This window comes from Magallana gigas, chromosome 1 (assembly GCF_963853765.1).
Source record: "Magallana gigas chromosome 1, xbMagGiga1.1, whole genome shotgun sequence".
Lineage (NCBI taxonomy): Eukaryota > Metazoa > Mollusca > Bivalvia > Ostreida > Ostreidae > Magallana > Magallana gigas.
In genome coordinates, this window is record NC_088853.1 from 55,988,173 (window position 1) to 56,060,261 (window position 72,089).

At 33.5% G+C, this 72,089-nt stretch overlaps 3 protein-coding genes, 1 long non-coding RNA gene and 1 pseudogene across 4 annotated transcripts in view; 3 read left to right on the top strand and 2 right to left on the bottom strand.

Moving 5' to 3' along the window:
• The window catches only part of LOC136270222 (uncharacterized), an 8,843-nt gene extending 3,375 nt beyond the window's left edge, over positions 1-5,468 (bottom strand). The window contains exons 1-2 of the mRNA XM_066067333.1: positions 4,840-5,468; positions 1-406 (exon numbers count right to left, since the gene is read on the bottom strand). The exon at positions 1-406 is cut by the window's left edge and continues 1,305 nt beyond it. The gene's annotated coding sequence lies outside the window, so the exon portion shown is untranslated. The remainder of the gene's footprint in view (positions 407-4,839) is intronic.
• Positions 400-4,667, top strand: LOC105317081 (uncharacterized). The gene is made up of 4 exons (XM_020062718.3): positions 400-1,694; positions 2,925-3,112; positions 4,209-4,322; positions 4,473-4,667. The coding sequence occupies exons 1-4, from the start codon at positions 1,407-1,409 to the stop codon at positions 4,591-4,593; spliced, it is 711 nt and encodes a 236-aa protein (XP_019918277.2). The 5' UTR covers positions 400-1,406; the 3' UTR covers positions 4,594-4,667.
• Positions 5,469-33,770: 28,302 nt separating the features above from the next.
• Positions 33,771-46,520, bottom strand: LOC117685102 (uncharacterized). The gene is made up of 5 exons (XM_066073068.1): positions 46,041-46,520; positions 45,151-45,250; positions 44,587-44,760; positions 38,984-39,211; positions 33,771-34,250 (listed from the first exon to the last, which is right to left on the bottom strand). The coding sequence occupies exons 1-5, from the start codon at positions 46,353-46,355 to the stop codon at positions 34,036-34,038; spliced, it is 1,032 nt and encodes a 343-aa protein (XP_065929140.1). The 5' UTR covers positions 46,356-46,520; the 3' UTR covers positions 33,771-34,035.
• A 4,911-nt stretch (positions 46,521-51,431) lies between these two features.
• LOC109619451 (uncharacterized) lies at positions 51,432-52,141 on the top strand. The gene is made up of 3 exons (XR_004599476.2): positions 51,432-51,586; positions 51,758-51,938; positions 52,052-52,141. It is a non-coding gene; the product is annotated as an uncharacterized lncRNA (long non-coding RNA).
• Positions 52,142-67,219: 15,078 nt separating this feature from the next.
• Positions 67,220-68,569, top strand: LOC136276066 (uncharacterized; annotated as a pseudogene).
• The last annotated feature ends 3,520 nt before the right edge of the window (positions 68,570-72,089 follow it).

Genomic DNA, 72,089 nt, shown 5'->3' on the forward strand with positions numbered 1-72,089 from the left:
TTGTCTCGAAATATGACACAGTCATTGATGCACACTTCATATTTCGAGAGGGGTATCAGCAAATGTTTTATCATCCGCTTAGCTTCCTGAAACGATCCTGGCAATTGATTTGGTTTAGGAAGCGTCGCTTTATGACTTTGTAAAACATCAGAAACAGCTCCTTTGGACATTCCATGATTTACAGCGAAAACATACAAATGTTCAGTCACTGCCTCCAAAATGGTAGTTTCGGATCCTTCAAACAGAGGTGATTGAAGCTTAGGATCTCTATAGGCATCTTCATCGAAACTGAACTTGGGGCAAAGGGCTCTCTGTTTCCTTGCTATATCATCTTCAGCATGGCGGTAGAAATAGCTTGTTGGGATCCATTTTCCACAGCAGGATAAGCATTTGCAAAGTCTAAGCCCTATATTGTAAATGAAAAAAATAATTTTAATTGTTATATATTCATTTCAAAATCATAGGATTGTCTTAATAATAACTATATGTTATTGACATAATACATTAAGTAACCCTGATTCAGTAAAATGAGTCAAATTAATCCAAATATAAACTTCATGGTAAATTCAATAAAACATACCATTATTCCTTTCTTGGACAAACATAATGTACAGGACAGATACAACAAACACATATACAGAAAACCCATGTCCTCTCATTACACATGAAAATACTATGAGATACATTAGGCTCAGATGATGGTCAGCTAATTCACAGAGTGCAGCTATCGCTTCATTGGCTGATTTTCTCAACCAATAGAATGAATTGACCCTCCCCCCTTTTCAGTCAAGTGTTAATTACACTGTAAGTTCATGAACTAATTTTCAATTTAATTGATATCATATTTAAACAATTACTTAAAATTTCGTTTACCATTAAGAAAAAAATTACTACAAAGGAGGAGATCAAAAACATATAATAAAGATAGAATTAAAAAAAATATTTCATTAAAATCATGATATGCACAGAGCATTAAAGGTTAATATTGATTCTTTTGAATAATTACTTATTACTTACATAGATTAATTTTATTGCAATGGTACATATAAATACTATTTTCCAGGAACTGAAAAACATTTTAAAATAAAAATGCAATGTTTTATAGGCATATTTTGGTCCATCAACTTCATATTAAATATATAAATTTGTAACATTTGTTTTATTCTTTAAACTTATTATCTCAAGTTAGTTGCAGTGTAATTAAATTGAAATTGGTCGGATCTTTCATTTTGAGCAGTTTAATTGCCTTAATTAGTACCAAATTAAGCTGTTTGTTAAACCATCATTAATCTTTCGACCAATGGAATACTGTGTGCCACTCTAAGTAAAACATTGTAAAAGCTAAGGTTTATACCCAACAGAAGTGTATTTTGGAATTAGGTGAAAGTGCACGTACAGTGTTCATCATGAATCCTTACCAAAATTTATCGTTTAGTCAATCGGACTTTTCCTACAATGCTAACGGATCAGGCTGTGTGCAGAATATGTCCAATGTTGTGTATCATGTGCCCCCCAGTGTGACTAAAACTTGTGACTTTAACTGTGTATGTTGTTTGCGACTAAAAGTTGGCCAGGATCCTCCATGCAGTATTTCCAAAGTATCAGTTGGAACCCAGACAATGCTAGAAACACCTCAAGGTCTTGATCCCAGTGGATTTTGGACAAGGGGAACCTATGAACACACAGTTCTACAGGTAATGTTGATCCATTTGATGCACACAAATACAAAGTGTGTGTGTGTGGGGAGGGGGGGGTGATAATTTTTGAAAGGCTTAATTAAGAATGGGTTAAATATTCAGAAACAAAGAATGAAGTATTTTTAATTAAGGAGCAAGTTTCATACCAACATGCAATGACAATCCCTTGATATTTAATCACTTGTTAATAAAATCTAATTAATAACTTGATGCAGTTTTCTAGCACAAATTAAGTTGTACTGTACTTATTATATAACATAAGTAAAATTAAGTATTTTATGAATATGTATATTATGACAGTTTTAAAAAGGGAATTCAAAATAATGTAAAAAATAAAAGTAAAACCTTCGTATTTGCAAATGGGATGATGGTAGAAGTACAGACTCATTGAAGGCTTTGATTACCTGCTTGTGAACATCACACAACTAATTTCTACTGAATATTTCTTGCTTAAAAATGTTTTCACTAAATTCACTTCATAAAATAGTTAGTTTAGTTTAAGAAGTTACTGTATTTTATTCACAAATATACAGTTATACACAGAAGTATATAAATGAATATGAACAGCATCTCTCAATTAAAGATCAAGGTACATATATACATGTTTATTGTACTTATGATAGTAGTAGTGTATGCATTGTTAAGTTTTACATATGCATTATACTTACTTATACAGAATGAAGAAGATAAAGCAACTAGTTAACGACAGATGAGAGAGAGCGAGAGAGAGAGAGAGAGAGAGAGAGAGAAATTATATATATTTGTAATATATAGCAGCTATGATGGGCTCATGAATTGTTCTACATTTACATTTAGAATTGAGCACTTTGTTTATTGTTGGTGTTAAGTTACATTCTAAACCCTTTTACAGCTTTTAATAAAATTATGAACTTGGTAAAAAAATGACATATTTTCTGAGAGAGATAGACAATCATAATCATGTGGTAAATTATTAATAACTTTTGGTAGCTAGGCCTGCCATGATCATTTAATCAATAAAATAGTCAATATAGCCTTGTCCTAATCTTTTATGGATAAATGATATCATAATTGATTGATCAGAAGTTAAGAACCCATGAATATGATAAATTGTGTTAATTTATATATATATATATATCAAAGAAAAATGTGTATGAATGGTTCTATGAATGCAATATTTCAAAAAAAAAAATACACTGATTATGATAACAGCTGTGCAAACTAATTAATTCTTCTTATTTCTTGCAGAAGTCGGTCAACAGTGTTGTGACCAAGTATAGTCTGACTGGAAAGAAGGACTCTAACTGGGAAGCAGCAACAACTGAAGTGATGACTTCCTTTTCTTGTGACATGCCTCAAACTCCAACAATAAGACAGAAAATCCAAGCCAGAATGAAGAAATCCATACACTGGATGCGGTTCTACACCAAAAAGGAGTAAGTTGAAAATGTGCTCCTGCTATTAATTATTGTAATAATTATACACCCAATAGACAGTAACTTTCAAGTTAATGAGCATAACGCTTGAGATAAAACTGAGCAACCCAGACAAAATTCAGTTATAATTTTTAATCCCTCACAAACTGTATACTGTTTAGACTTTAGAAAAGAAGCAATTATGGTACATTTTTAATATTTTAAAGTCTTTTTGTCTTCATGATTTAATGTGATCAAATTTGCAGTAATTTACATCTTACATCAATACTAAGGAATTTCTAGCTATCAACTACTACTTGTTTATTTGCAGTCAAGTCAGCGTGTATACTTCTGTAAGGGTAGCTGTTCTCAATGTTAGTTGGTCTCACTAGCCTAATTAGGTCCTATTGTTCTTTTTGACGGTCCAATTTACACAGAATCAACAACTAAATAACAATGAAATCAACAAACTTCCCTCTGGGCTATATACGCTTACAGGAAATGTAAATAGGCTTTTTATTTTAATATTCATCAGAAAAATTGTTTATTGTTATCAATTAGAATTAGCAATTTAAAATTAGAAGAAATTATTTTTAAAAAAACTAATTATTGACATTTTTATTAAAGATCAATACATCTAAATTGTTTTAAACAAATTTTAATGCAAAAATACAAAAAGTAGAGGTGAACAAAATATAAGTTCTTACATCTTTTAAGGTTCATTGCTTAAAAAATATAATTAAAAGATGTTGATGGAATTTTGATTATGATAATTTTCTGCAAGCTTAAGGCACAATTCAAATTTACATTAATTCAATACAATGTCAAGCATTTTTCAATCGAATTTTCTTTGTGAATTAAAAGTGATTCCATGAATGATTAAAAGACTTGTTACAGTAATAACAGAATAAAATGATAATAATAAAAGTTAGATGCTTAACACTTTATTCCATTAATAAAGTTCTTGGAATGTTTATAAATATGCATGATTTAACATTAATGCAGTTTAAAATTATATCTGATTAACTAATTGCTAAAAACAATGTGATACATGTGTTGTACATGTATTATTATTGATATATTTATGTATAACATAAATTGTTTTATTTAATTTCAGGAAGGAAGCTCAAAAGAGTGGCATTTCAGTGAGGAGTTTTTTGAGCAGGAAAAGGAAGATCAACAAAAGTAAAGATGGAGAACCAGCAGGGCTGTTGGAGGAGGAACATGAGACGTATGTTATAATAACTTTCAATATTTTATATACCCATTCTTTACATGTAGTATGCTTTAATTCCAAATAATAAAAAAATTAGAAAACTCATCTGCAAACATCTCCATGAACCAGAATGCTGTAATTTATATATTTTTTTTTTGTTCTCAGTGGCGCAGACAACCGTGATGATGCGGAAGCCGTACCCCCGCACCATGAGGACACCGACAGTGACAGCTCGGACAGTGACACCCCCCTAGCACTCTATGCCCAGAAGATGAAGAAGATCTAGCATCCTACCTAACGAAGACTGAACTCTTTAATTATTATTATCAAATTACGTACTGACAGTGGTGTGTTCTATATAGTACAGCTAATGTAGTTCTACATTCTGCTTTTAAGTTTAATAAAATGAGATTAAATTATCATACTTGTTATACATTTTTCTTTAGTTTTACACTTTATATCAGTGTGTGTTCAATGCATACATTTGTGTTCAGTGTATATTTTGTGTAAACATGTATTTAAAAATACTTACACAAGCTTCTAAGAGTTGATAGTAACAGCCGGGTACACCATAGGCAAGGGACATGCTCCGTTGTAACTTCGATTTGTAGAACACAATCGTGTGTCGATTACAATCAGTTATATCTTCTCTATAATAGATCTTTTTGAAGGCGATAATGCACTGAAATAATATCCAAGGTGTCCATAGTATAGATCTACAGTTTTCACTACTGTACACAAAACGCACCCCATCTGCATGTGCACGAGTGAATCATCTAGTTCGAATTTCCTCAAATCCGAATACCGTGTTTAGCACATCCATTAAACAGTTATATTTTTGTGATGTTAAGATTTTGCGCAATATTATTTCTTTCAGAATAATTCCTGTCCAACAAACTGTACCAATGTTGGTATAAAGTTAACACAAGTCGTCTTTACCATGTCACCATGCACCTTCACTTGATTTTGTTATTAGCGCGGTAGGTCTAAATACCGGTTAGCCTTACGTTGTATCCCGCATCAAATTATGTAATATACAATTTTTTTAATTTTACATGTGATTCGCTGCATATGGCAAAACATATTGAATTAAAAACATTAAGATGTTTTACGTCAAAATATTGAAAAAAAAAGTGACATCCCGAGTCATTTGCAAACGTCCATATCCAACACCCCCCCCCCCCCCCTTTCTATTTGTACAACACAATTCTATGTGTAACAAATAAGGCCCCATATTACACATTTTTTCTTAATTTAGACAATTTTTCTAATCATAATTTGTTTAACAATAAACAAATTAAATATAACAGACCCACTTAAAACTTCAAAATTAATATCATCATGCAGTCTATATAAAATTTACACTGCATGTTTATACTACATATGTAGCTTAATTATAAATTATTAATGATGAAAAATTACATAAAAGATAAAAGATCAGGTAAAATTTCACTCAGTAAGAGTAAAAACAATGGGGTCAGTACTTTTCAGTACTTGTCAGTACTTCTCTAAGTTTTTCAGTACCGTCAGTAAAAAGTGTCAGTACTTCTCTAAGTTTATCAGTACTGTCTAAGTTTGTCAGTACTTTTCTAAGTTTATCAGTACCGTCAGTAAAAACGTCAGCACTTTTCTAAGTTTATCAGTAATGTCAGTACATTGTCAGTAAATGTCTAAGTTTATCAGTAAAAAATGGGAATGTCAGTACTTTTATGACTTAGTAGTGCTCGGGACCGGAAACGAACAAACAGAAGTGATTTAAGAAACGGAAAGTAGATATTTTAGTACATTTACCTACGGTACGTTACTATTCATCACATTGAGTAAAATGTTTAAAAAAAAAATTAAGAATTTAATAAAAAAGTTCTATTGCTTGAACGTTTCGAGTAAAACCGGAAGTGACGTACGACCAAATGAAACCCGTTAAACACATGTTCAATCAAACGTCCATCATTCATTTAAGCTTCGTGCCTTAATCTCTCACAGTTTCTGAGATCTTGCGGTTACTTTGTTTTTTATAAAAGAAGGCTACCTGAGATATTTGAGATGTCTCACCGGAAGTAGAGGTTTTGTTTTACCATGTGTAGATGACCTTTTGTATTTCTATGGCTAAAATGTTACTTCAATGCTAAATAACCAAATATTTCTAAAAATTCAAAATTTGGTGTACTTCCTGTGACGACCGGAAGTTACGCCGGATAAAACAAAATAATGTTACCAATGTACATACATAGGTCTATCATCCTACAAAGTTTGGTTGTTGAAGTCGTTTCTGTTTTTGAGATTTCGTCGAAATAAGGTTTTTGGTTTCGGGACAGGAAACGGACAAACGGAAGTGCTCAATGTAAATTGTATTAAATATTTCTTGTATACTTGCCTTTTGTACATTATTTTTCATTTATTTAACTAAAATTATCAACGGAAAACAGATAAACTGATAAACAGCTCGATTTTTTTCAACTCTTCCTGTGTGGACCGGAAGTGACGGAAGACAAAATGAAACCAGTTAAACACATCTTCAATCATATGTCTATCATCCATGAAAGTTTCGTGTCTTGATCACTAATAGTTTCTGAGATCTCGCAGGTACAAAATGTGTTTTAAAAAAAGCTACCTGAGATGATTGAGATATCTCACCGGATGTAGAATTTTTTTGTTGATTTAACATTGCATAGATAACTTATGTGTAGATTTATACTGATATAATTAATTTGTGGAAAATGAATTTTTTGCGTAAAATAACTATTTTTGAAGTGCTTCCGGTGACGACCGGAAGTTACGACGAACAAAACAAAAGTGTTTAAACACATCTGCATACACAGGTCTATTATCGTACAAAGTTTGGTTGTTCAAGTCTTTAACATTTTTGAGATCTCGAGGTGACAAGCTTTTTTGTTGCGGGACAGGAAACGGACGACCGGAAATGAATTTTGAAAAAATGAAAAAAACGTCCCTAGCGTTTATCATTTCCTATCATTCCTGAAAATTTCAAGGAAATATATTCAGTCATCCGTTAAATACATGTTCAATCAATGTCCAATATCTATATAAGTCTTGATCTATCACAGTTTCTTGTGGGTACTTAGTTTTTAAAAAAGAAGGCTACCTGAGATATTTGAGATGTCTCACCGGAAGTAGATCTTTTTTTTTACCATGTGTAGATGACTTTTTGTATTTCTATAGCTAAAATGTTACTTCAATGCTAAATAACCAAAATATTTTTAAAAATATCAAAATTGGGTATACTTCCTGTAACGACCGGAAGTTACGCCAGATAAAACAAAATAGTGTTAACACATGTACATACATAGGTCTATCATCCCACAAAGTTTGGTTGTTCAAGTCGTTACTGTTTTTGAGGTCTCGTCGAAATAAGGTTTTTGGTCTCTGGACAGGAAACGGGCAAACGGAAGTGTTCAATGTAAATTGTATTCAATATTTCTTGTAAACTTGCCTTTTGTACATTATTTTTCATTTATCTAACTAAAATATATAAAAGGAAAACAGATAAACTGATAAACAGCTCGATTTTTTTTAACTCTTCCGGTATGGACCGGAAGTGACGGAAGACAAAATGAAACCGGTTAAACACATCTTCAATCAAATGTCTATCATCCATGAAAGTTTCGTGTCTTGATCGCTTATAGTTTCTGAGATCTCGCGGGTACAAAATGTGTTTTAAAAAAGCTACCTGAGATAATTGAGATATCTCACTGGAAGTAAAAATTTTTTGTTGATATTACATCGCAGAGATTTCCTATGTATAGATTTATTCTTATATATTTATTCTATTGACAAAAAATTTGATGCGTAAAAATAATTATTTTTGAAGTGCTTCCGGTGACGACCGGAAGTTATGACGAACAAAACAAAAGTGTTTAAACACATCTACAGCTATAGGTCTATCATCCCACAAAGTTGAAATGTTTAAGTCTTTACCGTTTTTTAGATCTCGAGGTGACAAGCTTTTTGTCGCGGGACAGGAAACGGACGACCGGAAATGAATTCAGAACATTTTTAATTAAAATTCTCTAGATCATTTTATTTTCTGTCATTCCTGAAAATTTTATATAAATCCATCAAAACATCTCTGAGACATTCACGAGAGAAAAAGGGGAAAAAAATAATAATAATAAGAAAGAAAGAAAAAACCTAACAATCACTATAAGGTCTTCCGTTGGAAACGGAAGACCTTAACTAGATTCGATCTCGTTGCGAGCAACGAGTGGGTCTTCCGTTCGATTTTTGAATAGATTAGATCAAACTTATCAATTCAAAGATAAAACCGTAGATCTAAGCGAAAAATAGTAAAAAAAAAATTGCGGCACTCGGGGCTTGAACCCGGGTCGCCTGGGCCATATCCACGACTATATCGACTGAGCTACTCGGACTCTCGCTTCAGGACTTTGACGCTTAATTTCTCGAGAACGCCTTGATCGATTTTAAAACAAATTACATATTCTGAATCAGGAAAAGGGTCACTATCATCTAATTGGAAAAAATATATAAAAACAAAAAGTTGAAAATTTTCATTTTTTAAATCTGCTTCCGGTGACGACCGGAAGTGACGGCCAACATTCTCTTGACCGAGGTTCACAAGGATATTGCTAGATCTATCATCTCTGAAAATTTCAGCCCTATATCTTTACTCGTTTTTGAGAAACATTGCCGACAAAATTGGCTTTTAAAAATCGTTAAACGAGGATAACTTCCGACCGGAAGTGAATTTTTAAAAATTGTTCCGGCAGTATAAAACTCATATGACTAGGCATCAGCCCTTAAAATTTGAAGAAAATCGAACGAGTCATCTCCGAGAAATCGCCTGCACAAAATTTTAAAGACAAAAAAAGAATAATAATAATAACTAGATTCGATCTCGTTGCGAGCAACGAGTGGGTCTTCCGCCCGATTTTTGAATAGATTAGATCAAATTTATCAATTCAAAGATAAAACCGTAGATCTAGGCGAAAAATAGTAAAAAAAAAATTTGCGGCACTCCAGGCTTGAACCCGGGTCGCTTTCGCCATGTCCACGACTCTATCGACTGAGTTACTCGGACTCTCGCTTCAGAACTTTGACGCTTAATTTCTCGAGAATGCTTTGATCGATTTTTAAAAAAAATTACATATTCTGAATCAGTAAAAGGGTCACTATCATCTAATTGGAAAAAATATATAAAAACAAAAAGTTGAAAATTTTCATTTTTTAAATCTGCTTCCGGTGACGACCGGAAGTGACGGCCAACATTCTCTTGACCGAGGTGCACGAGGATATTGCTAGATCTATCATCTCTGAAAATTTCAGTTCTCTATCTTTACTCGTTTTTGAGAAACATCGCCAACAAAATTGACTTTTAAAAATCGTAAAACGACGATAACTTCCGACCGGAAGTGAATTTTTAAAAATTGTTCCTGCGGTATAAAATTCATATGACTAGGCATCAGCCCTGAAAATATGAAGGAAATCGAACGAGTCATCTCCGAGAAATCGCCTGCACAAAATTTGTAAGACAAAAAAAGAATAATAATAATAACTAGATTCGATCTCGTTGCGAGCAACGAGTGGGTCTTCCGTCCAATTTTTGAATAGATTAAATCAAACTTATTAATTCAAAGATAAAAAAGTACATCTAAGCGAAAAAAAATTTAAAATAAATTGCGGCACTCCAGGCTTGAACCCGGGTCGCTTTCGCCATGTCCACGACTCTATCGACTGAGCTACTCGGACTCTCGCTTCAGAACTTTGACGCTTAATTTCTCGAGAATGCCTTGATCGATTTTAAAACAAATTACATATTCTGAATCAGTGAAAGGGTCACTATCATCTAATTGGAAAAAATTTATAAAAATAAAAAGTTGAAAATTTTCATTTTTTAAATTTGCTTCCGGTGACAACCGGAAGTGACGGCCAACATTCTCTTGACCGAGGTACACGAGGATATTGCTAGATCTATCATCTCTGAAAATTTCAGTTCTCAATCTTTACTCGTTTTTGAGAAACATCGCCGACAAAATTGACTTTTAAAAATCGTAAAATGATGATAACTTCCGACCGGAAGTGAATTTTTAAAAATTGTTCCGGAGGTATAAAATTCATATGACTAGGCATCAGCCCTGAAAATTTGAAGGAAATCGAACGAGTCATCTCCGAGAAATCGCCTGCACAAAATTTTAAAGACAAAAAAAGAATAATAAGAAAAGTGAAAAAGAAACATTACAATAATAGAAGGGTCTTCCGCTGAAGACGGAAGACCCTAACTAGATTCGATCTCGTTGCGAGCAACGAGTGGGTCTTCCGTCCGATTTTTGAATAGATTAGATTAAACTTATCAATTTAAAGATATAATCGTAGATCTAAGCAAAAAAAAAGAGAAAAAAAATTTGCGGCACTCGGGGCTTGAACCCGGGTCGCCTGGGCCATGTCCACGACTCTATCGACTGCGCTACTCGGACTCTCGCTTCAGGACTTTGACGCTTAATTTCTCGAGAACGCCTTGATCGATTTTAAAACAAATTGCATATTCTGAATCAGTAAAAGGGTCACTATCACCTTATAGGAAAAAATATATCAAAACAAAAAGTTGAAAATTTTGATTTTTTAAATTTGCTTCCGGTGACGACCGGAAGTGACGGCCAACATTCTCTTGACCGAGGTTCACGAGGATATTGCTAGATCTATCATCTCTGAAAATTTCAGTTCTCTATCTTTGATCGTATTTGAGAATCATCGCCGACAAAATTGACTTTTAAAAATCGTAAAACGACGGTAACTTCCGACCGGAAGTGAATTTCTAAAAATTGTTCCGGCGGTATACAATTCAAATGACTAGGCATCAGCCCTGAAAATTTGAAGGAAATCGACTGAGTCATCTCTGAGAAATCGCCTGCACAAAATTTGTAAGACAAAAAAAGAATAAGAACTAGATTCGATCTCGTTGCGAGCAACGAGTGGGTCTCCCGTCCGATTTTTGAATAGATTAGATCAAACTTATCAATTCAAAGATAAAAACGTACATTTAAGCGATAAATAGTATAAAAAAAAATTGCGGCACTCGAGGCTTGAACCCGGGTCGCCTTGGCCATGTCCACGACTATATCGACTGAGCTACTCGGACTCTCGCTTCAGAACTTTGACGCTTATTTCATCCAATCGATTCGAGAAAGAGGTCATTGGACGCAGAATTCAAAGCGCAACTTAGATATTATGTATTGAAATTAGTCTGATGTCATTTAAACACGATTTAATTAAATTTAAAATTTTCAAAAAATTTAAAAATCATCCAATCAATTCGACAAAGATGTCATTAGACGCAGAATTGTAAGAGCAACTTAGATATCATGTTTGAAAATTATTCTGATGTCTTTTAAACACAATTTAATTAAATTTAAATTTTTTTTAAAATTTAAAAATCATCCAATCAGTTCGACAAAGATGTCATTTGACGCAGAATTGTAAGTGCAACTTAGATATTATGTTTAAAAATTAGTCTGAGGTCATTTTTACGCGATTGAAATGAAATTAGAATTTTTGAAAAATTTAAAAATCATCCAATCATTTCGACAAAAACGTCATTAGACGCAGAATTGTAAGCACAACTTAGATACGATGTTTTAAAATTAGGCTGAGGTCATTTTAACGCGATTTAAATGAGTTTAAAATTTTTAAAATTTTTTAAATTCATTCAATTAATTCGAAAAAGATGTCATCAGACGCAGAATTGTAAGCGCAACTTAGATTTCATGTTTTAAAATTAGTCTGAGATCATTTTAACACGATTTAATTAAATTTTAATTTTTAAAAAAAATTAAATTTCATCCAATTAATTCCAGAAAAATTTCATTGGACACAAAATTGTAAGTGCAACTTAAATATTATGTTTTAAAATTAGTCTGAGGTCATTTTATTACGATTTAATTAAATTTAAAATTTTCAAAAAATTTAAATTTCATCCCATCAATTGGAAAAAGATTTTATTAGACGTAGAATTAAAGTGCAACTTAGATATTATGTTTTAAAATTAGTTTGAGGTCATTATAACACATTTAATATGAGTTTTAAAATTTAGCTTCCCTACTCGGAATTTCCAGACAATGATTTTTCTCGTGATGCTAGACTATCATGTCCTCTATCATTCCTGAAATTTTTAGCTTTCTATCTTTTTCTCGCTTTAAAATAGATGTGTGGACAATGAAAACTCATCGAAAGTGTGTTCTATATCTTGACCCCGGCTAGCTTCCGTACTCGGAATTTCCGGGCAATGATTTTCCTCGGGAGGCTAGACGATCATGTCCTCTATCATTCCTGAAAATTTCAGCTTTCTATCTTTGGACGTTTTTGAGGAGATGCGTGGACAAAACGTTTTCGTCAAAAACGTGTCCTATATTTTGACCCCAGCTAGCTTCCGTACTCGGAATTTCCGGACAATGATTTTCCTCGTGAGGCTAGACGTTCATGTCCTCTATCATTCCTGAAAATTTCAGCTTTTTATCTTTGGACGTTTTTGAGGAGATGCGTGGACAAGACGTTTTCGTCAAAAACGTGTCCTATAATTTGACCCCAGCTAGCTTCCGTACTCGGAATTTCCGGACAATGATTTTCCTCGTGAGGCTAGACGTTCATGTCCTCTATCATACCTGAAAAATTCAGCTTTCTATCTTTGCTCGTTTTTGAGGAGATACGTGGACAAGAACTTTTTAAAAAATGACAAAATGGCGGATAAGTCCGAACCGGAAGTGATTTTTACAAAATAAAAAAAAGCGTATCAAGTTTATATAATAATAGATCGATGCTGAAAATTTGACAAAAATCGGACCACCCATCTCCGAGAAATCTTCTGCACAAAAATTGTAAAGAAAAGAAAAAGAAAAAAAAAAAACCTGAAAAAGAAACATTACAATAATAGAAGGGTCTTCCGCTGAAGACGGAAGACCCTAATAATAACTAGATTCGATCTCGTTGCGAGCAACGAGTGGGTCTTCCGTCCGATTTTTGAATAGATTAGATTAAATTTATCAATTGAAAGATAAAATCGTAGATCTTAGCGAAAAATAGTAAAAAAAAATTTGCGGCACTCGAGGCTTGAACCCGGGTCGCCTTGGCCATGTCCACGACTCTATCGACTGAGCTACTCGGACTCTCGCTTCAGAACTTTGACGCTTAATTTCTCGAGAATGCCTTGATCGATTTTGAAACAAATTACATATTCTGAATTAGTAAGAGGGTCACTATAAGGTGTATAAATTTCCAAAAAAAATATTAAAAAATAAAAAAGTCGAAAAATTCAATTTTTGAAATTTCCTTCCGGTGACGACCGGAAGTAACGGCGGACATTCTCTTGACCGAGATACATTAGAAAAACGGTAGATCTATCATCTCTGAAAATTTCAGCCTTTTATCTTTACTCGTTTTTGAGAAACCCGACAGACAAAATTGACTTTTTAAAATCGTAAACGGACGATAACTTCTGACCGGAAGTGTTATTTCAAAAAATAAAAATTATATATCAGCTTTAGATGAAAACACGTTTATATTGAAAATTTGGGCGTAATCGAGTCACAAATCTCCGAGAAATCGTCTGCACAAAATCGGTAAGAAAAAAAAAGAATAATAAGAATAAGAAAAGTGAAAAAGAAACAATAGAATAATAGAAGGGTCTTCCGCTGAAGACGGAAGACCCTAATAATAATAAGAAAAGTGAAAAAGAAACATTACAATAATAGAAGGGTCTTCCGCTGAAGACGGAAGACCCTAATAATAATAAGTAAAGTGAAAAAGAAACATTACAATAATAGAAGGGTCTTCCGCTGAAGACGGAAGACCCTAATAACTAGACACGATCTCGTTGCGAGCAACGAGGAGGTCTTCCGTCTGATTTTAGAAATTGAGATTTATGTTTGATCTTGATTTTGCTATTTAACAGCTATACATGATTTCAACAGGAAAAGAGGATCTTCATTTTAAGTGCCTGATACTATTTTGTTTCAGGTGTAAGAGTTTTGTTCAACAAGTGTTTAGAAATTCGTCACCGTTCTTGAGATATCTCAGAGAGAATATTTTAGGGGCCGGACCTTATCTCCTTATTGGGGCCGCTGAACAAAAATTGTAAGGTTGCATGTTATTAGGTACATTATTTTGATCATCTTTTCTTTTATACTGCATTTCAAAATATTTTTTTCCTTTTGAGATATAGGTTATCACATTTTTGGACTTTTGACCCCTAAAAATCCTTAATTACGTAACATATGAGAAAAATCATTATAACTGTTAGATAAACATATTTGCTTCTATAATCTATTACGAAATACCCCTCGGTAAAGAACTATAGGAAAAAGACTATAGAGCCCTCTAGGTCCCTAATATTAGGGACCAGCCCCTTTTTCATGGTTTCAAATGAAAGGTCATTTGATTATAAAGACATTTTGTTCAACAAGTGTTCAGAAATCCGTTACCATTCTTGAGATATCTCAGAAAGAATATTTCAGGGGCCGGTCCCTTATCTCCTTATTGGGGCCACTGAACCAAATTTTTTAGGCTGCATGTTGTTAAGGACATCATTTTGAGCATCTTTTCTTTTGTACAGCATTTCAAAATATTTTTCCGTTTTGAGATATAGGTGGTCAATGTTTTGGACTTCTGACCCCTAAAAATCCCTAATTACGTAACATATGAGAAAATCGTTATACTGCTTGGCTTCAAAACTGTAAGATAAACATATTTGCTTCTATAATTTATTACAAAATATCCCTCAGTAAAGAACTATAGTAAAAAGGCTTTAGAGCCCTCTAGGTCCCTAATATTCGGGGCCAGCCCCTTTTTCTTGGTATCAAATGAAAGGTCATTTAATTATAAAGACATTTTGTTCAACAAGTGTTCAGAAATTCGTTACCATTCTTGAGATATCTGAGAATGTTTTAGGGGCCGGTCCCTTATCTCCTTATTGGGGCCGCTGAACCAAATTTGTTAGGTTGCATGTTGTTAAGTACATCATTTTGAGCATCTTTTCTTTTATACTGCATTTCAAAATATTTTTCCGTTTTGAGATATAGGTGGTCAAAGTTTTGGACTTCTGACCCCTAAAAATCCCTAATTACGTAACATATGAGTAAATCGTTATACTGCTTGGCTTCATATCTGTAAGATAAACATATTTGCTTCTATAATTTATTACAAAATATCCCTAGGTAAAGAGTTATGGGTCAAAGACTTTAGAGCCCTCTAGGTCCCTTATTTGAGGGGCCAGCCCCTTTTTCTTGATATCAGCAGAAAGGTCTTGTAAATATAAACTTTTTTTACAGTACATGTTTTTACAAAATATTTTCCAGAAAAGAGATAAGGAGAGAAAAGCACAAAAATTCACGACGCTTTTTTAATGTCAATTTTCGAGCCATAGCGAGCTTTTGCGCCAGTAGTGCTAAACGTATAAAACAACAATCATGCAAAACTTCAATCTTTCTTTTACCTACCGTAAAAATTTGAGCTTAATATCTCTGATAGTTTAGGAGAACAACAGAAGACAAAATACCCATATAAAAAATTAGAAAAATCGCCTCTCATTAAAGGGCTATAGATAAAAAAAATTTGAGCTCTTTGATCCCCTAATTTAAGGGGCAATCCCTTTTTCTTGAATTCAAATGAAAGGACATTTAATTCTGAACACATTTTGTCAACAAGTGTTAAGAAATTTGTTACCGTTCTAGAGATAAATGAGAAAGAAGGTTTTAGGGGCCGATCCCTTATCTCATTAAAGGGACCGTTTGACAAAATTTTGAAGGTTGCATTTTGTTTAGAACATTAATTTAAACAACTTTTCTTCTGTATTGCATTATAAAATATTTTTCCTTTCTGAGATATGGATGATCAAAATTTTGGCCCCTAAAAACCCTTAATTACGTAACACATGATAAAATCATTACATTGCTTGAATACATAACTGTAGGATAAACACATTTGCTTCTATAACATTTCAGAAAATATCTCTCAGTAAAGGGCTACAGATTAAAGACTTTAGAGCCCTTACAAAATATTTTCCTTTCTGAGATATGGGTGATCAAAAGTTTGGACTTTTGGCCCTTAAAAACCCTTAATTACGTAACCCATAATAAAATTATTACATTGCGTGGATACATAACTGTGAGGTAAACATATTTGCTTCTATAACTTTTCACAAAATATCTCCCTGTAAAGGGCTACAGATTAAAGACTTTAGAGCCCTTTGGTCCCCTTATTTGAGGGACCAGCCCCTTTTACTTGATATTAAATGACAGGTTATTTAATTCTGAACACATTTTGTTCAACAAGTGTAAAAAAATTCGTTACCGTTGTAGAGATATATGGGAAATAAGGTTTTAGGGGTCGATCCCTTATCTCCTTATAGGGCCGCTTAACAAAATTTTGAAGGTTGCATTTTGTAAACAACATTAATATGAACAACTTTTCTTCTGTACTGCATTACAAAATATTTTTTCCTGTCTGAGATATGGGTGATCCAAATCTTTGACTTTTGGCCCCTAAAAACCCTTAATTACGTAACACATAATAAAATCATTACATTGCTTGGATACATAAGTGTGAGATAAACATATTTGCTTCTATAACCTTTCACAAAATATATCTCAGTAAAGGGCTACAGATTAAAGATTTTAGAGCCCTTTGGTCCCCTTATTTGAGGGGCCAGCCCCTTTTTCTTGAATTCAAAGAAAAGGTCCTGTAAATAGAAACTTTTTTTACATTACATGTCTTAACAATATAATTTTCAGAAAAGAAATAATCAAAGAAAACCAGAAAAAAATACGACGTTTTTTCCATTTTAATTTTCGGGTCCAGGCGAGCTTCGGTGCCTTTAAAGACAGACCAAAATGAAAATAAAATTACAAATCTACAATCTTTTGTCTACAATCCCTGAAAGTTTTAACTCGATATCTTTTATAGTTTAGGAGAACGTAGAGGGACAAGCGACCCCTCTAAAAATCGCTAAAACGTCAATTTCTCAAAAACGTCAATGACGTCATCAATATTATCAAAAACTTATAAGGTTTACATCATGATCTATCAGATCTGAAAGTTTCATGAAAATCGGTCGAGCCGTTTCTGAGTAATCGCGTGCACAAAATTTGTAAGAAAAAAAAGAAAAATAATAATAACAAGACACGATCTCGTTGCGAGCAACGTGGAGGTCTTCCGTCTGATTTTAGAAATTGAGATTTATGTTTGATCTTGATTTTGCTATTTAACAGCTATACATGATTTAATACAGGAAAAGAGGATCTTCATTTTAAGTTTTGTTCAACAAGTGTTTAGAAATTCGTCACCGTTCTTGAGATATCTCAGAAAGAATATTTTAGGGGCCGGACCTTATCTCCTTATTGGGGCCGCTGAACAAAAATTGTAAGGTTGCATGTTATTAGGTACATTATTTTGATCATCTTTTCTTTTATACTGCATTTCAAAATATTTTTTTCCTTTTGAGATATAGGTTATCACATTTTTGGACTTTTGACCCCTAAAAATCCTTAATTACGTAACACATGAGAAAAATCATTATAACTGTTAGATAAACATATTTGCTTCTATAATCTATTACGAAATACCCCTCGGTAAAGCACTATAGGAAAAAGACTATAGAGCCCTCTAGGTCCCTAATATTAGGGACCAGCCCCTTTTTCATGGTTTCAAATGAAAGGTCATTTGATTATAAAGACATTTTGTTCAACAAGTGTTCAGAAATCCGTTACCATTCTTGAGATATCTCAGAAAGAATATTTCAGGGGCCGGTCCCTTATCTCCTTATTGGGGCCACTGAACCAAATTTTTTAGGCTGCATGTTGTTAAGGACATCATTTTGAGCATCTTTTCTTTTGTACAGCATTTCAAAATATTTTTCCGTTTTGAGATATAGGTGGTCAATGTTTTGGACTTCTGACCCCTAAAAATCCCTAATTACGTAACATATGAGAAAATCGTTATACTGCTTGGCTTCATATATGTAAGATAAACATAATTGCTTCTATAATTTATTACAAAATATCCATCGGTAAGGAGTTATGGGTAAAAGACTTTGGAGCCTTCTAGGTCCCTAATTTGAGGGGCCAGCCCCTTTTTCTTGATATCAGCAGAAAGGTCTTGTAAATATAAACTTTTTTTACATTACATATTTTAACAAAATATTTTCCAAAAAAGAGATAAGGAGAGAAATCAAAAAAATTCACGACGCTTTTTTAATGTCAATTTTGGAGCCATAGCGACCTTTGGCGCCAGTAGTGCTAAACATACAAAACAACAATCATGCAAAACTTCAATCTTTCCTTTACCTACCGTAAAAATTTGAGCTTAATATCTCTTATAGTTTAGGAGAACAACAGAAGACAAAAAACCCATATAAAAATTAGAAAAATCTCAATATATCAAAAACGGATGTGACGTCATCAATACAAAAAATTTCAAATCAAGTTCAGACTACTATCTATTACATCCTAAAATTTGATTGAAATCAGCCGAGCCGTTTCTGAGAAATCGCGTGCACAAAAAAGGCAGAAAAATAATAATAACTAGACACGATCTCGTTGCGAGCAACGAGGAGGTCTTTCGTCTGATTTTAGAAATTGAGATTTATGTTCGATCTTGATTTTGCTATTTAACAGCTATACATGATTTCAACAGGAAAAGAGGATCTTCATTTAAAGTGCCTGATACTATTTTGTTTCAGGTGTAAGAGTTTTGTTCAACAAGTGTTTAGAAATTCGTCACCGTTCTTGAGATATCTCAGAAAGAATATTTTAGGGGCCGGTCCCTTATCTCCTTATTGGGGCCGCTGAACAAAAATTGTAAGGTTGCATGTTATTAGGTATATTATTTTGAGCATCTTTTCTTTTATACTGCATTTCAAAATATTTTTTCTTTTTGAGATATAGGTTATCACATTTTTGGACTTTTGACCCCTAAAAATCCCTTATTACGTAACACATGAGAAAAATCATTATAATGTTAGGCTACACAACTGTTAGATAAACATATTTGCTTCTATAATCTATTACGAAATACCCCTCGGTAAAGAACTATAGGAAAAAGACTTTGGAGCCCTCTAGGTCCCTAATATTAGGGGCTAGTCCCTTTTTCATGGTATCAAATGAAAGGTCATTTGATTATAAAGACATTTTGTTCAACAAGCACTACTGGCTCTAAAAAGTACTGAAAGTGCCATTTTTTACTGATAATTTCTGATATTGTACTGTTAGTGCTGAGAATTGCTGATATTTACTGATAATTTTACTGCTGTTACTGATAATTGCTGTTGGTTCTGATATTTACTGATATTTACTGATGCTTTTGCTGTGAGCTCTGATAATTACTGATATTTACTGAGATTTACTGTTGGTACTGAGAATTGCTAATAATTACTGAGAATATTTTAAGGCCCAAAACATTGTCTTTTAATTATTAAATAACACATATTTCAGATTTAACATAATTTAATTATATATTCTTAAGTTTTATTTATTTGATATTTAGCTTCTTTTGAACTTCGGAAACTCACAGATCACATTTTAGACATTATTAGAAAGCCGGTCAAAAATTGGTACTTAAACTTAAGGCAGACTCCACAAAAATTTTAATTTCTAAATGCGGTGGGCATTTTTTTTTCAACAATGAAAAACCCCATAATTCTTAACATAATTATTTTTTCTTTTCAAAATAGAGAGATATCCGGTCAGGACTTTATAATGTCTTTGATGTTTTACTTCACAGAAATATTAGCGAGGCAGTATCTGTGTATAGTATACATACTTTCAGCAGATCAAGAGGTTTGAATGTCGCAATTCAACCTTGTAAATTTTCAGTCTGGCACCTTGTGTATGACATTACGTAATATCCGTATACAGGAATCCGTGATCTTGAGAATATTTATTCAAAGAGAAAAGTATTATTTTTATTGATAACAATATAAATAACGTATTAGAATGATTTTCATATTCATCATCTTATTTGTTCCGCATTCAATTGATTAAAAAAAGTTGAATAAATAATCTCTCTCTCTCTCTCTCTCTCTCTCTCTCTCTCTCCCTCCCTCTCTCCTACCATTTGCTGAAATCAAAATAGGTAACAATCGGCGAAGAATAATTTTTATTGTCCGACCTTTCACTCCTTCTCTTTTAATACATATGTAATATATCTTCTGTTGCACGGCTAAGTAATGTTGTCATGATCTAGTTCTATTATTGTAAATCTGCCCACCCTGCTCTCTCTCTCTCTCTCTCTCTCTCTCTTACTCGCATATATTATCTAGTCCTAAAATTTGAGTTTCCGAGTCAAAATGCCATAACGGCATTAGCACGATAAAGTTCTATTTCAGCAATTTCAGCATCACAACCGCCATTTCAAACACAGATTTCGAGTGTAAACTTTTCTAAGACTACAAAGAAAACCAGCTTAATATAGTGAACAAGTGTTACGGCTTATCATGCTTTAATTTTCTCTTTCTCTCTCTCTCTCTCTCTCTCTCTCTCTCTCTCTCTCTCTCAGATAATCTATTATAACGTATTTTGAGGAGGCGTCAATGCAGAAAGGCATAAGCATGATTATGTCCCATTACAGTAAATAACCACCGATTGCAACAGCGATTTGATTGAAAACCTCTCTCTCTCCCTCTCTCTCTCTCTCTCTCTCTCTCTCTCATTAATACTTTATTCATGCACTTGTATGCGGTTATATGACCAGCGGCTATATAATTTTGAAAATAAGACACACAATTTAACTGATTTTCCGTAATCTATGAACGCTTATATATATTTAATCTCCAGGCCTAAAAGCAAGCAGAAAAAAATATTTTGTATGTCTGGGATTAAGAAAAACCTCAGATTTAACAGAGAGCACTCAGACTATACACACGACAGGGTGACCACGGCAAGGTGTGAAAATTGACCACCTGTGTATATGTCTGGCAGTCGCTGAAAAGATTCTTTTGTATGTCTGGGATAAAGAAAACCCTCAGAACTAACAGACAGCGCTCAGATATATACACGACAGAGTGACCGTGGCAAGGTGTGAAAATTGACCACCTGTGTATATGTTTTGCAGGCTCAGAATAAACAAATATAAATGGCAGGGAAATACAATGTGAAACAAAAGTGTTTGATTTTATTTTGAAAACAAAATTAGTGATTATGGCCGGGATAAAAACATCATAAATTTATAATTATAAATATTTAACACGGTTCAATTAAAGAGTTGATCGCTCAAAATTTAGAATCATTAAATAGATGTTTATCAATTACATAAAGTGGTTAAAATCTTTATATTTTTTTTTACTATGGATTGTTCTATATATACAATGTAACACTGTAGTATCGAGTGGATTGGCGCACGGGGATGGGATATATGGCAATTCTGCAATTTCTACATTCATTTATTTATGTGCTGAATTGTGTTAATCAGCTAAAATAAAACTTAGAACAAGAACAAACAGAAAAAAATATACATTGAAATAAATAAGCAGATTATAAGAAAAATAATCAATTCTAATTTTTGTGGTTGTAAAAAAGAAGCTACTGTTGATAAAACTTTAGTTAGATCTTACATATTTCTTTATAAAAAATGCCCGGTATTTGTTTACCGATAATTTTAAATAAATATAATTTGCATGGTACAGTAATTAAAATTAATCTCTTAAAAATCCCCTGCCTGTAATTCTCAGTAATTATCAGCAATTCTCAGTACCAACAGTAAATCTCAGTAAATATCAGTAATTATCAGAGCTCACAGCAAAAGCATCAGTAAATATCAGTAAATATCAGAACCAACAGCAATTATCAGTAACAGCAGTAAAATTATCAGTAAATATCAGCAATTCTCAGCACTAACAGTACAATATCAGTAAATATCAGAAATTATCAGTAAAAAATGGCACTTTCAGTACTTTTTAGAGCCAGTAGTGAAGTGTTCAGAAATCCGTTACCATTCTTGAGATATCTCAGAAAAAATGTTTTAGGGGCCGGTCCCTTATCTCCTTATTGGGGCCGCTGGACAAAATTTTTTAGGCTGCATGTTGTTAAGGACATCATTTTGAGCATCTTTTTCTTTTATACTGCATTTCAAAATATTTTTCCGTTTTGAGATATAGGTGGTCAAAGTTTTGGACTTCTGACCCCTAAAAATCCCTAATTACGTAACATATGAGAAAATCGTTATACTACTTGGCTTCATAACTGTAAGATAAACATATTTGCTTCTATAATTTATTACAAAATATCCCTCAGTAAAGAACTATAGTTAAAAAGACTTTAGAGCCCTCTAGGTCCCTAATATTCGGGGCCAGCCCCTTTTTCTTGGTATCAAATGAAAGGTCATTTGATTATAAAGACATTTTGTTCAACAAGTGTTCATAAATTCGTTACCATTCTTGAGATATCTCAGAAAGAATGTTTTAGGGGCCGGTCCCTTATCTCCTTATTGGGGCCGCTGAACCAAATTTTTTAAGTTGCATGGTGTTAAGTATATCATTTTGAGCATCTTCTCTTTTATACTGCATTTCAAAATATTTTTCCGTTTTGAGATATAGGTGGTCAAAGTTTTGGACTTCTGACCCCTAAAACGCCCTAATTACGTAACATATGAGAAAATCGTTATACTGCTTGGCTTCATAACTGTAAGATAAACATATTTGCTTCTATAATTTATTACAAAAAATCCCTCGGTAAAGAGTTATGGGTAAAAGAGTTTAGAGCCCTTTAGGTCCCTAATAATAGGGGCCAGTCCCTTTTTCTTGATATCAGCAGAAAGGTCTTGTAAATATAAACCTTTTTAACATTACATGTTTTAACAAAATATTTTCCAGAAAAGAGATAAAGAGAGAAAAACACAAAAATTCACGACGCTTTTTTAATGTCAATTTTCGAGCCATAGCAAGCTTTGGCGCCAGTAGTGCTAAACATACAAATCAACAATCATGCAAAACTTCAATCTTTCCTTTACCTACCGTAAAAATTTGAGCTTAATATCTCTTATAGTTTAGGAGAACAACAGAAGACAAAATACCCATATAAAAATTAGAAAAATCTCAATATCTCAAAAACGGATGTGACGTCATCAATACAAAAAATTTCCAATCAAGTTCAGACCACTATCTATCACATCCTAAAATTTGATTGAGATCGGCCGAGCCGTTTCTGAGAAATCGCGTGCACAAAAAAAGGGGAAAAATAATAATAATAAGAATAGGGAAAAAGAAACCGAAGAATAACAAGAAGGTCTTCCGTTGGAAACGGAAGACCTTAATAATAGGGAAAAAGAAACAAAGCAATAACAAGAAGGTCTTCCGTTGGAAACGGAAGACCTTAATAATAATAGAATTGAAAAAGAAACCGAAGAATAATAGAAGGGTCTTCCGCTGAAGACGGAAGACCCTAATAAGAAAAGTGAAAAAGAAACAATAGAATAATAGTAGGGTCTTCCGCTGAAGACGGAAGACCCTAACTAACTTTAGTATTAAGAATCACTACATGTTATAGGTTTTCTTATTATTTAAAGAAACAAGAAAAGACAAATGATCAATTGTAACATGCGGTGATGAAGAATAACCTCCTGAGAACAAATTAATGAAGATGTTGTTATTACTTTATTTTGATATACCTAAATTGCATTTGCAATATTTCTATACTGATGATCTATACATTTACATCAAGGAATAGTTTGAAGCAAACTGAAAATATGAAGCATATTTAATATATTTGAAATGAAAGCTTAAGTCATGATATATCTTTATTATTGAAAATTGTTTAATTTCATAAGTGTTTACCACATGTTAAACGTGTGTTGAATATGTGTGAAATTAAACACTTTTTCATGTATGCTCTTTTTATGTGTTTTACACGTGTAAAATATATATGTAAAATATATGTTTAACACATGTTTTACACATGTGGACATTTTTCCGTGTAGTTTTATGTTAATTTACAAAGTATTTCTCTGCAAATATTAAACTGGGATACAGTAGTAAAATACACGCTAAACTGTATATATAGGTGTATATACTTATTATTTAGAGTTACTAAATACATAAATATATATTGAAGTGCATAGTTAAATCAATTAAATGTGTCGATACTCAGGAAGAATATAAATCTTTGTCCATATAACAGATGGAAGCTCTCTGACTTGATATCAAATAGCAGGAAAACTGTATTAAAAAGCTCTGTCACCAGACACCATAGCAACTGACCAATGTCCCGCTGAGACAGAGAGATTAGCTACTAGTTTACAGTTTTCATTTATAATGGAGTTCGTATGTAAAATTCTGCATTTATTGACAAGTTGGAAATCAGTAACCAATCATGGAAAAATAAATATTGGATATTTAAAGAACTTGAAAAATAACCAAATTGGTTTGCAACAATTTGTGTTAACTGTGTGGTTAATCAAAGGAATTCGTCTACTAACCATACATTATACTGTACATAGAAATCAGTGATGGAATATTAAACTTTGATTAAGTGCAATAATACCGCGACCTGTAAAGGCGTAGATCATTATTTTCTCTATTGTTTTATAGATTTCTTTGACTAAATTTAACAGTTCTGTGTTAATTGAATTGTGAGCACCACCTGTAACATTCATATCACTATTCAAAAAACTAAATACGGGGGAGGGGGGGGGGGGGGGGGTAGCTTCACATTGTATTTCTGTATCACACGTGATTTTGATCATATGGAGATATTTTTTTCTCATTAATATACTTTTACCACTGAAATCCTTACGTCACAATACATTAAGTTCAAACGGCACAATAAAATGAGATGCCAGCATACATAAGTTTTACTTTCACTTTCTAAATATGACCTCCCTTTGACAGCATACTGTATCATCATCTTTTAATATTTAAATAAGCTTATCATCGTTACAACGTACCTATCCTATCGCATTTGTAAAGTTTCTGTCATTTTAATTGCAAAAGTAATTTTTCATTTGGCAGACTTTCACTATTGAGTTGACCCCATATTGACCCTGTATAAACAATTTCGTATAACATGTAAGTAAGTGTAGAGACTTTTTATATGAGTTATAATTGAAAAGAAGGACTATTTCTTTCTTAATGTATTTCAATGCATAAAATACAATACAGGCCATGACCTTATTGTACTGTTCTGACCCCATGAAACTGGAAAATACAAAATATCTTCTAAAGTCATTATGATGCATCAAATGGAGTAACGTACATTAATGTATGACCCCCATGTGTTGTCTTTAATACCCCCCCCCCCCCCCTTTATGAAATAGGAAATGATGATACACTGTGTATTTTGTTAACTTCGAAGATCCTCATCCCTAAACCGTATTATTTATTCTTGCTCTTCGTGTCATTGCGCATCAAATTGTTTATAGGTTATGCCCCCTTGGAGACACTCTGACATTCTAGAACTAGAAATAATAAGGTATTTTATCTTATTCATATGTAGTGTTTGATTCATGTGGGTAATTCCTAGCCTAATGATGACACTGCTTTGTTTAGGAGACTTTACAATTGCCCCAAATAGGCGAATACACATGCATATAACATTTTGTTTAAAAATCTTAAACATTGAATTAAGCAATTTCCAAAATGTTAAATGTGCATTAGGAGAGAAAAGGCAATCAAGAAATGATTTAAAATACTACTGTACACATGTTAGAATGCATCAAGAAGAGTGAATCTTTTGAACAAGGTTAGATTGGGGGAGGGGTGGATGTGGAGTATAAACATTTATAATTTGAATCACTCATTGTTATTAATTATAACTTATCAATGAATATTAGTTTTTGATCCCAAGGTAGAAATATAACCTCTGATCATATCTCAATAGATCATTTGTCAATTATGCAATGTGTCATTTTTTTTAAGAATAACATCTTTTACCAGGTTATAAAAGTTTTTAGACACCAAAATTATATTTTGATTTTAATAGATATAATTCAATAGATATAGATATAATTTAATAGATATATAATGTATATTGTAGTCATAAACCTATTCCATTTGAAATTCTAGATACAGAGTAGGTTTACAGTCATTTGCATTTTGAATTATGAATCTGTTATGAAATTTCTATCATTACATATACATAATTGAATAAAGGTTTATCTTTCCTGATCATAGTGCATTCACAGTGTCTTTGATTTCATGAATTTCAATTTCCCTGATTACGTGTTTCAGGTATTCATCATCCTCTTCTTCTGCTTTTCTCTGCTCCCCTGTTTCGAGGAATCCATGGATTGAGATGTGAGACTTGAGAAATAGGAAATGATTTGACTTGGCTTTAACAGTCCTGGGCTGGAAAAATCCGCTCTCCCCTATCGTTTGTCAGTGTTCTCATGTTTAAAGCAACCTCTGCTGGATGAACCTTCTTCCCAAGCTCCACTCCAGTCTTTAATACATCGTTCAGATGATTGCACCTGTGCTGTTTTAACCGAACTTGTTTCTTTTTTTCCCTTAAGAACCCATCCTCTTATGCTACCACCCTTTTAAACACATTCAGACAGGGCTGTTAGTGTTTAAAAAGGGTGGTAGCATAAGAGGATGGGTTCTTAAGGGAAAAAAAAGAAACAAGTTCGGTTAAAACAGCAAAGGTGCAATTATCTGAACGATGTATTAAAGACTGGAGTGGAGCTTGGGAAGAAGGTCAGACAGGCTGCTCTTCACATTCATGTATGTTACATTTTTCTGCCCACCTTTGTTTAACTTTGTCAAATGTAGACATGTTTGAATTTTGATGAAAATCAAACGTGTCCCTATCAAAATACACATGTTCCTCAAATTCTTCAAAGTGAGTGCAAACACTGTAAACAGCCTTTTTCGGAACAAGGGAAGCACTGAATAGACTCGTTTACAGTACTTTGTTTGTATTTGTCCTTCCTGCTTTTCTGCTGTCATGAAGTTGGAGAGTATGTGTAGCCCCGTTGTGGCCCAATAACAGTTGATGTGTGTAATCAACATCAAAAACTGCTACCTGGCATCCAGCAACTCCTCAATTTGTATCTATTACCATCTTTATACCATCTGCTACATACAATCTCATTTTCTTCCTAAGATGAACAATTTTGGCATCGCAATATGATTTTCCTGCTTGCGCCTCACTAAAGTTGTATCTTTTAACAACGATTCCTGCAAATGTTACAAGAAAGTTACACACCGTATAGCAGTTTACAAAATAAAAACATCAAAGATTCAATGTAAATGCTGTGATTCTCATAATATGTAACACATTAACAAAATTTCCCATTCACCTATTTTCTCAGATATGCTAGGAATCGATCCCCAGAGAAATCCATTGTGATAACATCCAGCATTTTCAGATCTTATGTATCTCATTATTACGAGCGACAACACATTAAAATTATTTCGAGGTACAAGGCACTATAAACGAAACTGTTTATTGGCGATGAAAGTGTAGACTCGATATTGTTCATGAATTATACTTACATTGACGGTTTTCCCCTACTACAAACTAGTGGGTAAACAAGGGCATCACCCAGAATTAATGATGAAACTAAAATTATGAAAAGTTCACTCCATTTAGGCTGATAACCATGCTGAAATTAGCAGCAATTATCAGCATCCATTAAGCCAGTAGATGCTAACGGCCAATAAGGAAATTCATCAAAATCCTGAGTGTACTCAAACAGATAACATATTTTACTCTACTGGACCTTGACCCGTGCGTGCACGGGTTGACATTGCTTATGATACCGGACATTTACGAAATAGATACATCGAGCTTTCATCCTACAATAATGCTTTTATTTCACTAAACTCTTCTTAGTTTGAATAATCTTACTGTGTCTCGGGACAGGCCTCCACAACAGTTAAAATGCCTCCGATATACCGGTTATGCAGCAAAAAATTGCAAAATCGGTCCGAAACAATTTTGGAGAAAATTAATGAAGGTAAATTAAAAAGAGTAGTTAAATTTTTCATAACAAACCATTTAGAGGCTGTAAATACCTTTCAGCTAAAACTTTAATTCATATTAACAAAGAATTAAACACCTTTTCACCAACGTTTACTTGCTTTGAATTTACAAACCATGTTGACATTTGGAACTCTCGGGATTTTTCGTATTAAATGCACTGAGTTAGAGTTTTCTCTCGTATCTCCTTTGATGAACAGAATATATGACAAATTTGCAATGAAAATATACACGTATTTGTATTATCGTTTCTGAGTTTATCCATGCAAATGTGATATTGTAGAAACAAACTAACGAGCCTCCCCTGATTTAGCGTGAATGTAATGCGCATGCGCAAGCTTGTAAAATCTAAAGAATTCAGATGATTTCCAGATTTTTAAAAGGAATTTTCGTTGATTATTAATAAGCGAAGCTTGATTGAGAGAATATAAAAACAAATTGATAATCCTCAAGTACCAGTGATGTTTAAAATTTATAAAGAAAAAGACAGAACTCCTCTGATTTCTCGGTATTAAAGCCCAAAAATACGAGTCTATTATTTTAATATAGTAGTATAGATAATCGGCATACTTTAATTAATATCAAGATGATTAATGCATCAGTAATTTTTAGGAGCATTGATAACTTTGGAGGCAGTAAACATCACCTGGATAAGAATTATAAATGCGTCTTCTGGTCAAAATAAACAAACCATTCGGAACCACCTGGTGGTACCCGTACAGCTCAAATGTGAGAACTGGAAATAATAGCCCCATTGGTCTCCTGCAATGTCCTGTAATTCGTTTGATGTACATTTTAAAATTAGGAGAGATAGCGGTCCACCATTTACCTCAATATCGTTGTGAAAAGATAAAAAAATGACAATGTACAGTGAGCAAATGGACATAGATATGATAGAAGACCTTAGACGTTTGTTATAAATGTATAAAAAAAATTCTACTTAAAGCGTGTGTTTCAAAGTTCGTGTTATCAAAAACAAGTGGGATATAAACCCCTTCAATTAGCCTGAACTCCTTATCAACTCTTTTGAAAATAATCTCTTTTTGACCGGGTTTTCCAACGGAAAAATCCGGTTATTAAAATCGTGGGCGGGCGGCTGCAAAAAGTTTAGAGGTGGGCATATTGTAAGGATTTAGATTTCTGTTAAGTTATGAAAAAATACCAGCTTTTGAACTTAGTCATTTTTTGACAAAATATTGCATATAGGGTACCCTCATTTTACGGATAACTCCCCCAACAGTTTTCCAGATAAAAAGTTGTTATTTTGCAGATCAATTGAACTTATATTACAGGTGGGCATATTGCTAGGATTTAGATGTCTGTTAATTAATGAAAAAAATTAAAGCCGTGAACTTAGTCATTTTGGACAAACTGTTGCATTAAGGGTACCCTTATTGTAAGGATAACTCCTCCTTCAGTTTTCAAGATGTTTTTAATTTGCAGATCAGTTGCACATATATTAGAGGTGTGCATATTGCTAGGTTTTTAATTTCTGATTATTTATGAAAAAAATACTAGCTTTTGAACTTTTGTCATTTTTTGACAAAATATTGCATATAGGGTACCCTCATTGTACGGATAACTCCTACAATTTTCAAGATAAGAAGTTGTTCTTTTGCAGATCATTTGTACATAAATTAGAGGTGTGCATATTGCTAGAATTGTGATATCTGATAATTTATGAAAAAAATTCCAGCTTTTGAACTTTTGGAAAAGTTTTGAAAATAGGGTACTCCATTTCACTGGATACGGTTGGTAGTGTTTATCAATTCAGGGTTGACATGAATTATGAATACAGTTTACCTAAAAGAAATCCCGGTTTGCTGTCACATTGACAGCTTTTCACTATCTATTATATTTGATCAGTGTTTATTATCTATTTAAAATTTGCTATAGTCAGGTACTCTTCAGACAATTGCTTAAGGAGGCTGGGGGGTCCAAAAAAAAATTCTCCAAAATTCACCAAATTTGCAGAAATGTTTCATTTAATCTTAATTTACATTTTAATATTGAAGACCACATCTCAATCATCGTTAATTTTTATCATTTGTTGCATCTGAAGAAATTGCAAATTAGGTAAAAAATAAATATGAAAAATTTTTGAAATATAAATAAAGGCAAAAAACATACCAATAACGTCACAAAAAAGTTTCACAATAAGAAAAACTTAACATTATTTGTTATAAAGAAAAATATCACAATTTCACCAAAAATATATATGTCCTACAAATGCAAATATGTAAAACAAAAAAAAAGTAGCCACAAGATTATTTCCAAATTTTAACATAATAATAATCAATACATGTGTAATAAAGATCGAGCATTTAACGAGGCCGAGTACAGAACGAGTACGCACGCTTTCGCGCAGCGTTTCATTTGTATATTGTGACGTCATCTTTTTGCTTTCTTGACGCCATGGCGGGATAGTTTCAACTGCAGATATTCAGCGAAATTTGTCGAAAATAACTCGTTTGAAGAGTAAAATTAAAGTTATATTGTGGAATAAAGATAAATGTCTCGAAGTATAAGCTATACTTGGGCTCGGGTCGAAAAGGTGAAGAGGGTTCAGCAAGCCTAGCCCTCTGTCACGTTTTCTTAACCCGCCTAGATATAGCTTAATTCATATATTTCAAGACAATAACCATATATTTTATATTAATGACCCTTAATATGTGATGTTATATATTTATTTATTACTTAAATATGTCTGAATGTTTTAATAATACCATATATATCACATTTTCCGCCTTTGTCAAATAAAAAATAGCCATTAACTGACAAATCTTGGAAATTGGGCATACAAGAATCAACTTTGATAAGACCCCTGGAACAAACCAGGAGGTAAACGTTTTTTTTTATTTGACCATTTGATGCCTTTTAGCAATAACTTTAATATGTAGAACAGAAAAAGAAATCCCTAGGGCAGAAGTTTAAAAAATGTGCAAATTTGGTACATTGCAAGCAAAATCCCACAGGGTCCAATGTTAAAAATTAACACACTTTGAGATGACCCCTTAAACAAACGGTGTGGTAAATGTCTTATTTTTTTATCTTAAAATAATAATTATATCAGTAGTAATTCTTGTAAAAAATTTCATTCAAAAATCTAGGGCAGAAAAAATTAGACCCGGCCTCGTTAAAAAGAATTCCGATGGTGAAATTAAAAAAAAAGAAATAAAAAGGAAAATATTAGAACAAAATATTTAGAGTTTTAGAAGTTACCTCCCTTTGAAAAGTTAGAAAATGCTGAAAAACAGCTGAAATTATTTTTTTGCATCTTGTAACCCTTGGTTTACCATCAATTGACTCTTTAAATAATACTTCAATACCATCATATCCATTTCTTTCAAAAGGCAATTTCAGTACGATGTAAGAGTTATAGAACATTAAAGTGAAAATCTTTTTTGTATAGAGATAAAAACGCTTTAAAATGGCAGCCACCCCCCAGCCTCGTTAAAGAGTAAAGTCTATTCATGATCACAAATACAACATTACAATAAATGTTTAGAATATCGATTTATATATATTGCGAAGAAGAAAACAAAACTAACATGAAATGATTTGTTTTTCTTTTGTTTTCTTTATTAAATTACGGAATGGCTTTGCAACAGTAGCAACACTTGTACAGGTTTCTAAACACCCACGTGTAGACCTGGTAATTTGTTCCCGATGCAATTGTAAAATAAAGTTTCACTATTTGTGCATGAATTTTGATGATCAAATATCGTTTTTACATGATAAATCTATATAAAATAAGATTTCTACACAAGAGCAGCGTCATTTCCCTCCATATGTCGACGAGAGAAAGAACGTAACTGTTATCAATCAATATTTGGCAATGGAAGTGTGTTTTTGTGTGTTGCTACGGATATGAAAGACCTGCATACCGCGATTTCTTTACACGTTCGGTGTTTATGACTTGAAAATCAGCCAAATAGAGCGAAAATTTAAGTAATTTCAAAGTCAGATATCTTAGATACGTGTACGGGGTTACCCATTTCTATTCTTTTTTACAGCGGGGGTCCTTTTTCTACGGGGGCCATTTCTCTTCATGTTTAACATGAAGAAAAATAAACCCGTGGCTCTTTTTTCTTCAGAAAAATCCAATTATTGTTTAAGTGACGTCGAAAAATGACCCCTGGTCATTTTCCTACGTAAGTCATTATTGTTCCTTACACCGGCCGTCCGTTCTATTACCAGAGCAACGAAAATCTTGAGATCTCGAGATCTAAAAAACAGTAAGTGATCAGGAAATGACACGTTTATAGATGATATACATTTGGCTGAATATTTGATAAACAGGATTCGTTTTGTCAACCGCTTCAACGCATCATTTTAGAATTTCAATCTAAAGACACCATCCAAAAGTTATAAAGAGTCTCTTTTCTGGGCGAATGATAACCGTGTCGTCCCCACTGTCCTATTTACTAGAAAACGAAAAAAGAAAAAAACCGCAGTTGTTTTTATTGACAAAACATTGCTAACAAATAACAAAAACAAACAGGAATTGATTCGAATGAATTTTGTAAATGTTGATACATATAAAGGTGCATGATAGATTCACAGTCAATACATACAGTGTATGTGGTATAAATGAGATAATAAGATAGAGTAATTACGCAACATACCTATATTCTTTCCAAAGATATCCTGAATACATATTTTGCTTAATTGCTTGATATTTATAAATACCTCAGGGTTCAAACGATGTTCATTCAAAAGTAACATTTTTTTTTTAAATTTCTCAGTCAAAACGCCCCTGTTAGCTTATCACGTTCCAATACAATGCTTAAAAATGTGATGTCTACGGGGATTTTGTATTGCAGCGAGCCCTGATGATAATGTTGAAAAATTGCGCGATGTATTCCGAGAGTATTCAGAATGGAGAAAAAATGTACACATTCCCCATCTTAAATCTCCGGCAAGAATCTGTTTTTGTTCCTGTGGGTTTTTCCAAGTGAAAGATGATAATGTGTCAATGAAATTATCGTGGGAATTTCTTTCAACTATTTTAACTGCACTTATTTCACAGGTATGTGTATTTTTATAAAAAATTGCCCAAATAAATATCTTGTGACAGACTTTAACAAATACATGTTCATAATCATTTCATGCATGTCTTTTATAATTATGCTATGCTATGGTTATCATTTTAATGATATGTTATACTTTTTTAATAACATGCTATGAAATTTGTATGCTGTGCTATGAATATTTAAAAATGAAAAGCTTATAATACGATATGTTATGGTATGCAATGACATCTGTATAAAAACCCTCAGTGTACAGAAGAGTTCAAAACATTTGAACTAAAATGATAAGAAGCTTAAATGTACCATTGGTCTGTAATATTAATTTTTTTTAAAAATAAAATCATATAAAAGAGAGTTAAATCATGTTGTCTGCTATGATATGACATGATAAATGGCATTCATGAGATTATGATAAGAAGCTTACCACTGATCTGTAATGTTAACATTATTTCTCACAAATAAAATCCTTTAAAAGCGAGTTAAACTATGCTGTATGCTATGTTATAATGAATTGCAATCGTGAGATTATATGTAACGGTATCGGATTCCAAAGCAGTGGTATAAGATTTCAGTGCTATGTCACATTGTATGCTGTGGTATATGTTGTAAAAGATACATGTATGCTTGAACTGACTGAAGGCATAAGTAAGACTTGTCCAGCTGAATTGAAAAAAAAGAGGATACACAATAAATTATCCGGAATAAACAAACAAATGCATGTATTTTTATATGGTAACTTTTCATCTATGACACCAAATAATTTGATGATTAGACGGGGACGCCAAACACGTCAACTTCACAAAGAGTGAGGGTCTCCGTTGTCTTGGAGATCTTTACGAATCTTCCATGCGGTGACGTCGGACAGTCGATGACGACCAGCTGTGACGCGGTACCGGGACCAGCAAAGAAACCACAGGGAGTGTTGACATCAGATTCTGTCAGCCCAACAGTGACGGTAACATCCCGCAGCTTGTATGACAAATCTAAAATAAGTCAGTTTATGGTCATTTAGGATATGTACAGAACACTAGTTGCACGGATCGGTTCAGTTTGCTTTTTAAACAGAACGCTTTATTTTGTCCACGGTTCTGTTTAAAAAATACAGCTGCAAGCTTTGTGAATGGTGTGCTTGCTATTACAATGAGGTGGTCGTGGCCTGAAGCCTTTTTACTATTTGCGATAATGATTTTAAAAGTAACAAACATGTACATCATTACAGGGTAATATAATAATCTTTGTGAAAAAAGGCTTTTTATTCCTAAAGTCTAGACAGTTATCAACTGTTATAAAGTTATTCAACTCATTTTTTCTATTCAGGTATTACTTCTATGTGCTCATGCACAAGTTTCTTTATGCAAGTCTTACCGAACACCCCATCGGATAGTTTATCTGAAACGACATCATGTGTACAGTCAGACATTTTGTTTTCTCTTCATGCTACGTGTATTTTGCATGTATGCACACATTTCTTTTGATAGATACAATAAGTTCATAGCTTTTTTTCAATGTGTATCGGCCCGATCTTCTCAAATTGTCGTTTAACTGCATTCCACCTGTATCACAAACGACCGTGTAGTGAGCGACCAGCGCGCTAGTTACCTTTCGTCGTCGAAAGCAAGATTTTTGTATTGTCTAGATGTCCCAGTGGTTAGTGCAGTGGCCGTTCACTGCTAGGAGAATGGGTTCCAGGGGTCGTGAGATCAAGCCCTGGCCGGGGCGGAGGTGGAGCTCCAAAAAGGTGAATTTCTCTGTGTTATATATATATATATATATATATATATATATATATATATATATATATATATATATATATATATATATATATATATATATCAAGAGATTGTTTCGCAACTTAAATAATTTTTTGAAGAGTAAACCCAATCTTAACCCCGGGTTTTGAATTGAGGTTTACTTTGGGTTTGCTTTTTTAAAATTTTTGTCCACTCGGGTTTGTTTTTTAACTACTCGGGACTTGCTTTTTGGGTCAACTGTACGCACTAAATTGTGAAGCAGACCTGTCTTTTATCTTACTGCCTGTAATGCCTGCTCTTTGTACATGTATATTTTGAATACACATGTACTGTCTGTTTTCCGGGGTATACTTCTGATCGGGGTTTACTGCGTCCACTAAGGATTTACTTAGCGTCCACTCTAGTAAACCTGGAGTAATCCCAGAAAGTAAACCCAGCGTTTAGTTGGGGTTTACCTTCTGTTAGGTTGGGTCTGGTCGATACTGTAGGATGGGAATCATTCTAACTGTTTATATTCAATAAATATTACTCGAGTATATGTTACCACCAGCGATTATCGTTTATAATTTTTTAGAGTAAAAAAATCATATTGTTTATATTTTTCTTTGCAATTTTTAACCAGTTAACAGTATTTTAAGACCATCAATAATATTTCAATAATATTTTTACAATTATATTAATTATGAATGTTAGGATTATTTTGTGTGTTTTTTTTCGGTTTGTATGTGTGTTTATGTGTGTGTGTGTTTGGGGGGGGGGGGGGTAAGGTTAAATCCACTTTAGTAATCAAATGATTTAATAACATCTAACACCTTATTGCCCAGAAATTTTTAGTTGTGGGAACTAATGTCATTTTAGCTACTATTTATCAAACATATGAAAATTATTTTTATAAAGGTTTTTGTGCGTCTGAACGATATCCAATTCCATATTTCAAGAGAAAAAATCAGCTATTGTGAAAAATGTTTTTGGAGTTTTTGGAACTATTTCTTTAGTTAAAAAAAACCAAACAAACAAAACAACGTAATTTTTGGCTCATTTTTTACCCTTATGGTTAAAATAAAATTTCTACGACCTTTTACATCAACAAGTCGCCTCCAATTTTATGTCAGGAGTTGATTTGGCTTCACAGGGCGAAAAACCATCTTTAAGCAAGTCCTTAAAGGTGGCTTAAAGGTGACTTAAAGGAGCTTAAAGGCTATACAACCTTTAAGCCGCCTTTAAGTCACCTTTAAGCAAGTGCTTATAGGTCCTTAATGTCCAAACTTCTTTAAGCTACCTTTAAGCCACCTTTAAGCATCTTTAAGTGGCATTTACGCTCTCTTTACGCTGCCTTTACACTGTCTTTAAGTGGCCTTTAAGTCAATATTGATCACGCTGAACAATAAAAACATGTATTAAATGCAAAAGCTCTTTTATAGAGATGGGAGGGGGTCATTCGAGTGATAATATAATTTCCAAGGAAGGGGGGGGGGGTGTTCCAGGCGGTTTTAATCGTCGCTCCATTAAACACAGGTCGCTATCATCAGCACCGCTCTGATGGACACAGATTGCCGTTATAAAATTCTTTATAATTTTTGGGGGGTTTCAAAATTATTGTAGGTATGAGCGCAGTCTCTGTATCTTAATATGTGCATAAAACTAATTAAAGTATGTTTGTTTCCTATTATAAATTAATCGGTGAAAAAAATCTCTCTCTCTCTCTCTCTCTCTCGCTCTCTCTCTCTCTCTCTCTCTCTCTCTCTCTCTCTCTCTCTCAGTTCATCCGGTTATTAAACAAAATAAAGATAATGAACCAAAAATGCATGATTTAATTTGTTAATCGGTTTAAGGTTTGTATTTTTTTTTTCAATTTTCATTATTTCTAACTCTAGATCTGCTAGATACATGTTAAAGATGAAAAGACTCTCAACTGCCTTTGTTATATCGGGCAGGATATTACTGCTTTGTTTGTCTAGACATAGTTTTGTTCGTTTGTGTATATCTAATTAGAGTCTATTGTTCGTCCAACTTAAGAAAACCCCTGGAACTAACACAGAATATACAAGATATACACAGCAGTTGTGTCGTGTGCCCAGGTGCATGTTTGTGTATATCTAATTAAAGTCTATTGTTTGTCCAACTTAAGAAAACCCCTGGAACTAACACAGAATATACAAGATATACACAACAGGTGTGTCGTGTGCCCAGGTGCACGTCAGGGTTTCTAAAGGCGTTGAATCTTAGTATGTACGAGTATACGATAAGTCTAGTGAATAAAAGTTAATTTACATTTTCAATTCATTTTCAAAGTATTATTTCCTAGCTCTGGGTTTCAAAGATGTTACGTCTACAAATTAACGATACATGTATGTAAGAGTAAAATCTTGAGGCTAATTAATTAATGTACCGGTGATCATAAATAGGGGTTGATTATTTAAATATATGTATAAGGGTAAATATGTCAAATATACCTGGCCTGGCACATCATACAATTGTATGTACAAGTCATTTGCAATTGCCACATGCAGTAAATACGTCACCGGTAATTGGTAATTTTGTTTGTTATAGAATTGATAGTTTAAAAAGCATGTACATGTACATACAATTACATGTAAGTATTTAAACATATTTGAACGGCGCCGCGATCATGAAAACCGGGAAATTGCGGGAAATTGAACAAATACCCTAATAGTATCAATGCATTTAATAAAAGAAATGATTTCATTTTCTTTCTTACATTTTTATAGCTATAAATTAGATGAACGTATATCTACTCGGTTTAAATTTATTAACTAAGAAAGCCTACTATAGTGAACCTAACGGTTTCCATTTAGGTATAATATATTTTTGTTCACTGAAGACCAAGTTCCGTATTTCATTCTAAATACATGCATGCATGTAATTTATAAATTAGATATAATTGATTGTTACAAACTGAATGATTTGTCAAAATCTTTTCAAGCAAACACAATATTCAATACAGTGATTCAATATCCACTGATATATAGGATATAAAAACAGTCATATATATGTAAGTTGCCGTGGCGCAGAGGATGTGTGGTGAAGCTAGTAAACTAAGGGTCCTGGGTTCAATTCTCGCCGTGGCCGTTTTTTTTGGTGTTTTTTTTCATTTTTCTTTCTAGAACAAAAACCGTTTTAATACCTTTTCTTTCATAAAGTTAATACATTTTGTTGGAAATTAAGCACAATATTAAATTTAATTTTTTTTAATGGCTTAAAGGTGGCTTAAAGGTAGCTTAAAGGTGGCTTAAAGGTGGCTTAAAGAAGTTTGGACATTAAGGACCTATAAGTTGTCCTTAAAGGTGGCTTAAAGGTGGCTTAAAGATGGTCTTTAAGCTGCCTTTAAGCCATCTTTACGCTTTCTTTAAGCCACCTTTAAGCAATACTTATAGCTTAAAGGTAGCTTAAAGGTGGCTTAAAGATCGTCTTTAAGCTACCTTTAAACACCTTTAAGCTATCTTTAAGGAGGACTTAAAGATGGTCATTCATCCTGTGCTTATGCATACATGTAAACTAGTTAATTTATTGGAACTTTTTTTTTGTAAAACAGAATAAACATAATTTTTCAGCATCTAATTGACCCCTTGGATGTAAATTAAATTTCTGAAATCTTATTGCACATATATAAAAGTTACATCCTTATCATATTCCAAAAGATGATTTAGATACTGTGTAGAATGAAAGAGGAAATAAAAGAGTTTCGGATAAAACAAAATAGTAAATCAATATTTTAGGGACTCCATTCGATCGAAGCTATGAACCAATTAACTAGAATTTAAACAACGTTTCCTCTACATTTGGTATATTTCGATTTTGTAATGTTGTTGTTAGATACGCTTACCTGTGTTTAACTGTCTATTCCTTTGTTAAGTATTCTGACAGTTATGATGTTATATATATATAAGGTATGGACATAAAAAAGCACAATCAAGACTTGCAATGTTGTTACTTTTTACACTTACCTGTGTTGTATTGATCAATTCCTCTGTTGAGTATTCTGACAGATGTGATGGAGTACACAGCCTGCAGATCCACCCTCCACCAGGGATATCTGTCGCCATCACCTGTAACTGTACACTTGTGTACACCAAAGTCAGTTCCTCTGTTGCCATCCACTGCATACGCGGCGTTATAGTCTTGAAATGTTGATGATTGTTCGGCAGGTTTACGTAATGCAATGTTCGGCAGAACTGTCAACGATAATCCAAAACTAAGATTTTTATGATAATGAAAAGAACATACTATTTACTACATTGAATGCTAAATGTACTTTGATAGATAGAGCTGTAATTAAAAATGTTCAATTTCTGAGGATAGCTAAATGACTTGTATTCAACACTTTTTAGCATCGATATGTTACATGTTGAACATTTTAAACTGGTTCAATATGAACAAAAGTAAGGTTTTCAATGAAAACACCAAAATTTGATTAAAATATGCATACCTGATAATACACTTTATAAATTTTCAGGGTAGGAATCAAATCTCCTTTAAACTAAGCTAGTGTATCTTCAAACGTTGTATAGCCTAAAGGCCCCACCTACATTTTTTGCACTGTTTATTATTGCCTGACGTCATGACGTCAGGTATATCTACGGTTTAAAAGTTGCAATCTCCGAAACAGTGCAGACAATTGGACAAGCAATATCATGATATTTCACAAAAAAAGATTAACCGATGCATGTTTCAGATATCAGCATTTACATTCACAATTGATGAAAATGTTATATGACATGTAATAACAACAGTAAGCAAGAGTTTTCAAGTAAAATGAATGTTCACCATGCAGTGCACGTGTGTAATCCTGATTTAAAAATAGATCAGCATTCCACCATATTTGAACGGTGGAAAACGGGGAGGGGGTCATCGCAGCAAGTTGTAACATATTGTCTATTACGGTACAATGTTAGTAATAATTGGTGTTGGATTATCATTATTACAAGATATCGAGTCATTAGTTTGGAATAAAACACATATATATATATATACAGCTACAGTGTATAATGTTTACTGGAGGAGCTTAACCGCCATATCGGGGTGTGACCCGATTTTCGTTCAGTTTGGCGATTTCATTCATCTTGAAAAGGGATCATAACTCGCGTGTCTTACTAAATGTACATTACTAAATTTAACAATTACTAATCAAGTTTGTTTCTTAATTCGATAGATTTCTTCCAAAACATCCGATCCAAAGTATAATATACATGTATGAAGTTGTTACAAAACAAATGTCAAAAAATTCATTTGACCCCTCCCTATGGATATCTGCCAATGGACGAGTTCATTCTTTGCGTGAAAGGTAATAGCAGGATTTTGCGCCATAATGTCTCATTCGTAGTTTTTGCGCGCTGATTAGTTGACGAGTCCGGTGGGATCATGCGAATACCCCAGAGCACACCTTGTGTTTACATCACAGGCACTTAGCAATGGGGGGTTGGGGTAGGGAGGCTGTTTCCCCTCCCCACTTTTTTGGCAGCTGGCACTTTTCTTAACTTTATAGGATAAATGGAAATATAATGGATTTGCCCCCCTCCCCCTTCCACTTTTGTAGAGGCATGCAATAAATGAAACTGCAATAAGGAATTCTCATTGAATTGAAGTTACAGATAGGGTTTTTTTTCATGAATTTGAGAATTCACTTTTTTTTAATTGCTTGTCAAGATGATTTTGATGAAGCTGCCCACACACATTCAAAAACAAAACGTGTTTGTATACTCTTTCATATTTCATATAGTTTGGAATTTTTTAAAAATGCATTTTAGTTGATTTTGCATCTTAATATAACAAATACAATTTTAAAAAACGACCATTTACTCTCAAGCTTTCAAGCTTACATGCACTTATATGATATGTGTACATTCCTAAAAAAATGAATTAATAAAATAAATGAATTTCAAGTGATATATGTGTACATGTTCTAGATCGAAAAGACTGACATTTCGTCTTGCACGTTCCGTTTGAAAATTTATGATCAGCAGCGAAAATTAAAATTCATTTTTGATAAGATAGCATAATTGATACATGCATGCTTCAATTGAATAATTTTGTTTAGTCAGGCAAGCTTTTTGGAAAGCTATTACTTGTATGCATTTAACATCTATATAGAATTTTGCAACAAAGTAAAGATGCAGGGGACAGTTTTTATTATACAATTCACTGTAGTCAGGGGATGTGTGTTTTCAAAATTCCCATTCAACACAGACACCTTTAATTCACTCCTTGTAATTTAGGCCGATCACTATTTTCTGTGGAAATCACTAGTCACAATAAGCACATTTTTCACCATAGTGGTTTCTCTAAATTTTCATATTCGCCATATTTCTTGATCTTTCAGTTTTTTATGTGATTCCCTGCCAAGGGTTACATGTACCTTCTACACCGAGCGCATGTTGCAACATCACATGTCAGAAACTTACTGTTTTATAGTCTGGTATGTCCCATGCACCTACTTTACGTGTTAATTTACCCCCCGATTGTAACTTTCAATTTCATTGTGTAAAATCGACACAACAGTAATGGCCGTAAGATTTGTATTTTGCTCTTTTTCATGAGCAATCGATTTTCATGTACTTTACATTAGGGGTCTTCATATTGCATATCAATTCAACAACTATTACTCTTTCTGAGAGAGAGAGAGAGAGAGAGAGAGAGAGAGAGAGAAAGAGTTTACCTTCATTCCAGAGTGCCTCTTTGCATTATTCCTTATTTCTCCCTATGTACGTAATTTTGCAATAAAATATCTTCGGCTTAACAATTTTGGCATAAATTCCCCTTCACATGAAAAACCCCTTCCCAACAGAATAAATATAAATAACAAGCGTGATATATATGCACATGTATCCCTTTTTACAGCGAGAAATTTCACAAGACAATTTGTTTCAATTTTCCCGTAAAGATTTACTCGAGCGTCTTCTTAACAAAGAAGGAACATACTAATGTACCAAATTTTGTTGAAGATCTCGACATTTTAAGACATCTGTTTTCCTCATTAAATATGTAGGGCGTAACATATTTCCTAGTTCTTTACCTTCATCACAAACTATCCCGGTCCATCCGGCGTCACATTTACAATTGAATGAGCCTGGTGTGTTTGTGCAGTTGGCTCCATTGAGGCAAGGGTCATTCTAGCACTCATTAACATCTTGCATGAAATATTTAAATGATTACAAAGATTTAATCAACTGCTAATTTTCTTAATGGGAACGTGGATGTTAGCTACATGCGTTTACATGACAGCCGATGCCAAACTTTGCCGTTAAGTATAACATGACATACTACATCTGGAGTATCGATTTTTGTCTTATTTAACCTTTTTTGGTTACGCTGATAATATTTTGCACCTCAAGTTTCAAACGGATGGACGAGAAATGAAAATCGATCTTAGAAACAACCAACAATTTCTTTTTAGATTTGATAATCAGTATCAAAAAAAGCAAAAGCTTTTTTGATGGTTTATACGTCGCCTTAAATTAAAAATTAAACACATACTGTATACAAGGAAAAGTTCGCCTCAGTTTCATTTTGTCCCTTTCCCACCCTCGTTGTCAGCGGCTGAATTCAAGACTTGACGAATTCCATTATTTCAAATTATTTTGCTTTAATCAACTGTGTCTGGGCGATTTCAAAACATGGCGAACCGTTTGAAAGTAAAAGGGGTGGAACACTGGGCGAAAAATTCCCGGTATACAATAGCAGTATTACTCAATGAACCCAATTTACTAATACGATATATATAAAAGTAGTAAGACCGATATACCTGATAGATCTACAGGCGAAAACACAACAATAGCCATTCAAAGAAACAAGAGGGTACATATATATTAAATCATAACAAATGTATATCAAGAAACTCTAATATCACATTTTGTTTAGAGTTATGCTTGCATTGTCAAGATATTTATGAAGAAAAAAATACGAGGTTGAAAAATATTCCAAAAATATTAGCTTAGTTAAAGAACATTCTTTTGCTTGCAAAATTCATAATGATTTGTCTACGTATGAAAGTCTACGAATGCATGTTAACATTTTTGTAGTAAAAACTTTATCAGTAAATAACTTTGCAGAAAAAAGATATTGAATATTACTACCACATTAACAGCCCTCCCTTTTGTCTTTTTCTTTTTTTTTTTTTACAGAAAAGACCCTTTTCGTATATTATCGACATTTTTATATTCGGTCATAATTGATTTACAGTTTAAAATTGAGTAGAAAATAATCTGCGGTTTTTTTTCTTTTCTTAATCAAAACATAGTAAAATGTACAGATTTCATAATTTTTTGTTATGGAAAAAAAAATAATTATCAATCATTTACAGAAGACATTTGTATTTTAAATGAAGCATAAGTAAAGTTCAGACAGAGGCTAATCATCTTCCGTTTTTAATAGAAAATATTAGGTACTTTCGATTATTTGAATTTAAAAAAAAAAACGACGACAATGGGAGACTCAATGTTAAAATGAACTAACGTGTGGTTGGTGATTTTTTCTTTGTTCATAAAGTTTTCAAGTTAAATGCAGACCAGAGAAGGTTTGATAATGATCTTGGGAAAACAAAGAAGAGAAATTGTAAAAAAGTACAGAAAATAAAAATGTTGAAATATATGATTAATATGAAGATATTGATTTTTTCAATGGTTTACGTCTATCATTATTAACAAAAATTAGCCCTTTAAAAATGCTATACACGTTGTACGTGTTTTATTTCATGTTCATTGGAACATTTCAATTGTCAATCATTTTATTTGCTAAATATAACTATTTCCAAACATTATGCATAATAACACTTTCACTGCGTTGTTCTTAACTGTTGGCATTGCTGGTGCCGTGAGCGTGGCTCAGTACTCGTGGTATCGAAAAATATTAATAAACCAGTTTTATTTTACTTGCTGCATTATTGGAAATCTTGGTTTCATTTCACATGCATTTAATACACCATCTCTTTTTCAAAACTAAAGCATGAATAATTTACCTGCTCACATATCATATTACCATATATGCATATGCATGAATAATTTACCTGCTCACATATCATATTACCATATATGCATGAATAATTTACCTGCTCACATATCATATTAGCATATATGGGCGCGCTTGATTTTACCAAAAGGTGTACACCGTGGACACTTTTGCAAATCCAAGTGCAAAGGTGTAGCGTTTAGGTGTACACCGGGTGTAAACTTTTATACACCGAATCAGGGGCATGTGTTGTTGGGTGTAGCACTGAAACCAATATGGCGGACGAATGTTATGATGGAAACTTGGAAAATGATTTTAAGTAATGTAATGGATTAGACGTCGCATAAAAGTTGTCGTTTGTATGAAAGCCATTAAATTTGAAATGTGTATTTATTTATTTGCATTTATATTACAAAAAAACTATTAATTGTTACGCAACAGCAGATTCTTTGTTAAAACTGCACCCTTTCCGTCATTTTCATTCTTAACTTCCCTACACCATGTACACTACACCATTGAAGTGGACTTGATACACAATACAAAATATTTACACCGGTGTATACCAGTGTACACCAAGTGAATCTTAATCAAGCGCGCCCATATTCACCTGTACAGACAATGTCGTATTTCCACTCCCCGTTTGACTGACAGTTCAGTCGTCCCGAACCAGACTGGGAGTATCCGTCAGCACACGAGGCGTGTATCCTCCTGTGTATACCAATGGCGTCCTCACGTCGTGTTGTATTCAGATCTATTCCATTTTGATCGGGTATTCCACAATCTTATAAATAAAGGCACATACACTAAAATTAATACCTAGGATAAGAGGCTAAATTTTACCTTTACAAAAAGGTACGACAATGTTTTCAATTTCTCTAGTCTATTATGATAATTTCTTCAACTGACAGTTAGATTAATAAATATTTAAATCTAACAATCTAAATTCCTGGAAGTATTATAGTATATTGTATTAAATTAAAACATAATACTTGTCGACAAACCGGCTTTTATATATTTCGTTTCGATGAGTTATTTTGTTTAAAAAAAGAACTCTCTTTGATACTTGGGTTTTTGTCCAATATGCATAAGGAAAACCAATTGTGTACATGTAACACATGTATATTATTAATGGTATCTATTTGCGTTAAAGCAATGTACCGGATGATTTTACCTGACAAAACACATTCAAAGAATGTATCCTCGGAATATCTCTTGTGTTTACATGTCTGGTTGATTTCACACGTTGAGTTCGAACAAGCTCCAGCCAGCTCCTAAATTTTAAAGGTGAATCTTTATTATTAAATAAACCCCTTAAAATCACAGTAAACTCTTAATGATCAAACGTGCAATTTATTAGATATGAAATATGATAGTTATGGATGGACTAACTGAACGTGTATAATAATGTTCACATGTACTGATAGTTTGACTTGGTATATTAGTTAGTACGTTGACGTCATAGAGCGACGCGTTTGTTTTAACAACGCATGCGGCTATTACGCGCAACACAACAAAATTTTAATATATTCTAATTAAATCATTGGTTTAGAAAATTGGCTATTTAATACACTTTATAGCTAAAACAGAGCATTCGAAGCCCAATACGATAAAATCACCGGGTTTGCACCGAATTGGGCACTTTCTTATCGGTGATAACTCGGGAACTAGCCGAACACTCGCCGTATTTTTCACTTTTATTTCTTTTGAAAAAACAGAAATATAAACAGTTATCCTCCATTTTATAGTCATTAAAAAGGTAACTCGTCAATCAATAATTCTAACTTAACGTAACCCTGCAGTACCGATCAGACCCAGCCTATTTAAAAATTAAAAGTATATTCCTGATTTTTAAATTAAATCACTATGCTCACTATATTTATTTTATCAAGAAAATGTACATATCACAATAATTGTCTTAAAATTCAAATTACATAAAAATGATTCCATAGTATTGTCGCAGACAATATAAATAGTAAATAGCCATTTAAAATTGTGCTGTATATATATTTTGTCTTGGGATAGAGTATAGATATTAGTTAATATAGATTCTAACACATTTACCTTAGGCCAATGCTCCTTTTCACTGTACACCCATCCAGCACTCTCCATGTACCTAGTCTCTGCTGTAGTCTTATTTTCGTAATTGATTTCACAGAAATTAGCCCCTTTGAAATAGTTGACAGATTTACATCGTGGTGTTACTAGACATTCTATCACACAGTCCAAGAAACTGAGTTCTGGGAAGGATTGGATCAGTTTCCTGTCCAGTCTGTGTCCTCGCTGAAGTTTAGAAAAGCCCAGTTGCAGGCTGCCATAACACGGCACGAGGAAACTTATCAAAAACCATGGACATGAGATGATTTGGAATAGCAACATTGTACTGTAGAAATCTACGGTTTATTTGTACACTGAACAGTGCGAATGCGCAGTTCAGAGTAAAACATTCTAATACCGTTTGAGTTTGTATTTTATATTGAGTTTGTATTTTAAAGTTTTGATCTATTGAATAATCTGCAATCAATAAGCACTTAAATGTTAAAATGAATAATTAATCGGTAATCAAGAATTTTAGAAAAGAAGCAATTTTGTCGCGTTCATCAATTTTAATCGATTTACCTTTGCTAAGGTTAAACATTAAATCTTGGAAAAATATTAATTCCCTAATATAATGTTCTGCAGTTCATGTGACATTTTATTCTCTCTCTCTCTCTCATTGTAACGGTGTGATTTATTATAAGGTACGAAATACTTTGTAAAGTATTTATTTTTATTTTTCTTTAAATACACGAAATATCGGCATAATTCTGTGTTATGGTATTTTCAGTAGTTTCTTTAATCAAAAGTATATAACATGCCCTTCATTTACTTAAGGCAAAAATACATTGTGAAATCGAGTTACAATATATTTTCTTTATTTGAAAGTATTTTTTTTTAATGTATTTGTTTTTGTGCAATTTAGCTTTCTATCAGTCAGGCATGTGTCCCTGTTGTTTCTTTAAATGTAAAGACCGAAAGCTAGAATATTGTTATATAAGTCAAATATTTTAAACCTTGAATATTACATAAATCGTAATTTTATTATTTTTTAAATATTTAAATATTTATTTACAGGCATGACATTGTTCTATAGAAAAAAAAATCACGAAAACCTTTTTCTTTTTCCTTGAACAACTTGAATTGTGCACTCAAAAATGATAATGTGAACCGTATTTGCTTGTCTTTTTTACTGGATCTTGTAATTCACATTTTGAATTTATATCCTAATGGGTAATTAATATCCATTGGATTATTAAAACGAATATTTGATAAGTAAATAATGTTATCAAATAAATGGGAGAGATACATTTTCAATAATTTTAATCAATACACATTTGCTTGTGTAAAAGAAAGCCTCTTGAAGGACAATTAATAACCTATAATCGAATACTCTGAAGTTATTTTCTCATTACATATTTATTTGTATCTCTATATAAAGAAAATAACTTCATTATATGTAGAACTTAGTGATGCAACATCATATTTGTTATTAGAAGTTCAACAAGTAAGCTACATGTTAAGGTATTAAACATCAGCTCCCTGATTTCTAGTGACTTGTGTGCGGCACTTGCTATATCACAGCTAAGGAAACTGGAGACTAGGGAAAAAATATATATATATTTCATTACGTACATGTATCACACTTGACCTCGTCAAAGTTGAGTAAACCTGATATTTGAATTTCATGAAAGCATTACATGTGAATGCGAAAAGGTAGTTGAAATTTTTAAACAAATACTCTTTTGAGGTCCACAGTTATTTATGGTTTTGTATTGTATAAACGTAATGTAACAGCGCACTTGGAAGCAAAGCATAGACAGATTGTACAAAGCCTTTTTATAATTTATCAAAACGACAAATTAAGGAGGACTGGTGTGCAACCGATTAACCATTATATTTACCTTTTATTATCTTTTTAGAAATTATTTAGATAATTATGTCCCCATTTTATTTACATCTTCTGCAATTGTTAGGGATTAAAGGTCAATTTAATATCGTGCGCTGTTGTAGTTGACGTAAGGCATATTGCTATTTAATATAAGCTTGGTTTATTTATTGTAAAAGTAAAAAACACATATGTTAATTATTCATTACAACTTGTTTTTTCGACTCTCATCTGCAGCTGAAAACATTCTCGTTGCTTCACAACGACTTTTGTCAAAATTATCGTGATCAATTTATCTTATCGTAAATTTCCACGAAATATTAAATATTAAATGTGTTTTATCGATGTTTCGTTTTATATTAGAATAAAGATTAAAAAGCTATAAATTTTTTAACAATTTGGTAGTTAAACAAACCAAATCAATTTCCGACATATACCTTATCAGGTTAAAATACGATGCGTCCTCTCATAGCTGATCTGATAGCAGTAAGGAAAACAGAGTAACTTGTATTGTAACATTAGGGGGCAGTTTTGCTTAAGGGGGTTTTCCTTTTACTTTTTTCCCCAAAAGCTTACAGTTGTTTGTGATATACTGAATAAAGCTATGAAGGAACTGATGAGCAATGTTGACTGCTGAATGAATACAAACAAGATATCTGTGAGCCAATGCTCACTAGTGATACCCCCGCTCTGATGTGAATAGGCAAAATAAGCAAAGTCGACATTTAACAGAAAGCTGGCATCCGATTGGTACAGAAATATATCCAACAATATGGCATGCCTAAACAAATAGTGTGTTAAAATTTCAAGCATCTGCGATAAACAGCTGCTGAGAAATCTTTGACGAAAATTTGTTTGAAAATTTTGGCTAAAATAAACAAAGTACTCATTTAACAGGAAGATGACGTCCGATTGGTACAAAAATATATCCCACAATATGGCATGCCTTAACAAACACTGTGTAAAAATTTCAAGCATCTCCGATAAATAGCTGCTGAGAAATCTTTGACGAAAATTTGTTTGAAAATTTTGGCAAAAAATAAACAAAGTCATTATTTAACAGGATGTTGACGTCTGATAGATACAAAAATATATCCCACGATATGGCATGCCAAAACAAATAGTGTGTTAAAATTTCAAGCATCTGCGAAAACTAGCTGCTGAGAAATCTTTGACGAAAATTTGTTTGAAAATTTTGGCAAAAAATAAACAAAGTACTCATTTAACAGGAAGTTGACGTTTGATTGGTACAAAAATACATCCCACGATATAGCATGCCTATACAAATACTGTGTAAAAATTTCAAGCATCTGCGATAAACAGTTGCTGAGAAATCTTTGACGAAAATTTGTTTGAAAATTTTGGTTAAAAAATAAGCAAAGTCGTCATTTAACAGGAAGTTGACGTCCGATTGATACAAAAATATATCCCACAATATGGCATGCCTAAACAAATAGTGTATTAAAATTTCAAGCATCTGCGATAAATAGCTGCTGAGAATTCTTTGACGGAAATTTGTTTGAAAATTTTGGCAAAAAATAAACGAAGTCGTCATTTAACAGGAAGTTGACGTTTGATTGGTACAAAAATACATCCCACGATATAGCATGCCTATACAAATACTGTGTAAAAATTTCAAGCATCTGCAATAAACAGTTGCTGAGAAATCTTTGACGAAAATTTGTTTGAAAATTTTGGTTAAAAAATAAGCAAAGTCGTCATTTAACAGGAAGTTGATGTCCGATTGATACAAAAATATATCCCACGATATGGCATGCCTTAACAAACACTGTGTTAAAATTTCAAGCATCTGCGATAAATAGTTGCTGAGATAAATGCGACAGAAATTTTTGTTACGGACGGACAGACAGACGGACAGACAGACAGACAGACGGACGGACAGACGGACGGACAGACAGACACACAAGGGTAAAACAGTATACCCCCTCTCCTTCGGAGCGGGGGTATAATTAGATACGTTACTTTTGGAACATAGTAAACGTCTCACATTTCTATTATGCATAAACACTCAAAATAGATTTTTTTTACTGACAATTGATGATGAATAGTTTTGACAAGAAAATGAAATGTACGATTGAAAATCTCGAAATGGTTCCGATAACAATACTTTTCGATAATTATGATATTTCAATTACTGGCGACCGTTTCACTAACGTATCGTAGATCGTAAACGTAGACGTAAACGTGAACGTTGCACGTAAGTGCGTTTCACTAAGAGTTGCGAGTTGCGAGTTACGATGGAAGTTGCTCTTAAGTCTAGGAGCAGTCAGGGGCACTCTTAAATTGATTTACGTGCACGTAAACAAATAAAAATGGCCGCCGAGTTTTTATTAGCAGACGACGAGCAGAGAAAACTAATAAGAAGAGAACGTGTTTTTCGAGACAGAACAAACCTCTTAGACTTTTTAAATGGCACGGAGGTGATCGAGCAGTATCGTCTACCAAGGGAATTTCTTTTCCGCCTCATAGATATTGTCAGGGAGGACGTTGAGCCGGACACCAACAGGAGCCATGCACTGTCAGCTTGCACACAGGTGAATAAATTTACCGAAGACCGAGTCCGACTTGAACTATGTTTATTTAGAGTTATCTGCCGTTATATATTTCATTTAATGAATGGTACATGTACACACGGAGGGAAAATACAACATGCAGTCACAGAAATGTGTTAGTGTCAACTACTATAATACAAAGACCTTACTATATAACTTTTATACTATAAAATCTATATACTTTTAACTTTTTTTCACCTTTTTATTAAATTACACATTGACAATGTTCGCTCTATGATTAGGTGTGCAGTAAAGAGAGAGAGAGAGAGAGAGAGAGAGAGAGAGAGAGAGAGAGAGAGAGAGAGAGAGAGAGAGTTTAAGTAGGCCTAGATACGATTTCGCAAACGATATAGCTTCTTTTTAAATATAAGAACATTTTAATATTATGTAAAATTTTGTAAATATATATCAAGTAAAATGCAAATAACACCGGTAACACTAATAAGTAACTTGCTTTTTAAAAAAAAAAATAGTATAAAACGACAGCAATAACTTGGCATCTTCTGGTGTTTAAAGATGCATTTAGTAAATTGATGAGAATACAATAGAAAGTTACATACGCATACATAAGTATATTTGAACCATTATAAACCATAACCCCATCAAAAATTATTGTATACTATATGTTATAAAGTATCGTAGTGCACAATAAAAATGAATTCATTCATTTTGGTTGAACGCCGTCTTTCAAGTTTGTACTGAAAATAATGTAAATACCGGGCGTATTATTATATATAAAAGACATTGTGAATATTTGCTGTAAGTGAATCTATGTTTGAATAGTAAATACAACGAAACCAAGGTCTTGATTCTCTTCCAACACCCCCCCCCCCCCTATCTACATCTACATATAAATGTATGGCAAGTTTTCTCTCTCTCTCTTTTTTTCTCTCTCTCTCTCAGACACACGTATGAAATAGAGGTTCAATTATTTATGGTACGTACAGTACACTTTTTTCAGGTTCTAGTGACAGTAAGATACTTGTCGAAGTCAGCTTTTTTCTCTGAGTGCGGCGACCTACACGGGATTTCTAGAGCTAGTGTTTCTAGAGCAATTGATAACGTGACCAAAAGCATTTGCAATAGGCTCCATAACATCAATTTTCCAACTGGTGTGTACAAATTAAAATTTCTAGTACATGTACCGCTATACATGTATAGATATCATTGATTTTGGATGTATTAAATATAATTATTACATCTATTGAATTTTAGTACATCTTTGTATATATACATCTACATGAATGGGACGCTCTTTAAAATCAGCATGTTTACTGTTGTAGGCAATGATGCAATTCGTACAAAACATGAATTTTATCAGATTGCGGGATTTCCAAACGTCTTCGGCGCCGTTGATGGGACTTTAATTCCTATCATAGCACCCAAAGACAATGAACCAGAGTACGTCTGTCGGAAGGGCTTCCACGCTATGAACGTACAAGTGGTTGCTGACGCTTCTTTAAGGTGGTCATTCTTCTCTTTTATTTCTTTCATTCAACAGAACTACAATATTATATTACATTAAATGAATACCGAGAAAATCTGTAATTGAAATCCGCATTATTTTTAATTTCAAGGTTTACCAATCTAGTTTGCAAATGGCCTGGGTCAACCCACGATGCGTTCATGTTTTCAAACTCCGCACTGAAAACCCATATGGAAACAAGGTATTGAATTTAATTTGAACATAATTAATAAAATAAATAAATTTTATCAATTTGCACGTATATGTTATAAATTTCGAATTTACCGGTTGGCGGTAAATACAAAATCAATTGTCTTGTTGTAAATTCTGTTTTTACTGCCACACGATAAATTAAAATTTTTCTATATTTTAACCATGTTGGTGGCTCGTTGGATAAAAACCCTCACTGGCGTCGGAAGCAAATTGAAAGTGGGGGGGGGGGCTAGCCTAATCCTCAGAAATATTGAGAAAAAAGCAATTCCCAAAATCATGGAAATCCTAATCCGTGGAGGGGGGCTAGTATGCTTCTGAATCCAACTTCTCAATCTTTCAAGGTAAATTAAGGAACAATAATCTTCTTTCCTGCGAGGAAAAAGTGGAGGGCTGAACCCTCTATTATCATGCTATGTTTCTAATTGTTAGGTATAACTTTGCAAAAAAAGGGGGGGGGGGGGGGGCTACCGACGCCTATGACCCTATACCATAGCAAATCATTAGAGATCCTATATTTCTATCATTCCACAGAGTTGACGGTTGGCTTCTTGGAGACTCGGCATATGCATTGCGAATGATGACCCCAAAAGCTAACCCGAGCAGCCAGGCAGAGGAAAATTACAACTCCGCCCACAGCAAAACAAGGGTTGTTGTTGAACGGGCTCTTGGTGTTTGCAAATCCTACGGGATTTAAAAATATACATAATTTTTTTTCCCTTATACAATCATACGATTTTCAACGGGTTCAAACCCAAGAATCAGTGAGAAAACCTACTTTGTTAACTTTCAGGTGCATACATAAATCTGGAGGGATGCTTTTATTTACACCTGAAAGTTAATTCAATGTGGGACATTACATCACATTTAAGGTCAAGTAAAGTTGATGTAAATATGATCTTTACCAACTTTGACTTAAAACAGTAAATTTAATTAAAGTAAATGTAAATATTAAATTTACAATATCTTTACTTACTTTGTAAAGCTGTTTTTTCAAGCAGTGTTTCTCTATATCAGATGGATCGGGGAGCTCTTTTCTCTTGTTGAAATGCCTCACATCCAATGTAATTCTTGCCAGCTTTGTCACTTTCACGCTCCATTCCATTCTTAGCAATTGTAAAAATTCACTGGCCTCTGTTTTTGCTTTGTCATTACCCTCCTTGATTCCGATTCCTAATTTTGCATTTGCTAATCTACTTAAATCGTAGCCTAGCTTAATTGCAGTGCTGGGATTTTTCAAGTCAGCATTTTCATCTTCTTCACAAGCTTTTACTGCACAAGACACAAATCTATCAAACTGTTTTGGGGCTATAAAATAGTGCATGGAAGCAGAGGGGATTTGCGAATCTTCTCTAAGAAGGGAAAGCAGCTTTGCCGCCCATCTCATTCTAAAACTTGTAAAGTTTTTTCTTCTAAGTTTGTTTCCAGCATTTTTCATAAGCCATATGTTACCTAAAACTGTGATAAGATGGTCTCCTTGAGCTATTTCAGTTGTCTTGTCTCTTATCATAGATGGGAAAACTTCTGTTTTTAACGTGGTTGACGCTGAGGAAGAAATTTTACCTGCCATAATTTTGGACTGAATAATAGCCGCGCCCTTTGAATCAATATTCTCTTGGATAGGACATGCGACCATGTGTTTTGTGATGTTTTCCAGGACAATCCATTCTTGACAATTCGGACATGGTCCGTAATCTTTGACAATGAATTGATTCGACTTTCTGCGTCTGGTCAGCAATATTTCCCCTTCTTCTGCTGCAAGAACTCTTTGATTATGATTGTTGTTTCCTTTGTTTCTAATCAGAGTTTGTAAGTTCTTTAAACGCTTCTTTAAGTTTGACCTATATTCATCATTTTCTTTTACTTTGTCTATCTGTTCTTTTAAGTCCAAGATCTCCTTCACCTCCTTTTCATTTCTATGCTTATATTGAAGATGAGTTTGTATATTCGTCACCAATTTATAACACAACATGCAAGAATGCACCGTATCATAAAGTCTACCATGTTTTGAATTGCTTGAATTCTGTTCATATTTCTTCGAATAAATCTTTGTATTTGTCTCATCCAAAATACATTTGTTTGGCAATATATTGCGTTTGAATGGAACACTTGATGTTAACAAATCTGGATTTTCACAATTGTCAGGAGCATGTTTGTCTGGAGCATGTTCTTCAGGAGCATGTTTGTCGTGAGCATGTTCTTCAGGAGCATGTTCTTCAGGAGCATGTTTGTCTGGAGCATGTTTGTCTGGAGCATGTTTGTCTGGAGCATGTTTGTCTGGAGCATGTTTGTCAGGAGCAGGAGTATCTTTTGGAAATTCCCATTCATCCGACACATCACTGTCGTCATCAACGCCTTCACAGTCAAAGTCTGGAATATACACTGATTCTCTATCACTGTCTGTTTCTCCAAATTCCTCCTCATCATCAGAAAAATTCATGTCAGCCAGCAGCAGTTTTTGACCCTTGGGTTTCAAAGATGTACACTGTCTGTACAAGGTTTCCCTGATAGGATTTACAGATTGATCATCAGATGCTGGCAAATCTGCTTCGAATGTAGCACTGAAAATCTGTGGTTGACAGTTAATACTTTGACAATGGTTTATTTCTGTACTTAAGATGCTGTCATCTGACCGAGCCTGATTGTCATGATTTTCAGTGGGTGAGTAAAGCGTTTCTGTAAATCTGTGTGTGGGTATCAAAACATTGATCAAATGCAGGCAGTTTGACTTTAAGGGCCTTGCAAGGTTTAGGTAACAGAGACTTCTGTGGCATTTCACCAATGACCAGTTGTGTATGAAGAGTGTCAGAATTAATTTGACTGTTTTCACTGACTACAGAGGTTAAATAAGCTGACAACTAAGACATTGTGGAAGTTGTACAAGCTCCTGAGGGGATGAAAGTGTCAGATGATCGCTCCGCTGAGCTTCCAATTGTGATTTCACACGACGTATATTCAACAGGAATAGCTGGACTGCTTGTTCTTTCAGTTGAATCAATTTCTGGAGTTGTCCAAATGGTTGGCGACATCTCCTCTGACAATGTGGCACCACGAATGCTAGAGGAAGTTTCTGTTGACACAGTTGTTGAGCTTATCATTCCAGGAGTCTTTTGTACAGTACTTGAACGCGGCACAGTTGCATCCTTAGACATCACCCCCATTTTTTTCATGCTTGCAACAGAGGACTGGACTGTCATACTTTCTTCACTGACTAAAGAGGTTGAATCTCCTGAGGGGATGAAAGTGTCAGATGATCGCTCCGCCGAGCTTCCAAAGGTGATTTCACACAACGTACTTTCAACCGGAATAGCTGGACTGCGTGTTCTTTCAGTTGAATCAATGCAATTTCTGGAGTCGCCCAAATGGTTGGCGACATCTCCTCTGACAATGTGGCACCACGAATGCTAGAGGAAGTTTCTGTTGACACAGTTGCTGAGCACATCATTCCAGAAGTTTCTTCTGCAGTACTTGTACAGGGCACAGTTGCATCCATGCTTGCAACAGAGGACTGGACTGTCATACTTTCTTCACTGACTAAAGAGGTTGAATCTCCTGAGGGGATGAAAGTGTCAGATGATAGCTCCTCTGAGCTTCCAAAGGTGATTTCACACGACGTACTTTTAAAAGGAATAGTTGAATTGCTTCTTGTTTCAGTTGAATCAATTTCTGGAGTTGTCCTAATGGTTGGCGACATCTCTGACAATGTGGCACCAAGAATGCTAGAGGAAGTTTCTGTTGACACAGTTGTTGAGCTTATCATTCCAGGAGTCTTTTGTACAGTACTTGAACGCGGCACAGTTGCATCCTTAGACATCACCCCCATTTTTTTCATGCTTGCAACAGAGGACTGGACTGTCATACTTTCTTCACTGACTAAAGAGGTTGAATCTCCTGAGGGGATGAAAGTGTCAGATGATCGCTCCGCTGAGCTTCCAAAGGTGATTTCACACAACGTACTTTCAACCGGAATAGCTGGACTGCTTGTTCTTTCAGTTGAATCAATTTTCTGGAGTCGCCCAAATGGTTGGCGACATCTCCTCTGACAATGTGGCACCACGAATATTTTGCCAAAAAATGACCAAGTTCAAAAGCTGGTATTTTTTTCATAAATTATCGAAAATCAAAATCCTAGCAGTATGCATACCTCTGATATATGTATAATTGATCTGCAAAAGAACAACTTCCTATTTTGAAAACTGTGGGAGGACTTATCCGTACAATGAGGGTACCCTATATGCAATATTTTGCCAAAACATGACCAAGTTCAAAAGCTGGTTTTTTTTTTTATAAATTATCGAAAATCAAAATCCTAGCAGTATGCATACCTCTGATATATGTTTAATTGATCTGCAAAAGAACAACTTCCTATTTTGAAAACTGTAGGAGGACTTATCCGTACAATGAGGGTACCCTATATGCAATATTTTGCCAAAAAAATGACCAAGTTCAAAAGCTGGTATTTTTTTTCATAAATTATCGAAAATAAAAAAAAAAATTAAAAATACAAAATGTTATTTATCACATAACTAATAAAATTACAACTCATTACAAATTTGCTCAACTAATTCTTAAAAAGTTTTGAATTTCAATTGAAAATTTAAAGCTGCTTGGTCCGATTTTTTTGTAATTACAGTATCAAATTTTTTTCCATACAAATCATTTATCTTAGAAAGTTATGGACTTTCTCCTATTAACACCAGCAGAATCAGTCTCCTTTCAAAGTTAGAAATATTCAAAGTAAATAAAAATAGTTTCTCTTTGGGCAAACGAAAAAACAAACCAAAATGCATCACGGGAATGTTTAGAAAAGGAAACCGCTTGGTTTCGTCCCCCGAATGATTGGGAGATTCAACCCGCATGCTATGCATCGATTGTAAAGAAAGCAGACTTTGGAAATATTAGCGAACAAAACGTACACATGTTTATTTGTAATTTGTCTGATCATTTCGACCTTTATTTAAAGCGATGTCAAAGTCGTAATACAACCATACCTGTCTCGTTGTCGGGGGTGAAATTTAACATGTGGCGAAATAACGCGGTACCTTTTAATCTCGTTTGTTTTGTTAGCAAATTTTGTACGTATTTTTCTTCATTGAAATTTGGCATAATTGACGGGTAAAACTACTGCAATGTCTATTGTTATACATATACTAAGCATAGCCATCGTTTAAAAGCGTGCATAAAATTTGATATAAAATCGGACCAAGCAGCTTTAAGTTTATAGAAATATCTTAGGAGTTAAAAAATTTTTAGATTTTTTTTCTCTATTTTATATGAAAATAAATATTAAAACTATTATTGTGTTTAATCTTATATATTGTATACTGCTGATAACCACTCTGTCTCTCATTATCAATTTCATCTAAAATTCACAAGGATCCAAATGACACGGGCCGAAAAGATCAGGGGTAGATAAAAGAAAGCACCCATTCACGTTGTTTACAAAGTGAAAGTAGTTCACTAGTTGGTTTAAAATAACTTTTGTTTGTAGATGTACTTATCGCTCGATTAGGAAGTTTTGTTTCTACAAGATCAAACATTTGTGCATTGTCAATTTTCGATATGGATACAAAATAATCTATTTTGCAGGCTAGTACATTTCATAACCAAATTGAGTATGTAAGCCCAGCTATCGCATGTGTCTCGGTGCTAGTGTATTCATCCGCTGAAACCGAGACATATTGTTTTCAATAAAATGTGAACATTTTTAAAGACGGCAACCATTTCGAATCTGCAAACTTGTTTTGTTGACGTACAGTTCTGCTCGAAATTGAAGTATGTCATCTATTTTTCTTCAAACACATACGAAAACTTTGCACTCATTTGAGTTGATTGGCTCCTAAAAATGTAACTTCCGGACGTACGATCCCTAGATGGCTTTCGAGCTTCGCTCGACGCCATAAAAAGGGGGGTTCTCATGGACGCCTAGGTAATACATTCGAAGTGTTTTTCCGAGCTTGCCGGAAAGGCCCGAGAAATTGCGATTTGCGGTAGAGGCTGACACGATAAAAGAATTGTCCAGAATTGAGGGAGTTAGTGATTATTTTAAGAATGTTCACATGAGTTTTTAAACAAGATTTGTTTAGATTTTATCGGTTTCATGAACACAGTGCAAGGGTTTTATTTTTTTCAAAATGTGGCGAAGACCTATTTTTGGCGACTACTTAACATGTGTACATTTTTCTCCTCAATGTATGTCACTTTCCCACCCGTGTGTTTATTCGGTCAGTCTATGCTAAGTCAATCCGCTCCACGTGCGACCGAAAATCTCGTGTCGCGTCAGCGCACATAGCTCAGAATATTGCCCCCGGGCTGCAGATCAGCAATTATTGATAAATAATTGAGTAACATTTGGAAGGGTGCTTTCACTGCAGCGGTCAATTGTTAAACAATAAGTGTCTAAATATTCGATGCCAATCAACCTCACATTAATTCAATTCAATGTATTTCACTCAAACCGTCAACATGACGGTACATGAGGTACATATATATATAGATATTTACAAGTGTAGGTATAGAGTCAGAGGTACATGTACAGTACAAATTAGAGAGAGAAAAATTTGAGAAAAAAGTACAAATGTTCAAGGAGGACAGACTGATTCAAAAATTTCATTTATAAATAAACAAAGTTTTTTAAGTTTAAAAGTAGACAATAATTCACAAAATTTGAAAGTGTTTGGTCTTTCACAAAATCTAGGTTCCAAGAATTTTTGTCTAATACATGAAAGAGCATTACATTCTAATATAAAGTGCATTTCATCAGCTATTTGATTGTTATTACATAATGTGCAATATCTTTTATTTAGAGGAATGCCTAACCATCTACCAGTTTCTACAGGAAGTCGGTGATTCGACGTACGGAATTTAACAAGTATTTTTCGAAGTTTTGATGGTAGAATACTCAAATATTTTTCATATCCAAAAGTAAATTTGAAAATTTCATATATATGACCTTTTGAAGAATTTGCAATATCAGCCGACCATTTCTGCACAAACTGGTCTTTAAGCCTTTGCTTGACAGCATTTGTAATCCAATTAACATTAACAGTACATTGTTCATTCCAAATGTTTGAAAAACCACACTTATCAAAAATAGAATGTATACAATCAATCCATGGGTTTTTAGAAAAGTCATTATTACATTGACTCAATAATGTGCCTTCTGTGCCTGTTAACATAGATGTGTTTTTGCTTTTCTAAAAGACCCTGAACGTGAAAAAACAATTCCAAGGTATTTAAACTCTTTCACATTTTCAATTACTTCATTTCTAAAGTAAAATTCCCTTTTTAACATTGGACCTTTAGAAAATACCAATATTTTTGTCTTATTTATATTAACCGTTAACTTCCATTGCTCACAGTATAAATGAAACTCGTTCAGAGCATTTTGTAAATCATCAGGCGTTTCAGCAAGAATTACAGTTCATCCTCTAAAGGTTTGGTAACACTCTGTAACCCAATTATGTTTTTATCAATCAAGAACTTTTCTAAGTCATTAATATATAACGAAAATAAAAATGGCGACAAATTTTCACCTTGGCGTACTACAACATTACAGCTGAAAAATTCGGAAGATAAGCCATTCATACTGATTTTTGACTTAACTTCCATGTACATGTTTTTAATATAATTAAAACATTTCCCATTTATTCCATTTTTGATTTACTTGCTCCAAAGACCATTTCTCCAGACAGTGTCGAATGCCTGTTTAAAATCAACAAAAGCACAAAAAAGTGTTTTCTTCATTGACATAAGAGTATGGGATAAAAACTGTAGTGTTATTATATGGTCTAGAGTTGAATAATTTTTTCTAAAACCTGCCTGGCTTTCGCTGATAACGTCAATCTCTGATGCATATATCTCTAATCTATTGCTTAATATACAAGTAAAAAGTTTTCCTAAGCAACTTAATAATGTTATCGGCCTATAGTTCTCAGGATGTGTTGGGTCGCCTTTGTTTTTATATAAGGGTTTCACAATACCTACAAGCCATTCATCTGGAATAAAACCATTGTCAAAAATAATATTAAACAACTTGTTATATAAAGGTAGAAATAAAGAAACTGTTGCCGAAATGTGTTCATTAAGCACCTCATCATACCCAGCGGCTTTATTATTTTTGAGTTTCTTTACAGCTTCTAATATTTCTTCATCTCCTATGGTACTGTTAAGAATAGCATCAGACATTTCGATTTCAGCATTCGATAAAAAAAACCACTGTATTCTATATTGGGTTCATCGTCATTTTCACAATCATTCATACCTCTTAAGTAATCAAACATATTATTAATATCAACAGCACACTTATTCGATGATTTTGATGTATTTAAGATTTTCCAATATTCCCTGGAGTTTGTAGAGCGCAAGTTCTTAAGTTTTCTAGTTAAATCCGTTTTATAACCTTTGATGCATTTATCTATTGTGTGCTTGTATTTTTTACTCATTTCTTTAAGGTTGTCTTTGTTTTCAGATGACTGACATTTTTTATGAATACGTTTAGCAAAATGAAAGTTCTTCCTTGCTGCTCTACATTCTCCATTGAACCATGGTTTCTTGTTCATTGTATTTGTATTATCCGACGAAAAGTTTTTACTATATTTTAAAGCTGCTTGGTCCGATTTTTTTGTAATTACAGTATCAAATTTTTTTTCATACAAATCATTTATCTTAGAAAGTTATGGACTTTCTCCTATTTACACAAGCAGAATCAGTCTCCTTTCTAAGTTAGAAATATTCAAAGTAAATAAAAATAATTTCTCTTTGGGCAAACGAAAAAACAAACCAAAATGCATCACGCGAATGTTTAGGAAAGGAAACCGCATGGTTTCGTCCCCCGAACGATTGGGGTTATTCAACCCGTATGCTATGCATCAATTTAAAAGAAAGTCAACTTTAGAAATATTGGCTAACAAAACGTACACATGTATATTTGTAATTTGTCTGATCATTTCGACCTTTCTTTAAAGCGATGTCAAATTCCTAATACAACCATATTCGTCTCGTCGTCAGGGGTGAAATTTAACATGAGGCGAAATAACGCGGTACCTTTTAATGTCGTTTTGTTTTGTTAGCAAATTTTGTACGTATTTTTCTTCATTGAAATTTGACATAATTGACGGGTAAAACTACTGCAATGTCTATTATTATACATATACTAAGCATAGCCATCGTTTAAAAGCGTGCATAAAATTTGATATAAAATCGGACCAAGCAGCTTTAAACCAAATGTTATTCTAGCTGCTCTAGAAAAAACATCACATAATTCCCTGGTAATATTGGTAATATGGCCTTGGGTAATGTACTCGCCAAGCATTGACAATTCGTGTAATTTGTTATCAAAAGATATTACAGCTGATCTATCGATATTGTTACAAAAGTCGTCCGCTTTACCTGGACACCATAATTTCACACTTGTGTGATTTTCACCTATACAACTGTGGGTTGGTTCCTTATTAAAAGTGCGATATCGTAATCTGAGAATGTGGCTAAAAAATTAACCTGTTGAACACGCTAAACTTCTATAGTTGTGAACAGAATAAAATATATATTATCAGAGACATGAATAACTTAATAAGTTATGTATGTCCCTGGTTTTATAAGTTAACAGTTTTAAGTCAAAGATTAAATAAAATTTGTTCTCAGGATTGACTTGCAGACTATAATATAGCGACTTTTCTGCCTCCCAAAAATGTATGCACTTAATTGCGATAGATATTTGTTCTTGGGGATTTTACTTATTGCTATATGCACATTGATAAAAAAAAAATCATTGAAGTTGTGTAGTATGAGGTTGGCATGCAGATTAAGTGACCTAAAACTCAGCTGAATATTTTATTTTTAATCTAGCTTGTCAAAATAGGAGATTGTTAACTTGTAGTTTGTTAACTCTGAAAAAGTCTAGAACAGAAGAAATAAAGTCTTTATAGCTTTCGCTACATCTTCTTATTTATGTGTACGTACGCGTACATAAAGCTATTTTAGATTTTTTTTGTATAAAAAAGTGTTGTTTTTCCTAACCTTAAATTTAAATCTATAGAAATTCAATATCTACGTTTAACATCTCAAAAGCTTTGATAGCTTACCGCTTGGAAATCATTTAGTGATGCAAATTGACAAATGCCCATGAAAAGACATTATTGGACCCCAAGGGTTTCTTATCCTTTCCGACGATGGTGAGAAGAACTCAATTGTGCATACAAATCATACATTTACATGTATATTAATATGCAATATGATAGAAATAATTGAAAAATATATGTCTTTTTTGTGCCGCACAAAAACGGGCGAAAAGGATTTTTATACCCCACGAAAATAAATTGAGGGGGGGGGGGTAAATAAAAAACACCTTGTCCGTCCGTACGTAATGTCCGGTCTATATCTTTCTGATGGAGAAACATTGGAAGTGTTCTTACTTCATACAAATATTACTCATTACCTGACGAAGCGTCATGACCTAAACCCAAGGTCATTTGGACAAAGTAAAGGTCCTTGGCAGGAAAAGTGCAAAATTTGTTTCCGGTCCACTTTGGAACTTCTTACTTCACACAAAGATTGCTTATGACCTGAGGGTGTGTAATGATTTGTCCCTAAGTCATTTAAGGAGAAACATTGGGAGTTTCTATTTCATGTAAAGATTACTGATGACCGATGATGTGTCATGAACTTGACCCAGGGTCAGTTGCGCAAGTTCAAAGTCATATTAAACATGTGTCAATCTTGTATTAATGGAAATGAGTAAAAGCTAGAGTTTGACATAAAGATTACTTGCGACCTGTAAATATACCCTGCCTTGTCTGAATCACTAAAGAAAAGAACCATCCATTATTCTCTAATAGAGAAATACGTGAGTAATGACTTCTTTCTTAGCGGGGATATCATTTGTGAGCTTGCTAACATTACCTTTTAGATGGTCCAGTGGGAGCAATGCCCCCCTTTCTCTCAACCAAAATTTCCCTTAAGTTAACGCTTAGAAAATTGATTTTTAGGTCATTTCCCCCACCGCCACATCCACACTTTTATTAAAATTTAATTAATTATATACATGTACATAAATGATGTACTTTTTAAAGTTATCCTAAACTTGAAGTAAGTTAAACGAAGAACTTGCCTGGTATGAAAATAATACTTTGAAATTGAGTCTCGTTTTAGATTTCTTGAACTTGCTATTATCATATTGATAATCCAGTATTATTAAAAACCATTTCCCTTCTCCTTACACTCGCCAGGTTCTGATAGACCTGTATCAGTAACAGACTATTTCCACTTGACCTCCACATTTGCATACAATCTAAATAAACACCTACTTAGCAAAGATATGCCTTTATCTGTTTAATGAGTGGTGCAATACTCAATCTAGAGGTTACATAGAAAACAGGCATTTTTTTTTGTGTCTCCATTTGAATTTTAAGAGTTCCAATCAATTTTCTAAAGCTCTAATTGGTAAGAAGAAATGGTGACCTTTTATCAATACAGGGTCTGTCAGGCTCTGACAAGTGTCAGGAGAAGGAGGTGTTTTAATCAGACTGATGGACAATCCTTTCGCGACACGAAGTTGCGACGGAAGACCTACTCGTTGCCTTGCAACGAGCTCGAATCTAGTTTACAATTCTTATTGATAGTCATCAAGTTATCAAGAAAAGAAAGAAATACATGTATTATTGTCATAATACAGCTATATAATTAACATACATGAAATGGTTGAAAGTGCATAAAATAGTGAATTCTTGATATGTACATTATATGTATTTTACTCTCATGTTAATTAAAACATTTCTGACTCATTCTCTTCTATCTCATATTTGTCTGCCATCTCTTTAAGGAGAGGCGCCTGAAGGTTAACTAAACAGCAGCACAATTGAAATATTTTTGTTGTCAAATGTCTGTACTGAGAGGGAACATGTCTGTGAATATCATAGTTTTTAATTCTTTCGTTCGCTCTCTCTACGTGTATTCTACTACGTCCAATTTTATAACACAGTTTTGCCTCTTCTCTGGTAAAATGAGATTTACTTGACAGGAAAGGAGGGAAGTTCAATGATACCCCTGTAGGAAGTTTGTCATAAATATTAAATCCTTTATCCGCTAGAACAAGATCTGCCAACAGAGTTTAAAGGGGGATATTATTTTCAATATGTCTGTATGTGTATTTGTTGTCATGATTTTGTTTGGACATATATTTTCAGGCGATTGCAATGGATGGATTTCTACTCTTATTATTCAGTCTTAAAAATTTTTTGACATGCATTTGAACAATGTTTTTTAAAGAGTTTTAAATAATTGGCCTAAATTTACATTCTTCCACCATAATCAGATAATATCAATGTGTTTTATTTATTTAAAAAAAGGCAGTCAAAAATAGTTCTTCATTTAAAGATTGTATGATTCTTAGGTATATGGCTTCATAAGACAGGAATTTTAGGGGCTTCACCTGATGGGTTTGTACAAGGAACTTTCAAAGACAGTTTGAATGTGTACCATCAACAAGCTCAGTGTAGGATTTCACCTGATATAGTAGAAATCAAGTGCCCTTTCTCAGCAAAGGATATGACAGTTGCCGCTGCATGTACTACAATCAAGGATTTCTACATAGGTAAGTCTGAGATTCATGGTCATGTATACTGATGAACTCTTGTTGGTTTAACATGTAACATATTTTGAATATATATTATGAGTGTGTGTATGAAGTTTACTCTGCAATCTTTGATTTAATACCTTTATTTTACCAGAGATAGTTTGCACATTTTGAAAGAATATCAAATGAATAATACATGTTCTATCAAATTATAATTTTGTGGCATCTTATCTATTTATAATTTACTGTTTCAGTCACTGATAAAGATGGGAGTTTGACTCTGAAGAAAACGCATGACTACTGGCATCAGATTCAAGGACAACTTCATTTGTCAGGAACTCATTGCTGTGACCTTGTCATATGGACTCTAGTAGATTTGAAAATTGTCAGGATATTTAAAGATGACACATGGGCTCAAAACATTTCAACAATGTTAGATTTTTATTTTTCAAAATTCCTGCCATCTTTGTCGGAATGATCAATTGATGACATATACATGATATATGTACATGTGATATATATATTATATTGATTCACCTGTATTTATAAGTTACAGTAGTTTGTTTACAGTAAAACATATCATCATATGATCACAGTCAACACATTTTGCAGTATTGTAATACATGTATAATTTATTTTTATCATATAATGATTCTTTACTATAAAAAAAATTCAACCCTAACTACATGTAATTGCACAAACATCTGATAATGAGGTGAAATGGGCTGAAAATCAGAACATTAATCTTCTTTTTGTATATTTTCTTATACATCATAAACTATTTTGAAAGCTTTGGCATATAAAAACACAGACTAGTAGATCAAAATCTTTTTTACAATTCTTATTGATAGTCATCAAGTTATCAAGAAAAGAAAGAAATATTATTGTCATAATACATCTATATAATTAACATACCGGTACATGAAATGGTTGAAAGTGCATAAAATAATGAATTCTTGATATGTACATTATATGTATTTTACTGTATCACTCATGTTAATTGAAACATTCCTGACTCATTCTCTTCTATCTCATATTTGTCTGCTATCTCTTTAAGGAGAGGCGCCTGAAGGTTAACTAAACAGCAGCACAATTGAAATATTTTTGTTGTCAAATGTCTGTACTGAGAAGGAACATGTCTGAGAATTTCATAGTTTTTAATTCTTTCGTTCGCTCTCTCTACGTGTATTCTACTACGTCCAATTTTATAACACAGTTTTGCCTCTTCTCTGGTAAAATGAGATTTACTTGACAGGAAAGGAGGGATGTTCAATGATACTTGTAGGAAGTTTGTCATAAATATTAGATCATTATTAAAGTACTTTTGTATATCTTACTCAATTTACCCCTACTTTTCAAGCAAAACTTCACTGAGTTTTAAATCATTTTCATTTCCTTAAAGTTACACAGACAATTTTGTAAATTTAATTAACAATTTTGCGATATATGGTAATAGTTCGAGAAGCAAGAACAAAGTACTTTGGTAATAACATCAATTCATTGTTAATAACAATAATTCCTGTTAAATCTAAGCTTGAATTCAAATTTATCAAGTCCTTGTCTTGTAAATTCTTGTTTTTAAGTCAAATGCAACTGTGTTTAAGTACATGTAGTTGATTTCATTCAGTTTATCTTGTTTTTACAGACACGCCAAAGAAAGTACACCGAGTAACAAACTATAGAAGAAAACTTAAACTTGAACAGCCGGAAAAATATGAAGAATATTTGAAAAAGCAGAAGGAGAGATGCAAGAAAGGAAGAGACAACTTAAAAAAACAGCTATCAAAGAAAAAACCATCAAGAGAAGCTTTACAGAAAAAACAACACCAGCTTCAACAGCAGAGAAAGCGGCAAGCTAAATACATGGAAACAAGATTTTTAAACATTTCTGAAGAGAACCACGTGAAATCTAAGAAAGGTACAGTTGCCACAAGAAACAAGATGCAATCCAAAAGAGAGTACAACAGAGACAAACAAAGAATTTGCAGAAGTAAGATGACATCTCAGAAAAAGAATTCGATAAAGAAAAAAGACAGAAAGAAAACGTGCAAAGAGGCAGTCTGTAAGAAATAATATTGAAAGTCCAGAGTTAGAAAATAAACAAACATGTACAGTAGCAGTACAGACTTCAAATTTAGGTGAAACAAACCTTATTGACGAACTGCGAAAAACACCTAAAGGAAAATCTGCTATTATTGGTGCAGCAAGAAGCTTAGTACAAAAAGGATATTGCAAGAAATTTCTTGCTGGAAGATGCAAACTAAACAGAAGAGCTTTATCAGCAAGGTCGAAGTTACAAAAGAAAACACGCATTAATGTGAAAAAATACGGTCATTTTACATTAGAACAGATATCTCGAGAGTTGTTCCTCAACGTAGGTATGCTACCAAAGATGGCCCAGGACATTTACTGCTGATATCTGTGAAAGAAGCATATAACAAATACAAAAAGGAAAACGCACAGGAAATTGTATGTTTCAGTAGGTTTGCTTTTTTACGACCAAGAAATGTTCGATTACTAAATAAAACACACAGAGAGTATTGCATGTGTGGGTACTGCCTTAATGTTAGGAACAAGTTGTTGAGTTTAGAGCATGCCAAAAAGTCATCTGGCCCAAAAAGTGTTAATGAAGCCAACGTGTTAGAAACGCTTTTGTGCCCAAAACCATCCAGTCAGAAGTTCTTTGCTCCACAATGCATTGAAGGAAAATGTTCTAAATGCAGTGACTGTAGTAAAACCTTAGAAGAAAGATACAATGATATACCCGAAGACAAAGAGCTGACATGGAATCGATGGGAAAGATTTGAAGGCAAAGCAGTATTGGTAGCAAAAACTGGTAGAAAACAAGAGTTGATCCTTGAACTGGTAGAAACTGATATCTTGCATCCAGCACAAGGAACAACATTCTTTAAACATCTACACACAGCCCAGTGGCAGCAAACCCAATTCTCTCTAATAAAGGACAATCTGCCTGAGAATTGGATTCTTCAGGTGATGGATTTTGCTAAAAATAGAGGCATTAACTACCAAGAAGAAATCAAAGCAGCTTTCTTTGCAAATTCCCAAATAACAATGCATCCTATTGTAAACTATTATCAAAAGGGATCGAGATGGCCTGGTCAAAGATGTCTGTATTAGACTATCTGAGGATGCCATGACTACCATGCTGTAGACTTCTACAAATCCTTAGTGGATAATCACATCAAGGATCAGCTGAATGCAGCACCTTTGAAACAAGTTATTTTCTCTGATGGATGTTCTGCCCAGTACAAGTCCAAGGGACCTTTTGCAGACTTGTCTCTTAAAGAAATACAAATATCCAGAAATTGTTTTGGTTCTGAACATGGAAAAAAGTGCATGTGACGCTGAGATAGGTGTTTTGAATAGAGCTGTGGATCGAGCAATAATAGGGAAGAAAGTTGTTATTAATAACACAAAGATCTCTTTGAATTCAGTCAAGAAAAGTTGATTTTAGATGAACCTTACACAAAAAGGTACTTTTTCTATGTGAAAGCAGATGACATTTCGAGAAATCGACCAGAGACAAATGTCAAAACGATCCCAAATACAAGAAAACTGCACAATATTGAAAACACAACTGAACCATACTTGATCAAAGTAAGGAACCTATCTTGTTTTTGTGTTAACTGTGTGAAAGGAATATTTGAAAATTGCCTGAATTCTGATTATGTATCTGCTTACCAGTCAAAGAAGATTACTTTGTTGAAAATGAAACAAGATGCAAATAAAGGAAAAGAGACTGTAACAAACGAGAATAAAGAGCCAAGAAAGGAACACATAGAGACAATGTTGACAAAAAAAGCGAAACTGTTGATGCAAAGAAAGTAGTGCTGAAACGAATACCATAAATCAGTATTCGAATATTCGTGAGTACTATTCGATTCGTATTCGAATATTCGTAGACGTTATTGACAATGTATTAAGCATATATGATAGTTAGTATTACGAAGTGGGTGTATGTGTAGACTGCTTAAACATGTCAGTTCGAAGTTGACACTTAATGCATGAGTATCCATTGAATTGGGTGCGCATTTAATTTTTAAGCAAATAATAATATACTGATTTTTTAAAAAATTTCCATCAACTACAATCAAAAGATTTATTACTTCTTTAATAATATACTGCAGTCCTGACTCCTGTATGAGACCAATACGTAACTTCATAAGTCAGTCCAAGTATTTCCGCCATGTTTGATATAGTATTAAACCGAAAACTGATAACGCTCATAACTCCGGAAATGTTCTGTTTATTTAAAAAAACAAAACAAATTATATCGAGGTATCTTTTAAAAAAACTTTCGATGTACCTTTCGATATTAACTCTCCGTAGCTCACACTCGTTCAAACAGTTAAGCAATTTTTTTCTTCAGCGTCTGACATGAATTGAAAAATCTAGAATGTTTGTCTCCGTTCGATGTAAACCCTGCTTTTACTTTCAAGGTAAACAAGCATGGCGGAAGAGTCTATTACTGGGTTAAGTAATAGACTCTACCAAGCATGGCAGTCATAGATGGCTTTATTTTTACTTTCGTTCCGAGTAAAATGAAATAACACGATGCTGCATAGTTTACAGTGCTTGATATGGGTGTTTAACATGTGATCGAATATTCGAATGCTAAATATACATTGAATATTAGAAATTTACTATTCATTCGCAAATATTCGAACATTCGTTTCAGCACTAAAAGAAAGCAATTAAATGCTGATAAGGATGGTAAAGAAAACAGAGAAACAGAACTGGGAGACTGCAAGAAAACTAAGAAGACCCAAACGGAAATCAAAGCATCAAAGTTAAAAAGGAAAAGGTCTGGAAGGGTTGTCAAGAAAAAAGAAAAAAATCCAAAGGTTAGTTTATCTAATCAGGAAATCAGACGAGGTCCTCTGGAGGATGTGAAGGAGGGAAACAAAAAACAGATAAATGTGTGCAAGGACAGTGAAGGAGCATCTGAATTTCAGCGTATTTGTCTATAATGGCATGCCAGAGTTGTGAAGATCTAGAAATTGTAGCAGATCAATTACAGCTATCACCCATTTCAGAAAAAACTCCTGACGTGACGATAACTACACACAAGAGAACTGTTGATAAGGCATCGATGTCACTTGTACGAAACGATGATGGCCTGAAGAATCTTTTCCCATGTCTAATATATGGAGATGGAAACTGCCTTCCTAGATGTGGTAGCCTTTTTGCATATGGAACGGAGAATAAACATTTAGATATTCGAGCAAGAATTGTGTTACACTTTGTGAAATATAAGGAAATTTATCTGAATGCAGACTTTATTAGAAATGACAGACTGAAGTCCACAAATGATGCGCGTATATTTGCAATGTTCTCTGAATTCTTCTTCAGTGGAGAGAACTTAACAGACCTAGCAGTACAAAGAATCTTTGAAAAAGAAGTCTTTTCTATCCGAAAATCAGGCACTTACATGGGAGCATGGCAGATGGCAGCTCTTGCCAACGTTTTAAACAGACCAGTAAGATCTGTTTATCCTTTGTATGGAGGGCAAACTGTTAGGAAAGAATTAAATAGAACATTTTTCCCTTTTACAAGTGAAAAGCAACAGGATCAGGGGACTGTCTACATATTGTGGACAAATTTGTTAGTGATTCAATACCGGAAATCCAATGGAAACCAAACCATTTCGTAGTGTTTATATAGGCTATATAATTATATCTAACTGTGAAAACTCCATTCGTGTTTACTTCCCTAAAATATATGAGAGAGAGAGAGAGAGAGAGGATGTACACGTATGCAAATATCTCATGCCTATATGATGAGATTAATTTTCAAGCAGTGCCGTCGGAGGCAAATTGGAAACGGGGAGGGGGGGGGGGTGCTAGACTAATCATCAGGAATCTTTACAAGCAAAACAGAAAAAAAACACCGCTAATTCCCAGAACCATGAAATTTCTAATCCTGGCGGCTAGGTCTATAACGTTGCAAAAAAGTGGCGGGTGGGGGGGGGGGGGGAGAGAGATGGCTAAGCCCCCCCCCCCCCCGGTTTCGACGCTTATGTCAATTTTTACTTTTTTTTCTTTTAAATGTTGATTTTATTTATTGATATCAACAATTTGCGTTAGTGCATATTATACAAAAGATGGCAATGATGATTGAATAAAAAAAACTCACCCACAACTCATCCATGGTCAATTGTCTCCACGGGTCCATACTCTTCCCCACTGTCTAAATCTACAACCTTCCGATCATTTAATATCACGAATATACTCTCATTTTCCTCTAAGAAACTCCAAGACATTTTTACGCTACTATATAGTATTGCACCAAATTGAAGGGGTGTCGTTTGGCTGGTGATGCAAGCACCGTGATTATGACGTCATATTAAGTAAGGGAGATCAGTACAGAACGTTGCAGTGTAATATTTACACGTAGTCTGTATAATATATATATATATATATATATATATATATATATATATATATATATATATATATATATATATATATATATGCGTGTGTCAATTATTATTTTTATTTTTTGTTCTTTTAAACAGATCAACATTAAGATGTTTTCTATAACATTTTGACTATAATAAAAATTAATTTATAAATATAAGTAAATTAAAAATATAATTTAATCAGTGATTATTTAATCGCTCGTCCGCCGCTATTTTTTTTTATTGGATGTCCGACGCACAAAAAATTATATTGGTGTGGCCTGATGCATTGAATCATTATTTTATGAAAGATGTAGCGGTGTATGCTTTCAAGTTTAGTCACGCGCGTCAGAATAAATGTGTAATGTAAATATAACAAATTGAATGTTAATATAATCTCTCTCTCTCTCTCTCTCTCTCTCTCTCTCTGTGTGTGTGTGTGCACACCTCATTTACAATTATAGCACATGACCTCAATTATAATTTCTGAATGAATAGAAATCATATGGTTTGTTCCAAAATAACGTCAGCAGCTCGGTCTTTAAGAATAAATGCCAGAGGCCCTGCCGATATCCAATTTTTTTTTTACAAGTAGAAAATGTTAATCATGGTTAAAAAAAGGGGTAGGATACTCAATAATTGTAATGGTCACCGTTTTTTATACGATCTTGAGTGAACTTCTTGTTTGGGTATGCATATTTATTCTCTGCTATAAATATTTAAGATTGTGTCAGGTTTTTTTAGTTTTGTAGAACAAAATTAGCAACTGCCTCCAGTAGAATCAATACTCATCAACATGTAATTGCTGATTATTGGTATTTGAACACTCGTGTTTAAGACAAACACGTTTTGAACATCAGAATAGAATGCGTATACATGTATATGTTTATAAATCAAACGCAGATGTTTTACATTTATACGTAATGTGATTTTTTTATACACTTCTGT

What these genes read in the sequence shown, in the direction of transcription:
- LOC105317081 (XM_020062718.3), top strand. Translation starts at nt 1,407, where the DNA reads ATGAATCCTTACCAAAATTTATCGTTTAGTCAATCGGACTTTTCCTAC. An exon ending in CGGTTCTACACCAAAAAGGA is followed by an intron (nt 3,113 to 4,208) that starts GTAAGTTGAAAA and finishes ATTTAATTTCAG; the next exon opens with GAAGGAAGCTCAAAAGAGTG. An exon ending in TTGGAGGAGGAACATGAGAC is followed by an intron (nt 4,323 to 4,472) that starts GTATGTTATAAT and finishes TTTTGTTCTCAG; the next exon opens with TGGCGCAGACAACCGTGATG.
- LOC117685102 (XM_066073068.1), bottom strand. Translation starts at nt 46,355, where the DNA reads ATGTTGCTATTCCAAATCATCTCATGTCCATGGTTTTTGATAAGTTTC. An exon ending in AAAAGGAGCATTGGCCTAAG is followed by an intron (nt 45,251 to 46,040) that starts GTAAATGTGTTA and finishes TTTAAAATTTAG; the next exon opens with GAGCTGGCTGGAGCTTGTTC. An exon ending in CTTTGAATGTGTTTTGTCAG is followed by an intron (nt 44,761 to 45,150) that starts GTAAAATCATCC and finishes TTTATTTATAAG; the next exon opens with ATTGTGGAATACCCGATCAA.